Consider the following 72,089-nt stretch of genomic DNA (forward strand, 5'->3'; position numbering starts at 1 on the left):
GAGCTGTGCTTATTTAATATGAGAAGCTGAGAAATAAATACAAGAACACTTATTTCACGCCAAGCATCAACCACAGTCTGAGGAGCATGCTCTCGCTGCACAACACGTGATGTTCCGACCAAACTCTGCATGCAATGGGCTCTTCAACACTGTTCCTGCAGCTACCCAGTGCTTCATTTGGGAAACCAAGTGAAATCTGCACAGGAACATCGATAGTAACATGTTTATGCAGTGAAACATGTTTCACTAAACAGTTGACAACCCGTCTGGGAGCTCCAGAAAGGAATAAAGTAGAGAGAGGAGGACATGGAAATGCATGGCGGTGAGGGTTAGCCCTAATGTACAGCTCAATGGCCTCGGACTCAACGTTCTCTCCCAGACTTGTGGATAGACATTTTGGAGTGGAGCATCAGTCTAAACATACAAACCAGTATGCATAATAATCCACACACAAAGGTGGTTACTCAAATGTGTTTGATTTCGGATTATAGGCAATTCTAACTCAACAGCCCTAGGGTGAACCCTTCTGCCCCCCCACAGAGGTTTCTTCTCACTTCATCTGTTGACTTGACCTTGAGCCAAATTCCTCACTCCTCCCTAGTACCATAGGCTGTCTGCCTATTCAGCACCTTTCCCTTCCCCTCCCTTCTTTATCTATTAATGATGACATGTTTGAACAGACTGAACCAACAACGCCATGTTTGAACAGACACAAACTCCTCCTTGTCTCTCTCGGTAACTTTCAATGCACAGTTCCTTGTTCACCCTCCACTGACAGTACAACCACTTACCTGTGGTGGAAAACATCTCACCACAGGTAAGACATGTCATTTGTTTAGAATAGTCTGTTTAGTAACTTCACTCACTACTTTCACCTGTAGAGTCTGTTCGTTCATGTTGCTGGTCTTGGCTAGTTTAAAGGTCATGAACAGTCAAAATCATGTTTTTCATGAAATTGTATGATATTTGAAGGAAACCAGATCAAAGCATGATGACCAAAGTACGAGAAATGACTGTTGCTTCTATGTACATTCATTAATCTGGATCATAAAGTTACTGGTCTCCTCCCCTATGTCAATTACTGGATTCATAATCAAGGGAACAATGTGATATCACCTTAACTTGTTATTTTAATAGACCGATGGTAAAATTATATTCTCTTACCTATTTTTAATAAGTACTGCCTTATAAACAATATCGGAGAAGGCGTTTTTGCAGAGGGGTGTGGTTTATATAGCTCGACATGTGTCAAAATGTGACTGTAGGGTAGGGTTTGGAACCAAAATGATTTCCCCACCTATCTTCTAAATCAAGCTTGTAACATCAGTACAGTAGCCTATGCTTCTGAGGGGGGAGGGGCAGGTATCCTAAACACGCACAGGTAAAGATTTTCAGACACTGAAATATGTTTCTGAATGATAAAGAGAGGGCTTTGCATAGGCGCTTTGTTGCGATTTGTTGTGGGACAACTTTAAATAACCTTATTAACTGGTTCTCATGCTTTTAAACAGTATGGATCACTTTCGTTCCAGGTTCCGCTTCTGTTCCTTGAAAACGTTTTTATTTTTTGGTTCTGTTCCCTGAACCGGTTCCAACCACTGCTGTAGGATGTCAGCAAATCAAATGTAAAGTTTACCCTATTCATCTATGGCAAAGACGCTTATACACAGAGTGTACAAAACATTTTTTGCCCTCAGATGAGCCTCATTTCATCAGGGCATGGACTCTACAAGGTGTGGAAAGCATTCCACAGAGATCCTGGCTCATGTTGACTCCAATGCTTTCCACAGTTGTGTCAAGTTGGCTGGATGTCCTTTGGGTGGTGGACCATTCTTGATACACACGGAAACGGTTGAGCATTAAAAACCCAGCAGCATTGCAGTTCAGCATTGCAGTTCTGTCTCCTAGAGATGAATGTACTTTGGTGCGGAAAGTGCAAATCAATCCAAGAACAACAGCAAAGGACCTTGTGAAGATGCTGGAGGAAATAGGTACAACAGTATATATATCCACAGTTAAACGAGTCCTATATCTACATAACCTGAAATGCCTCTCAGCAAGGAAGAAGCCACTGCTCCAAACCGCCAGAAAAAAATCCAGACTACGGTTTGCAACTGCACATGGGGACAAATGATGTGGATATATTGAAGCAACATCTCAAGACATCAGTCAGGAAGTTAAAGCTTGGTCGCAAATGGGTCTTCCAAATGGACAATGACCCCAGACATACTTCCAAAGTTGTGGCAAAATGGCTTAAGGACAACAAAGTCAAGGTATTGGAGTGGCCATCACAAAGCCCTGACCTCAATCCAGTAGAACATTTGTGGGCAGAACTGAAAAAGTGTATGCGAGCAAGAAGGCCTACAAACCTGACTCAGTTACACCAGCTCTGTCAGGAGGAATGGGACAAAATTCACCCAACTTATTGTGGGAAGCTTGTGGAAGGCTACCCGAAATGTTTGACCCAGGTTAAACCATTTTAAAGGCAATGCTACCAAATACTAATTGAGTGTATGTAAACTTCTGACCCACTGGGAATGTGATGAAAGAAATAAAAGCTGAAACAAATGATTCTCTCTACTATTATTCTGACATTTCACATTCTTAAAATAAAGTGGTGATCCTAACTGACCTAAGACAGGGAATTTCTACTAGGATTAAATGTCAGGAAATGTGGACAACTGAGTTTAAATGTACTTGGCTAAGGTGTCTGAAAACTTCTGACTTCAACTGTAATATCTGAATGTGTAGCTAGATTCTTACCTGTTTACATAGATGAAAGCTTCACAGCAGACTGGAACCCCTTTAATCAGACATCCTGTGTTGTTACCATTTAGTTTGCACAGGTTGTTTGGCTTGTTGTGTTCCACTGATTTCAAAACGTGTCATTTTCAGAGTGAGAGAGAGAGTCAGCATTGCATGGCACGATCATCATTCAGAAAGTAGTCCATCACAACTTTTTCCCACTGACCTTTGTGGATAAATTCAGGGCAGCAATGTTATTGAGAGCAGTAGCAACATATTTTCAGTTGTCCATGGCTAACGTTATATGTATATATAAAAACTGTAGTAGAAAGGATTATCTACGCAATACAAGCAGCTCATTTTATAGACACAAGATGCAACACTGCAGACCAATCCAAACTCATCTCTTTGCATGTCCAGCCCACTCATTATCTCAGCCAATCATGGCTAGAGGGAAGGTTGCTGCCTTTCTCTGTGGCTAAACCAACTCAGCTCGTAAGTTAACAATTTTATTCGTATTTACAGATGATATACAAGTTTGATATTATGGCAACTGAAAGTGCACATGTTCGAGAAGGCATTACTGGCAAAATAACACATTTTGATAACAAATATATACAGTGTTGCAAAAAAGTATTTAGTCAGCCACCAATTGTGCAAGTTCTCCCACTTAAAAAGATGAGAGAGGTCGGTAATTTTCATCATAGGTACACTTCAGACAGACAAAATGAGAAAAAAAAATCTAGAAAATCACATTGTAGGATTTTTTATGAATTTATTTGCAAATTATGGTGGAAAATAAGTATTTGGTCACCTACAAACAAGCAAGATTTCTGGCTCTCACAGACCTGTAACTTCTTCTTTAAGAGGCTCCTCTGTCCTCCATTTGTTACCTGTATTAATGGCACCTGTTTGAACTTGTTATCAGTATAAAAGACACCTGTCCACAACCTCAAACAGTCACACTCCAAACTCCACTATGGCCAAGACCAAAAAGCTGTCAAAGGACACCAGAAACAAAATTGTAGACCTGCACCAGGCTGGGAAGACTGAATCTGCAATAGGTAAGCAGCTTGGTTTGAAGAAATCAACTGTGGGAGCAATTATTAGGAAATGGAAGACATACAAGACCACTGATAATCTCCCTCGATCTGGGGCTCCACGCAAGATCTCACCCCTGGGGTCAAAATGATCACAAGAACGGTGAACAAAAATCCCAGAACCACACAGGGGGACCTAGTGAATGACCTGCAGAGAGCTGGGACCAAAGTAACAAAGCCTACCATCAGTAACACACTACGCCACCAGGGACTCAAATCATGCAGTGCCAGACGTGTCCCCCTGCTTAAGCCAGTACATGTCCAGGCCCGTCTGAAGTTTACTAGAGAGCATTTGGATGATCCTTTGGTCTGGAGTCTAAATTGGAGTCCAACCGCCGTGTCTTTGTGAGATGCGGTGTGGGTGAATGGATGATCCCCGCATGTGTATTTCCCACCATAAAGCCTGGAGGAGGAGGTGTTATGGTGTGGGGGTGCTTTGCTGGTGACACGGTCTGTGATTTATTTAGAATTCAAGGCACACTTAACCTCTAGTGACTCCCCATCCCGCATGAGGGAGTGTAATCATCGACTGACACTAATTAGCATAACGCAACGGACATAAATAGAAAATATTCCTATTCATGAAAATCGCAAGTGAAATATATTGAGACCCAGCTTAGCCTTTTGTTAATCACCCTGTCATCTCAGATTTTCAAATATGCTTTACAGCCAAAGCTAGACAAGCATTTGTGTAAGTTTATCGATAGCCTAGCATAGCATTTTGTCCAGCTAGCAGCAGGTAACTTGGTCACGGAAATCAGAAAAGCAATCAAATGAAATCGTTTACCTTTGATGAGCTTCGGATGTTTTCACTCACGAGACTCCCAGTTAGATAGCCAATGTTCCTTTTTTCCCAAAATATTATTTTTGTAGGCGAAATAGCTCCATTTGTTCTTCACGTTTGGCAGAGAAATCGCTCAGAAATTGCAGTCACGAAAACGCCAAAAATATTCCAAATTAGCTCCATAATATCGACAGAAACATGGCAAACGTAGTTTATAATCAATCCTCAAGGTGTTTTTCAAATATCTATTCGATAATATATCCACTGGGACAATTGGTTTTTCAGTAGGACTGATTGGAATACTGGCTACCTCTGTATTTTATGCGAGAACACTCTGGGAGCATCATGTGACCAGTTGCGCAATGTAGCCGCTTACGGGTATTCTTCAACATAAATGCGTAAAACTACGTCACAATGCTGTATACCCCTTGGGGAATACGGAGAAAAAGTAATCTGGTTGGTAGCCCAATTCACTGCTCAATAGGGACGCATTGGAACGCAGCGCTTGCAAAACATGAGGCACTTCCGGATTGGATTTTTCTCAGGCTTTCGCCTGCAATATCAGTTCTATTATACTCACAGACAATATTTTTACAGTTTTGGAAACTTTAGAGTGTTTTCTATCCTAAGCTAAGTCAATTATATATACATATTCTAGCATCGTGTCCTGACAAAATATCCCGTTTACTACGGGAACGTTATTTTTCCAAAAATTCAAATACTGCCCCCTAGTCATTCTGCAGCGATACGCCATCCCATCTGGTTTGGGCTTAGTGGGACTGTCATTTGTTTTTCAACAGACCAATGACCCAACACACCTCCAGGCTGTGTAAGGATTATTTTACCAATAATGAGAGTGATGGAGTGCTGCATCAGATGACCTGGCCTCCACAATCCCCTGACCTCAACCATGGTTTGGGATGAGTCGGAGTGAAGGAAAAGTAGCCAACAAGTGCTCAATTTGTTTTTTAAATAAAGAAAAACCCTTGAATGAGTAGGTGTTCTAAAATGTTCGACCGATATATGTGACCAATAACATTTGATTTGATTCCATTTTTTTATTTTTTATTTATCAAGGAACTTAAATATTTTGTCTTGCCTATTCTCCCTCTGCATGGAACCCATATACATTCCATGTCTCAATGGTCTCAAGGCTTAAAACCCGTCTCTTTCCCTTCATTTACACTGATTGAAATGGATTTAACAGGTGACATCAGTAAGGACTCACAGCTGTCACCTGGATTCACCTGGTCAGTCTATGTCATGGAAAGAGCAGGTGTTCCTAAAGTTTTGTATACTCAGTGTATGGTTCCCCTTTCATTTTTGTCTGGTGTTAGCTAGTTAATGGCTAGCTAGGTCTTCAACCAGCATGAAACAAAAAGGGGTTAAGAGTCATTCAAAACTCTGACGCCATTTTCAAGTCCACGCATCCTTCAGTGCTGCTGTGAACCGCATCACAAGAGACATGCCAAACGGGAGATGTATATCATTGATGCAATTTCAGTTGTTTGAGTTACTTCTTGTATCACCAAATTTGCTTTAGAAGATTTTACTGCAACACTGATCACTGCATCCACGTTGCTTTACATAGGCGTTTCAAAGAGATGTCAGTCAAGGCATTTGAAAGAAAATTGCGTTTGAAAAAGGTGAAGTTTTTGCTGTGAGCCAATGGGATAACCAAGATGACCAAGGGTTGTTTTCCGCCGTAACGTCCTATTCAATACCGACTGAGTCTATAGAGTTAAATAGAACTGTAGAATTGAAAAGAACTGCAGAATTGAATAGCATTGTAGAATTGAATAGAACTGTAGAATTGATTAGCACTGTAGAATTGAATAGAACTGTAGAATTGAATAGCACTGTACAATTGAATAGAGTTGAATAGAACAAAAATGATCATATGTACAGTATCCTATAGTTTAATTTAATAAATCTAAACAATTGTTGTGAATGTCATTGTCTAGGTACAGAGATTAATAAAGCTAGCCTACATGACAATTAACAATAGTTGTGCATGTCATTGTCTAGGTACAGAGATTAATAAAGCTAGCCTACATGACAATTAACAATAGTTGTGCATGGCAATATCTAGGTAGAGAGATAAAAGTGTACTGTAGCAATCCATTGAAGATAAATACAAATGATTGAGCAAGGCAAACAGCAAGCACACACCATACACCGAAATTAGAGGCTAAACTGACGCTCTGTCTGTCTTTTTTAGAGTGATGGGCACCGATATGGACAATCTAAATTGATATCAGTTGCATTTGTTCGATACGATATCGATATATACATCGGTTTATACAAAACATTGCACCTGTGTGAAGGTTCACCTTTCTATTCTCTTCCATGGCTCCCTGAAGGCAAGATAACTGCTTGCTGATTGCCTGTTGGGCCAAATATATATGTTCTAGTATATTGTATTAGTATAAAATAATATAATTTTCAAATGTTTTTGCACTTCAAATATATCTGGGTATTTGTATTTTTATGTATTTTTTGCTCATCTTTATCAAGGGTGTCAATAATAGTGGAGGTTGTCCTTATCCTTTGTAGCTCCTTGGTAAAGCATGGTACTTGTAGCACCAGGGTAGTGGGTTTGAGTCCTGGGATGCACGCATGACTGTCTGCTGAATAGTATATATTGTATTTGTGATTAAAGCAAATATTTCATAACCAATGTTAATTTTGCATGAATGACTTAGATAGTGAAAGATGAAGCCAATGAATGCACAATGAAAGGTTCTGAACATAAGACAGGAAGTATTACAACTGTGAGTTTTTTACTAATAGTATTGAAAATGTATCACGATTAAACAGCTGACATTTGCACCAAACACTGAGGACAGTGAGCCTGCACATTTCAAAGTTGTTTTGGTATTGGTAGCTTTTACAGTTTTTTCGCCACATGTGCCAGCTACATGTGCCAGCTACATGTGTACATGTGCCAGCTACATGTGCCAGCTACATGTGCCAGAAAGAAAATAATAATATGTCGGATTTCTAAAGTTGTTCAGCAAGCACATCTGACTCTAACTAATAAATGTTCCATCCTCTTTCTCGACTCTCGAAGTGTCATACAACACATGTCAACATGATGGCGCTATAATAAAGGAAATGAGAAGGAAACTTGTTTTACTGTAGCAAACAGTCTTTAGTTGATAAAGTTCTTTGAATGGTCGCTCTCCGTTTGGATTACTCAAGAGTCATGAGAAGAAAGAGTCATGAGAAGAAGCTCAGGTATGAAGGCGAAACTTGATTGATTTGTACAAGTTCAGATATTTCCCTTTACTGCTTTTCAAGCACATTTTGACGTGAAAATCAACGAGAAGTGAGGATCAACGTGTGCCAATGCGCAATCGCTGCGCAAGGTTGACGCCCATGAATGCATCAAAGTTGTCCACAGAGTTCCATCAAAGATGGCGTCTCAGCGTCGGCAAATGATGCAAAGCGTAAGACAAAAACGATTTCTCCCTCTTGTAGACGTGCTTATTGTTAAAAATAACTCCAGTCATATTCTGTTGTTTGAAAAAAGTAATCTAGCTTTCCAAAGGACAATTGAAACAACTACTTCACGGGCCCTGTGCCGCAAACAGCAACATCCGCCGCTAGTCTAGCGTGGCTAAAAACATTGCTAGTTTTAGTCAGCTAGCTAACTAAGTTTGTGTTCTTCACTTGGCAATTTATATGTATTTATGTAGTTACTATGTAAGGGGAGATTTTCTTAGCCACGGGTCAGTTGAGTTTTATCCAAATAATTGGTTATATATCTACAGTAGCTAGCCAATGGTAGTGAAGAACGGGATATTTTCTGAAAACACTAACTTAATATTACACTTTGAGCCTACGTTTCTATGTGAATATTGTAGTTTCTTTGGTCGTCAAAGCCTAACTGAAGCAGAAGTCTGAGGAGACAATTAAGCAGGACAATTTCAATGATTGTCAGAAAACTCTGAACACTAAAACCATAGAATTAGGCTACATAAGTACGATCGCTATGACTAACACTAGCTAATGTCATTCTTCAAACTCCACCCTGGTAGCATCAGAGCTGGACAGATGACCTGCCCCTGTGTCAGATGTGCGGGGTGGGAACAGCCCCCAACTGTACCTACGGACCCGATGGAAAGGACACCCAGAGCCACCCCAACGAGGACGGACACTTCAGGTTCAGGTAACTAAGACACCTGTGCCTGATTCACACTTTAAGGCCAAACACAGCTGCCCTGGTTACATATCCACTGTAGGTACGGGAACCATGCTGGAAAGGACCATATAACAAACAACATATTCAAGGCATCATAGTTTGGTTTGGCAGTCTGAAAACGCTACTGGAGCCATTGATATGTCCCGGTATACCAGCATTGCCCAAACAAGGGGTGGTGACTGATTTTGGAAATGGGGTTGTTAGATAACACCCCTCAATTGCTTGGTTCATAGAACCGGGTTTACGTCAGTAACGTCTGTTAGCCACTAGATGCTGTTGTCAGATTACACAGACCCTCAAAGTATTAGAGATTAAATCCAAGTTTGATAAACGCCCATATCTATTGGGTGAGATTCCACAGTGTGCCATCACAGCAGCAAAATGTGTGACCTGTTGCCACAAGAAAAGGGCAACCAGTGAAGAACAAACAATTGAAAATACAACCTAATATATATATATACTGCTCAAAAAATAAAGGGAACACTAAAATAACACGTCCTGGATCTGAATGAATGAAATATTCTTATTAAATACTTTTTTCTTTACATAGTTGAATGTGCTGACAACAAAATCACACAAATGATCAATGGAAATCAAATTGATCAACCCACGGAGGTCTGGATTTGGAGTCACACTCAAAATTAAAGTGGAAAACCACACTCCAGGCTGATCCAACTTTAATGTAATGTCCTTAAAACAAGTCAAAATGAGGCTCAGTAGTGTGTGTGGCCTCCACGTGCCTGTGTGACCTCCCTACAACGCCTGGGCATGCTCCTGATGAGGTGGCGGATGGTCTCCTGAGGGATCTCCTCCCAGACCTGGACTAAAGCATCCGCCAACTCCTGGACAGTCTGTGGTGCAACGTGGCGTTGGTGGATGGAGCGATACATGATGTCCCAGATGTGCTCAATTGGATTCAGGTCTGGGGAACGGGCGGGCCAGTCCATAGCATCAATGCCTTCCTCTTGCAGGAGCTGCTGACACACTCCAGCCACATGAGGTCTAGCATTGTCTTGCTTTAGGAGGAACCCAGGGCCAACCGCACCAGCATATGGTCTGAGGATCTCATCTTGGTACCTAATGGCAGTCAGGCTACCTCTGGTGAGCACATGGAGGGCTGTACGGCCCCCCAACGAAATGCCAACCCACACTATGACTGACCCACTGCCAAACCGGTCATGCTGGAGGATGTTGCAGGCAGCAGAACGTTCTCCACAGGGTCTCCCGACTCTGTTACGTGTGCTCAGTGTGAACCTGCTTTCATCTGTGAAGAGCACAGGGCGCCAGTGGCGAATTTGCCAATCTTGGTGTTCTCTGGCAAATACCAAACGTCCTGCACGGTGTTGGGCTGTAAGCACAACCCCCACCTGTGGACGTCGGGCCATCATACCACCCTCATGTAGTCTGTTTCTGACCGTTTGAGCAGACACATGCATATTTGTGGCCTGCCGGAGGTCATTTTGCAGGGCTCTGGTAGTGCTCCTCCCGCTCCGCCTTGCACAAAGGCGGAGGTAGCGGTCCTGCTACTGGGTTGTTGCCCTCCTACGGCCTCCTCCACGTCTCCTGATGTACTGGCCTGTGTCCTGGTAGCGCCTCCATGCTCTGGACACTACGCTGACAGACACAGCAAACCTTCTTGCCATAGCTCGCATTGATGTGCCATCCTGGATGGGCTGCATTACCTGAGCCACTTGTGTGTGTTGTAGACTCCGTCTCATGCTACCACTAGAGTGAAAGCACCACCAGCATTCAAAAGTGACCAAAACATCAGCCAGGAAGCATAGGAACTGAGAGGTGGTCTGTGGTCACCACCTGTAGAACCACTCCTTTATTGGGGGTGTCTTGCTAATTGCCTATAATTTCCACCTGTTTTCTATTCCATTTGCACAACAGCATGTGAAATTTATTGTCAATCAGTGTTGCTTCCTAAGTGGACAGTTTGATTTCACAGAAGTGTGATTGACTTGGAGTTACATTGTGTTGTTTAAGTGTTCCCTTAATATTTTGAGCAGTGTGTGTGTGTATATATATATGTGTATGTATGTGTTTTTGTAAGTTTAATGTTTAGTGAATTTGAGTTTATTTTATTTTTACAGGGCATGTAATTTTGTATTGTTTATTATCTATTTCACTTGCTTTGCCAATGTAAACATATGTTTCCCATGCCAATAAAGCCGAATTGAATTGTAATAAAGAGAGTGGTTTTTATTTTCTTCCTACAATTGTGGCTCTATCTTTTGAACGCTTTATGACCCCATTACTGAAAGATGAGATGCTCAGAAACACATGTCTGCTGTTTCCCTCTACAAGCCTCAGTAGAACAGATTGGACAAGACCACACACTACATCAGACTAGGGGGGTGGAATTAGGCCCCACAACACCCACCTGTAGCACGTGCTCCAGCAGGTATATCTCACTGGTCATCCCCAAAGCCAACACCTCCTTTGGGCGCCTTTCCTTCCAGTTCTCTGCTGCCAATGACTGGAATGAATTGCAAAAATCACTGAAGCTGGAGACTTATTTCCCACACTAACTTTAAACATCAGCTATCTGAGCAGCTAACCGATCGCTGCAGCTGTACATAGCCCATCAGTAAATAGCCCACCCAATCTACCTACCTCATCCCCATATTGTTTTTATTTACTTTTCTGCTCTTTTGCACACCAGTATTTATTTCTACTTGTACATCACCATCTGCTCAACTATCGCTGCAGTGTTTATTTACTAAATTGTAATTACTTTGCTACTATGGCCTATTTATTTCCTTACCACCTCATGCCATTTGCACACTCTCTATATAGACTTCCTTTTTTCCCTATTGTGTTATTGACTGTACGCTTGTTTATTCCATGTGTAACTCTGTGTTGTTGTTTGTGTCGCACTGCTATGCTTTATCTTGGCCAGGTCGCAGTTGTAAATGAGAACTTGTTCTCAACGAGCCGACCTGGTGAAATAAAAAAAATCTAATCTTTCTACACAGAAGATCATACAAAAGTATTGCCTGATGAGCTTCTGAACTTTCCAATATCTTTCTGATGCATTTCAGTCACCTCAAACTAGGGCCGGGCTTTAGTATCATGGCAAGTAAATAAAACACGAAGCGGATGTAACTTCTTTAGGAAAACAGCCCTTATGTTGGAAACAAACATTTTGTCATCCAGAGTCACATGCATTTATTTTCCAAACTATTGCCCACAATATTTTACATACAGAAGGTTTTTAAAGAACCAGAGTTAATACTGCTTTGTTTTTTAAATATTTGCCATGGAAACAATATCGCAATACTGGTTTTGTCCCAGCCTTACTTCAAACCATTCTTCCTTCATATTGATATACTGTCAAAAGTACTGTCAGTGTGATTTGTAATAGATTGTCATAGCCCCAATTAAAAAAGTCAACATTGGCCATGGTGATTACATCATGTTTTACATGGTGGGGTCGTGGGCCAAAAAAGAGAGAGCCCTGCCTTATTACCCAGACCCGTATGTAGCTTCCATACTCACACTTACCAAGGCTGGTGATCTGTGCAGAGTTCTAGGAATATTGATCAATCAGACATAAAGAGTTGTCTTCTGTCCAATCAGAGGTGAGGATGGCTGTTTCCTGTACAGGGTTCGATGGGAGAAGTGTATTTTTGTGTCTCAATGGGTGAGTTTGTTGTTGCATGGCCCAGTGCCCCTGTGGGTGGAGAGTTCTCCTTAGTACCAATGGAATGGTCTAAAATAATCAAACTGCCCACAAGGGGGATCCGGGCCATACAACAACAAACTTGACCAGTGTCTCGCAACAGACCAATCAAACATAAGAGTTGTTCTTGTTTTGACCACTCAGACAAAGTTGTTTCTTTCTGTCCAATCAGAGGTGAGGAAGGCTGTTTCCTGTATGGAGTGTTTAATGGGTTTGATGGGAGCAGAGTGTCCAGCTTCGTCTCTCAGTGTCTGACAGCAGAACTGCTCCTGGGACAGCTCAAGTCTACACACACTGACTCTGATGTCCGCAGAATTCTCTCACAGGTGTGTGTGTGTGAGCGAGAGATATCGACTGTTATGTCTTTGAATCAGCGTGTCTGCCTGCAATCCTGTCTGCTCTAGGTAGAACGCATTCGCAGAAGCATCATATCATAAGAAATGCTATTTGAATGTTTATACCATTGATTCTGTTGTTGTATCCTCAGGCCTTCGACGTTGTAGAGAAGAGTTACTTTGAGACCATCGGTGACGCTCTTGCAGAGAAGGCTACTATTATATCCCAACTACCTGAGGTAAGCATGGCACTCTGTCACTCATAGCGTGTTAAGTTTCCTTCTACTACTTAGATTTCCATGGCAACCAGTTAACATTCACATTAGAATGTAGTCATTGGGAATCAATATAGTCTCATTAGCCATTTAATCGACCTTAACTAACATTCTTAAATCTCTTAATCTCCTCTCTCCTATTACCATCTTCTTCTTTTGCCTCCCTCTCCCTCCCTCCCCACCTCTCCCTCCCTCCCTCCCCTACATCTCCCTCCCCCCTCCACCAGGGAGTATCGTTCCACCAGCTCTCCCCCCAGAGTCAGAAGCTTTCTGAGAGGCTGAAGGACCTGGAGCAGGAAGTGTCTGGTGGAGCTACCGCTGTTGTGGCTCTGATACACAACAACAAGCTCTACATTGCCAACGTGGGTACGTACTGTTGTTCACCACACACACACACACACACACACACACACACACACAGAGGAAGCTCACATGCAGGAGCACAGCCTTGCACTAACACGACCACAGCCATGTAAACACACACACACACACACACACAGAGAGGAAGCTCACATGCAGGAGCACAGCCTTGCACTAACACGACCACAGCCATGTAAACATACAAACACAATTACACCTCTTAGGGCTTTTTATGTCCTCACTGATCTTTTACACACACGTTACAATGCCATTTACTTCTCTGAATCAAAACGCCTGTTAGAAATGATATTCAGAATGTCAACAGGCCTTGTTCCAGCCTTTCTGCCCTGTAACTCGTTTCTTCGTCAACATCTGTCTGTGTGCCCCCCCCGGAGGCAGAGAGAGGAAAAACAGTTAAACATATTATTTGAGAGAGATCTAAAAGCCAGACCACTCTGGTAGGAAATTTGAATTCTAGCCGAAAGCCAGAAAGAGATTTCTGAAATGAACACACACATTCCCTGGGGATTTCACCGTGGGTTGATATAACAACCAGACCCATTTTCATAATCATTTCTCATTGGTCCAATAGGCCTTATACCATCTGTCTGACTATTCAATCCAGACGTGTGTGTGTGTCAGTCATTGGTTCAAAGAAAATAAACTCCACTGGTGATTTAAGTCCTCCATAATTGTAAAGGATCTTTAAAGCTACGATTTGGTGTCAACTATTCCAGACTGGCCATTTGGGATCCTTTTTTCCCCTCCATGGTTAGCCGCCTCTCTGCCCAAATGGGGATTTGGGGGCCAAATGGAAGACTAAGAAAGAAGGGGGAGGAATGAAGGGGAAAAGACACTTGGGGTTTTCAAGTGTCGGAATAAGGGCAGAAAATGATTTATTTTATAGGGGGAGAAAAAACAAAAGGTTGTTCATTGCGGGGGGGGGGGGGGAGTGGTGGAGAGGAGGAAAATGAGACTGTTCAGTCTACCTCACCAGCTATGTGCAGGTCAGGGTCAAAGTGGAGAGGTGACCTTGGAAATGAAACGGAACCTTTAAGGGAGAAAAGTGTTTCCAGCTGTGGAGTCACCTGATTCATTCCATACTCTGTGTGTGTGTGTGTGTGTGTGTGTGTGTGTGTGGTGTGTGTGTGTGTCCCCTATGGGCTTGTTATGTTTTATTTCTGCTGAGATGTGAAGGGGTGTGGAAGTTGTTGCAATGTCACGGTCAGGAACACAAGACGTAAACAATGTCTCCTCTACAATTATGCTAACCAAGCTATTACCCACCAGCATGGACAGGTTATTTGATTTGTTTATGGACAGGTTATTTGATTTGTTTATGGACAGGTTATTTGATTTGTTTATGGACAGGTTATTTGATTTATTTATGGACAGGTTATTTGATTTATTTATGGACAGGTTATTTGATTTGTTTATGGACAGGTTATTTGATTTGTTTATGGACAGGTTATTTGATTTGTTTATGGACAGGTTATTTCATTTATTTACGGACAGGTTATTTGATTTGTTTATGGACAGGTTATTTGATTTGTTTATGGACAGGTTATTTGATTTGTTTATGGACAGGTTATTTGATTTATTTATGGACAGGTTATTTGATTTGTTTATGGACAGGTTATTTGATTGTAATCAACTGGTCTTAAAACCAGAAAGACCAATTAATAGACAGTTACAACAATTTAATTTGTTAATTATTCTTTTCTTTTTTTAAATGTAATTTAGCAGATACTCTTATCCAGAATGACTTACAGCAGCAATTAGGGTGAACTATTTGCACATCGTTACAACTTTGGAACTTTTGTGTGTGAGAGAATTCCAGCCATTTAGTGAATGAAGTAATCAGCGAGGTCTCCATTACAGTGACTGTCTCAGACTGGTTTCAGTCAGGGATCTGAGTGATGAGGATGTCTGGGTCAGCCTTTTAATTGATGAATGTACCAATCAATCAATAAAATGAAATGCTATTATTATACAATACTAGATTATGTTCTGTTTCTGGTCCCGGTACCAACCAAACTCTCTTACTGTATTTCATTCATATGGGTAGTTGTGTTGTGGTCCAGGTACCAACCAGGCCCTGCTGTGTAAGTCCTATAAGAGGAGAAGGATATCTTAACAACAGGTTGTGGTTGGTTTGTCTTTGTATTGTGGCCTAATGGTTTTGTTGTGGTCCAGGTACCAACCGGGCCCTGCTGTGTAAGTCAACCAGCGACGGTCAGAACCAGGTGATCCAGATTGGACGACCTCACACCACAGAGAACGAGGACGAGCTCCAGAGACTGGCTGGGCTGGGTGAGTCTCACACACACACACAGAGAGTCTGTGCATGGGTTCACTTCACGCTGTTACAGCCTGGTAGCTACGGGAGAAGTTGAGCCTTGCGCTTCAACGCTCTTAGTTGTTGTGGAACTTGACCCACTAGGCTGTTTACTTTGTGCACCTACGTCATAGTGCTGAGTCTGCCTTTAAAATGGAATGGGTTCAATTCACTGGAAAATGCAAACCCTGGTTGAAGGTGACCTCTTCTCCTTCCCCCTCCCCTCTTCTCCTCCCCTTCCTCTCTTACTTTCATCACCACCACCTATCTCTCCCATCTCTCCTCCATTCGTCCTTTACGTCTGCCCTCCTCTTCCCTTTCTTGCTGTTTCCTTGTTCCCTCCTCGTTCACTCCCCTTCACCTCTCCTCCTGTCTCCTCTTCTCCACCTCATCCCCTCCTCCCACCCTGTCTTTCCCCCTGTCCGATCCTCTACTCCTCTTCTCCACCTCCTCCCCTCCCACCCTGTCTTTCCCCGTCGCATCTTCTACTCCCCTTCACCTCTCCTCCTGTCTCCTCTTCTCCACCTCCTCCCCTCCTCCCACCCTGTCTTTCCCCCTGTCGCATCCTCTACTCCCCTTCATCTCTCCACCTGTCTCCTCTTCTCCACCTCATCCCACTTTACCCCTCATCCTCTCCTCCATACCCCAGGTCTTGATGTGTCTGGTCTTCGTCAGGCGGCTCTGATAGCTGGTCAGAGCAGCACCAGGAGGATTGGAGACTACAGGGTTAAATATAACTACACAGATATAGATCTGTTGAGGTAGGGGTGCGCACACACACACACACACACACACACACACACACACACACACACTAGCACATCCATTTATACACACACACACACACACACACACACACACAGGCTCAGAAGTCCAATTTCCTGCTGTCCTCTGTAGCCGAGCCAAACGGATGAATATAAGGCTGGATCTTTGAATAGGATTCAACTTATCCACAGAAAAATGCACTTAATTGAGTTTCCAATTGGATTTCTTCAGTGCTACATAGCGGTAGGTAGACGGAGTACAAGACATTTCAAGTGTATTTGTATTCATTAAGGATCCCCATCAGTTCCTGCCAAGGCAGCAGCTACTCTTCTGGGGTCCAGCAACATTAAGGCAGTTATTTATTTATATATATATATAGTTACAGTGGGGAGAACAAGTATTTGATACCCTGCCGATTATGCAGGTTTTCCTACTTACAAAGCATGTAGAGGTCTGTAATTTTTATCATAGGTACACTTCAACTGTGAGAGACGGAATCTAAAACAAAAATCCAGAAAATCACATTGTATGATTTTTAAGTAACTAATTAGCATTTTATTGCATGACATAAGTATTTGATCACCTACCAACCAGTAAGAATTCCAGCTCTCACAGACCTGTTAGTTTTTCTTTAAGAAGCCCTCCTGTTCTCCACTCATTACCTGTATTAACTGCACCTGTTTGAACTCGGTACCTGTATAAAAGACACCTGTCCACACACTCAATCAAACAGACTACAACCTCTCCACAATGGCCAAGACCAGAGAGCTGTGTAAGGACATCAGGGATAAAATTGTAGACCTGCACAAGGCTGGGATGGGCTACAGGACAATAGGCAAGCAGCTTGGTGAGAAGGCAACAACTGTTGGCGCAATTATTAGAAAATGGAAGAAGTTCAAGATGACGGTCAATCACCCTCGGTCTGGGGCTCCATGCAAGATCTCACCTCGTGGGGCATCAATGATCATGAGGAAGGTGAGGGATCAGCCCAGAACCACACGGCAGGACCTGGTCAATGACCTAAAGAGAGCTGGGACCACAGTCTCAAAGAAAACCATTAGTAACATACTACGCCGTCATGGATTAAAATCCTGCAGCGCACGCAAGGCCTCCCTGCTCAAGCCAGCGCATGTCCAGGCCCATCTGAAGTTTGCCAATGACCAATTGGATGATCCAGAGGAGGAATGGGAGAAGGTCATGTCTGATGAGACAAAAATAGAGCTTTTTGGTCTAAACTCCACTCACTGTGTTTGGAGGAAGAAGAAGGATGAGTACAACCCCAAGAACACCATCCCAATCGTGAAGCATGGAGGTGGAAACATCATTCTTTGGGGATGATTTTCTGCAAAGGGGACAGGACGACTGCACCGTATTGAGGGGAAGATGGATGGGGCCATGTATCGTGAGATCTTGGCCAACAACCTCCTTCCCTCAATAAGAGCATTGAAGATGGGTCGTGGCTGGGTCTTCCAGCATGACAACGAATCGAAACACACAGCCAGGGCAACTAAGGAGTGGCTCTGTAAGAAGCATCTCAAGGTCCTGGAGTGGCCTAGCCAGTCTCCAGACCTGAACCCAATAGAAAATCTTTGGAGGGAGCTGAAAGTCCGTATTGCCCAGCGACAGCCCCGAAACCTGAAGGATCTGGAGAAGGTCTGTATGGAGGAGTGGGCCAAAATCCCTGCTGCAGTGTGTGCAAACCTGGTCAAGAACTACAGGAAATGAATGATCTCTGTAATTGCAAACAAAGGTTTCTGTACCAAATATTAAGTTCTGCTTTTCTGATGTATCAAATACTTATGTCATGCAATACAATGCAAATTAATTACTTAAAAATCATACAATGTGATTTTCAGTTTTTTTGTTTTAGATTCCGTCTCTCACAGTTATAAAAAATGACAGACCTCTACATGCTTTGTAAGTAGGAAACACTGCCGATTTTGCAGGTTAATACTTGTTCTCCCCACTGACTATTGTTTAAAATATTACATGACATTTCATAACACGTTTCACAGCACATGAAGTGTTTTCCCTCAGGCCACTACTCTACTATCACATCTCTACAATACAACATCCTGTGGACCTGTGTGTAGAGTGTGTGTCTGTGCCTGTGTGTGTCTCTTCACAGTCCCAGCTGTTCCATAAGGTGTATTTTTATCTGTTTTACTGCTTGCATCAGTTACCTGATGTGGAATAGAGTTCTATGTACTCATGGCTCTATGTAGTACTGTGCGCCTCCCATAGTCTGTTATTGAGGATTGTGAAGAGACCTCTGGTGACTTGTCTTGTGGGGTATGCTGGGTATCTGAGCTGTGTGCTAGTAGTTTATACAGACACCTCTGTACGTTCAGCATGTCAACACTTCTTACAAAAACAAGTAGTGATGAAGTCGAACTCTCCTCCACTCTCCGTGAGAGATTGACATGCATATCATTAATGTTAGCTCTCCGTGTACTTTTAAGGGCCAGCCATGCTGCCCTGTTCTGAGACAATTGTCATATTCCTAGGTCCCTCTTTGTGGCACCTGACAACATTACTGAACAGTAGTCCAGGTGCGACAAAACTAGAGTCTGTAGGACCTGACAACACTACTGAACTGTAGTCCAGGTGCAACAAAACTAGAGTCTGTAGGACCTGACAACACTACTGAACAGTAGTCCAGGTGCGACAAAACTAGAGTCTGTAGGACCTGACAACACTACTGAACAGTAGTCCAGGTGTGACAAAACTAGGGTCTGTAGGACCTGACAACACTACTGAACAGTAGTCCAGGTGCAACAAAACTAGGGTCTGTAGGACCTGACAACACTACTGAACAGTAGTCCAGGTGCGACAAAACTAGAGTCTGTAGGACCTGACAACACTACTGAACAGTAGTCCAGGTGTGACAAAACTAGGGTCTGTAGGACCTGACAACACTACTGAACAGTAGTCCAGGTGCAACAAAACTAGGGTCTGTAGGACCTGACAACACTACTGAACAGTAGTCCAGGTGCAACAAAACTAGAGTCTGTAGGACCTGCCTTGTTGATAGTGTTGTTAAGAAGGTAGACCAGCGCTTTACTATGGACAGACTTCTCCCCATCTTAGCTACTGTTGTATCAACATGTTTTGACCATGACAGTTTACAACCCAGTGTTACTCCAAGCAGTTTAGTCACCTCAACTTTCCACATAATTTATTACATGATTTAGTTGAGGTTTATTGTTTAGTGAATAATTTGTCCCACATACAATGCTTTTAGTTTTTAAAATATTTAGGACTGACTTATTCCTTGCCACCCATTCTGAAACTAACCGCTGCTCTTCATTAAGTGTTGCAGTGATTTCACTCTCTGTAGTAGCTGACGTCAATAGTGTTGAGTCATTCAGACAGCTGAATCCCTGATTCTACCTGGGTCGTGTTGTTGAGGCTTCCATTAAAGAACATCCTCTGTGATCTGTTAGACAGGTAGACAGGGGGTATGAAGCCATAACACATATGTTTTTCCATCAGCAGAATATGATCGATAATGTCAAAAGCCACAAGTCTAACAAAACAGCTCCCACAATCTTTTTATCCATTTCTCTCAGCCATTCATCAGTGATTTGTGTAAGTGCCGTGCTTGTTGAATGCCCTTCCCTATAAGCATGCTGAAAGTCTGTCAGTTTGTTCACAGTAAAATAGCATTGTATCTGGTCAAACACCATTTTTTCCAGAAGTTTACTAAGGTTGGTAACAGGCTGTTTGATGGGCTATTTGAGCCAGTAAAGGGGGCTTTACTATTCTTGGGTAGCGGAATGACTTTAGCTTCCCTCCAGGCCCGAGGGCACACACACTCTAGTAGCCTTATATTGAAGATGTGGCAAATAGCAGTGGCAATATCATCCACTATTATCCTCAGTAATTTTCCATCCAAGTTGTCAGACCCCGGTGGCTTGTCATCGTTGATAGACAACAATCATTTTTTCACCTTTTCCACACTCACTTTACGGAATTCAAAATTACAAATCTTGTTTTTCATAATTTGATCAGTTGTTTTACTTGGATGTGTAATGTCAGTATTTGTTACTGGCATATCATGCCTAAATTTGATCATCTTGCCATTGAAAAAAATCTATATCAGTGGCAATAACAGTGGGTTTTGTGTTGAATGAGCCATCTGATTAAATTTTTGCCCAAAATGTCACTTAAGGTGCTCCAAAGCTTTTTACTATCGTTCATTATGTAATTTATCTTTGTTTCATAGTATAGTTTATTTTTATTCTTTTTATATATTATATAGTTTAGTCACATGATTTCTCAATTTGCAGTACGTTTGCCCATCGGTTGTGCAGCCAGACTTATTTGACATTCCTTTTGCCTCATCCAACTCAACCATACCATTTTTCAATTCCTCATCAGTCCACAGGGTTTTAACAGTTTTTACAGTCATTTTCTTAATGGGTGCTGCTTTTTAGCAACTAGAATAAGCAATTTCCTAAATGTGTCAAGTGCAGCGTCTGGTTGCTCCTCATTACATACCACAGACCAACAAATATTCTTTACAGCATCAACATTGGAATTGTTGCAAATCTTATTGTAGGACCTCTTATACACTATATTATGCCCAGCCTTTGGAACTTTGGTTTTCCTAGATATGGCTACTATTGTGATCACTACATCCAATGGATTTGGATACTGCCTTAAAGCACATTTCTGCAGCATTAGTAAAGATGTGATCAGTACATGTTGGTGATTGAATTCCTGTGCTGTTTGTAACTACCCTGGTAGGTTGACTGATAACCTGAACCAGGTTGCAGGCGCTAGTTACAGTGTGAAGCTTTCTCTTGAGTGAGCAGTGTGATCAAAGCCTGTCAAAATATACATACCTCTCTGTTTATCTCAAACATTAACAAGCATTTCAAACATTATCCAGATACTGACTGTTAGCACTTAGTGGTCTATAGCAGCTTCCCACTTTAGGTGAGGCAGATGAACCTGTAGCCATATTACTTCAACAGTATTTAACATGAGATCCTCTCTAAGTTTTACAGGAATGTGGTTCTGATTATAAACAGCAACACCTCCACCTTTGGCATTTCTGTATTTTCTGTAGATGTTATAACCATCTTTTGTTGCCACTATAGCATCAAAGGTATTATCTAAATGAGATTCAGAAATTGTCCGAATATGAATGTCACCTGTTGCTAGCAAATGATTGATTTGTGGGCTCTTTTTAGCACTTTTCTGGGATGCTTGATTGTTTTCATTGCTTAGCAGAAGTAGACATGCTCATGTTCTGTATGTTAGTGCAGGGTGAGCTGCACACAGTGGACTTCCTACTAGGGCACACCGCCTCAGTGCGAACACTATAACTCATAGGCACATGATTACTACATACAATAGCTGTAGGATCCACTTTAGATTGTATTGTAGGTTGGAAACAATGTTTTGCTGCACTTCCTCTTATTGCTTACCTCTATCTCATCCCTCTCTTTTCTCCTTTCTTTCTCTTCTCTTTCACTCGCTCTTACTCTCCTTCGATCTGTATGTCTTCTTCATTTTTCCTCCATGCCCCGCCCACGACCATCAGCGCCGCCAAGAACAAGCCAATCATAGCAGAGCCGGAGATCCAGGCCAGCCAATCGTTAGAGGGTGTGACGGGCTTCCTGTTGCTGATGTCAGAGGGGCTCATCAAAGCCCTGGAGTCCGCCCACGGACCTGAACAGGCCAATCAGGTGGGTGCATTCACTTATCCAATGAACTTCTTAACCAATACATTCACAACAAGCTTCTTTGATAAAGACCTCGTTCCAAGGAGGACGGTGCTGGTCTTTCCCAATCGGCATAGTTCACCACCACCTCTTACTCTCCTCTTCCCAACTCCAACATCATCTACCCCTGTCTACCTCTCCTCCTCCCTCTCTCCTTCCCTCTCTCTCCCTACTGATTTCAGTTGATTTCCCCATGAGATGAAACGTTGCATCGTTTTCCCCTCTCCTCCCGCTCCTCTAGGAGATGGTAGCGATGGTAGCAGCAGAACTAGCCCAACAGGGAAGCCTAGAGGCCGTGGCCCAGTCGGTGGTGGAGCGGGTCAAGCGGCTACACCACGATGTCTACGCCAGCGGACGCCAGAGAGCGTCCCACTGCTCCCGTCACGAAGACATGACGCTGCTGATACGCACACTCAACTACACGCTGGCCGACGGCGCGCTCACACCCACACAGGGTAGGTGGGGAAGACGCACCCACACAGGGTAGGTGGGGGAGACGCGCCCACACACAGGGTAGGTGGGGGAGACGCGCCCACACACAGGGCAGGTGGGGGAGACGCGCCCACACACAGGGCAGGTGGGGGAGACGCGCCCACACACAGGGCAGGTGGGGGAGACGCGCCCACACACAGGGTAGGTGGGGGAGACGCGCCCACACACAGGGTAGGTGGAGGAGACGCGCCCACACACAGGGTAGGTGGGGGAGACGCGCCCACACACAGGGCAGGTGGGGGAGACGCGCCCACACACAGGGCAGGTGGGGGAGACGCGCCCACACACAGGGTAGGTGGGGGAGACGCGCCCACACAGAGAGCAGAAACACTCCCAGGGTAAGATGGATTGTATTTATTTCACCTTTTATTTATTTCACCTTTATTTAACCAGGCTAATCAATTAAGAACAAATTGTTATTTACAATGACGGCCTGGCAAGAGGCAGAAGGCCTCCTGTGGGGACGGGGGATCAAAACTCTGAACAATGTAAGACTGAACACAGACCGAAGACACTGGCAACAGCCAACTGTGTGTGCAGGCTTGTGTGGTGTAAAACAACAGGCTGCCTTACATAAGGCAATGTAAACTAGTGACATGGGGTGACAACTAGAAACAGCTACATGGCTCAACAACCTCTATTTAACCTTTGAACTCCTCCAGACACCAGGTCCTGGTGTTTTAGGTTGGCCCTGAGGGAATTCAAGATCAGGGGCTGAGTAATGACTGGGACTATTAGCATAAAACACGATTGAAATCGGAGCTTGAATGTGTTCTCATTTCATGTTAAAAGAGAGGATATATAGCATGGCAGGTTTTCTTAAATGGTCTTCTGAATAAGACCAGGGTTTGAGCCTGCGTGTTGCTACTGATGTCCACCTGACAGCACTGTAGACTAGAGGTCGACCGATTTATGATTTTTCAAAGCAGATACTGATTAATCTGACGATTTTTAAATTGTATTTATTTGTAATAATGACAATTACAACTACTGAATGAACACTTGTTTTAACTTAATATAATACATCAATAAAAATCAATTTAGCCTCAAGTAAATAATGAAACAAGTTCAATTTGGTTTAAATAATGCAAGAACAAAGTGTTGTAGAAGAAAGTAAAAGTGCAATATGTGCTATGTAAGAAAGCTAACGTTTCAGTTCCTTGCTCAGAACATGAGAACATATGAAAGCTGGTGGTTCCTTTTAACATGAGACTTCAATATTCCAATTTAAGAGATTTTAGGTTGTAGTTAATATAGTATTTATAGGACTATTTCTCTCTATACCATTTGTATTCCATATACCTTTGACTATTGGATGTTCTTATAGGCACTTTAGTATTGCCAGTGTAACAGTATAGCTTCTGTCCCTCTCCTCGCTCTTACCTGGGCTCGAACGAGGAACACATCGACAACAGCCACCCTCGAAGCAGCGTTACCCATCGCCCCACAAACACGCGGCCCTTGCAGGGCAAGGGGAACAACTACTCCAAGTCTCAGAGCGAGTGACGTTTGAAACGCTATTAGCGCTCACCCCGCTAACTAGCTAGCCATTTCACATCGGTTACACCAGCCTAATCTCGGGAGTTGATAGGCTTGAAGTCATAAACAACTTAATGCTTGAAGCGCAGTGAAGAGCTGCTGGCAAAACGCACGAAAGTGCTGTTTGAATGAATGCTTTCGAGCCTGCTGCTGCCTACCATCACTCAGTCAGAATGCTCTATCAAATATCAAATCATAGACTTAATTATAACATAATAACACACAGAAATACGAGCCTTTGGTCATTAATATGGTCGAATCCGGAAACTATCATCTTGAAAACAAAACGTTAATTATTATCGCATATACACGGACTCTGCGTGCAATGAACGCAAGAGAAGTGACACAATTTCACCTGGTTAATATTGCCTGCTAACCTGGATTTCTTTTAGCTAAATATGCAGGTTTAAAAATATATACTTCTGTGTATTGATTTTAAGAAAGGCATATATGTTTATGGTTAGGTTCACGTTGGAGCAACGACAGTCCTTTTTCCACGAATGCGCACCGCATCGTTTATATGCAACGCAGGACACGCTAGATAAACTAGTAATATCATCAACCATGTGTAGTTAACTAGTGATTATGATTGATTGATTGTTTTTTATAAGATAAGTTTAATGCTACCTAGCAACTTACCTTGGCTTCTTACTGCATTCGCGTAACAGGCAGGCTCCTCATGGAGTGCAATGAGAGGCAGGTGGTTAGAGCGTTAGACTAGTTAACTGTTAGGTTGCAAGATTGAATCCCCCGAGCTGACAAGGTGAAAATCTTTCGTTCTGCCCCTGAGCAAGGCAGTTAACCCACCGTTCCTTGGCCGTCATTGAAAATAACAATGTGTTCTTAACTGACTTGCCAAAAAATCGGCCAAATCGGTGTCCAAAACGACCGATTTCCGATTGTTTTGAAAACTTGAAATCGGCCCTAAATAATCGGCCATTCCGATAGGCATTATAGGTTGACCTCTACTGTAGAGATCACCATGGTGAGTTAGACGTCTCTGCCTGATAGAGGCAATAGCCTTCCGTGTAGAGCTTGAACCTGGCCAATGAGAGTCTGAGTTACACCTCAGTTCATATTCTATAAAATGATTCTCATACATTCAAACAGTTTCCAGATGCATTACTGATCATCTGCAGGCAGACCTCAATACCAAATGAACAGGAAAGCTTGAATTCTTCATCTAATTCAGCTCACCCTTTTACTTGTGTTTTACTAGGTTTCTAGGTGGTCGTATCTACCCAGTGTCAGTGCTGCCCCAGCAGCACTATATTACTACTATAATACTAGATGAACTCTGTCTCTCCTCTAGGTGGTCGTATCTACCCAGTGTCAGTGTCCTACTCCAACTGCCCCAGCAGCACTATATTACTACTATAATACTAGATGAACTCTGTCTCTCCTCTAGGTGGTCGTATCTACCCAGTGTCAGTGTCCTACTCCAACTGCCCCAGCAGCACTATATTACTACTATAATACTAGATGAACTCTGTCTCTCCTCTAGGTGGTCGTATCTACCCAGTGTCAGTGTCCTACTCCAACTGCCCCAGCAGCACTATATTACTACTATAATACTAGATGAACTCTGTCTCTCCTCTAGGTGGTCGTATCTACCCAGTGTCAGTGTCCTACTCCAACTGCCCCAGCAGCACTATATTACTACTATAATACTAGATGAACTCTGTCTCTCTGCTGTCTCTCCTCTAGGTGGTCGTATCTACCCAGTGTCGGTGTCCTACTCCAACTGCCCCAGCAGCACTATATTACTACTATAATACTAGATGAACTCTCTCTCCTCTAGGTGGTCGTATCTACCCAGTGTCAGTGTCCTACTCCAACTGCCCCAGCAGCACTATATTACTACTATAATACTAGATGAACTCTGTCTCTCTGCTGTCTCTCCTCTAGGTGGTCGTATCTACCCAGTGTCGGTGCCCTACTCCAACTGCCCCAGCAGCACCAGTAAGACCAGCGTCACCCTCTCCCTGGTCATGCCCTCTCAGGGGGGTACCCTCACCAACGGGACCAACACAGCCTCTACTCTGGAGGAGGGCACACCCACACACACACCTGGGTAATATATATAATATATGCCATGTATCCATAGCAACTCACCCAAAGCGCGCACACACCGAGCCAATAACACACACACTCACCAACGAGACTAACACCGCTTTCTTTCCCTGGAAGTGGATACAAATGCAGGCATGCTGACACACACACTAGAGATGGGTGATATGGCCAACACATTATATCACAATATTTGTGTGATGTTTGTGAATAGAAGACTGTGTTTTATGAGTAGTGCATGAGCGTGACAACAGATGGAATGAAAGTGCCAAACATTCTGCACGGTGTTGGGTTGTAAGCACAACCCCCACCTGTGGACGTCGGGCCCTCATACCACTCTAATGGAGTCTGTTTCTGACCGTTTGAGCAGACACATGCACATTTGTGGCCTGCTGGAGGTCATTTTGCAGTGCTCCTCCTGCTCCTCCTTGCACAAAGGCGGAGGTAGCGGTCCTGCTGCTGGGTTGTTGCCCTCCTACGGCCTCCTGATGTACTGGCCTGTCTCCTGGTAGCGCCTCCATGCTCTGGACACTACGCTAACAGACACAGCAAACCTTCTTGCCACATCTCGCATTGATGTGCCATCCTGGATGAGCTGCACTACCTGAGCCACTTGTGTGGGTTGTAGACTCCGTCTCATGCTACCACTAGAGTGAAAGCACCGCCAGCATTCAAAAGTGACCAAAACATCAGCCAGGAAGCATAGGAACTTAGAAGTGGTCTGTGGTCACCACCTGTAGAACCACTCCTTTATTGAGGGTGTCTTGCTAAATGCCTATAATTTCCACATGTTTTCTATTCCATTTGCACAACAGCATGTGAAATTTATTGTCAATCAGTGTTGCTTCCTAAGTGGACAGTTTGATTTCACAGAAGTGTGATTGACTTGGAGTTACATTGTGTTGTTTAAGTGTTCCCTTTATTTTTTTGAGCCGTGTAGTTAGTGTATTGTTAAAATTCATACCGGTATGTGGATCCATACCATTATACTGTATACTCGATATATCGCCCAGCCCAAACGCATACACACATCCACCAAGCTAAACGCACACTTCCACCCTGGCTTGATTTGGACGCCTTCTGCAGGCATGGATGACCTTGTGTTCTTGGCCGTACTCCAACAAGTGTAAACGATGGTTTCATAGCCAGTTCGTTTTAGATTTTCATTTGGGTTTGTTAGGGTCATTTCAGATCAACCGTAGTGTAATTGTTGGCCCGAGCTAAGACCACACGTTGGCTTCTTGTTATTGTGTTGTTCTAAGAGGCATGTGCATGGCCCCTGTTCTGAGTCATTGATTGGTTCATTCCTCCTACCCTTCTTTACTTTGCTGTCTTCTGTCCTTCATTCCTTATTGATTTTCCTTCTCTGAATCTCCTCCTTCTGCTCCCTCGCTTTCCCATCCTCCATCTGTCTATTATTTTCCCTCTTTCTTTTGCTCTTCCCTCCCTCCCTCTCTTTCTCCTCACTTCCTTCGTCACCTCTAGCACGCTCCTTCTACCCAGCGCCGTCCGCCGTTCCTCCCTTGACATCCTCCAGTCCATAAATGAGCTCTGTCTCTCCCCTCTTCCCTCTCTTCCCCCTCTCCCCCCTCGCCCACCTGCCCCCCTCCCACCCCGCAGCCAGAGTCCCACCACCACGCTCCATTCCACCAATAACCAGACCACCCAGAGCTCCAGCTCTTCTTCAGGAGACGGAGGCAGCCTCTTCAGGTAGGTAGCTCGGTGGGTTAGAGAAGGGAAGAATCCCAGGCGGGATGGTTTCTAGGAAGATTATGTTCACTAAAATATCCACTGTATGGGACTCTCTCCAGACAGCGTGGCAGCCAGGCGGTGCAGCCAGACGAGACGGGACGGGTCCCTCCCTATGTTGACTTCACCCAGTTCTACCGGCTGTGGGGGTCGGACCACGGAGACTTCCTGGGGACACAGGGGGCCTCAGCTGGGCTGGGGCCTCAGTGATGGAGGGGGACAATATTTGGGCTGAAGAGAGTGAGGAAGGGAGGTATAGGAATGTATTGGAAGGGTTGTGTGATGGATTTTGGTGATGTTGTGGAGATTTCAGGCTGATAAGGCCTCCTTAGACAGAAACAGATTTCTATTTGTTTTACTTTATCACCACTATTCCTTTTCCTACAGCTGATAACGTGTTTATTACACTCCTAAAGGTAATGTTATTGATGGGTCGGGTGGACGACAGGTATGCAGGAAGGAAGGCTGATCTAGCATCAGTTTTTGCTTTAGATAACAATGAATAAGATTATATGGACAGGGGTGACCTGATCCTAGCTCATTGCTCTTACTCTGAAATGCTTGATATGGCCCCAGATCTACCTGAATGGACTGAATTCACCCCCAACACACAGTCAGTGAGTGTATGTTGGCTGGCGTTTAACTCCTGTCACCTGCTCTTTGTCTGTCTGTAAACAGGGGAGGGAGGAGAGGGGGATGAATGATGTGGGGTTATCAGTCTGTCTGTGAACAAGGGAGGGAGGTGGGAAGGGAGATGAATGATGTGGGGTTATCAGTCTGTCTGTAAACAAGGGAAGGAGGAGAGGGGGATGAATGATGTGGGGTTATCAGTCTGTCTGTGAACAAGGGAAGGAGGAGAGGGGGATGAATGATGTGGGGTTATCAGTCTGTCTGTAAACAAGGGAGGGAGGAGAGGGGGTGAATGATGTGGGGTTATCAGTCTGTCTGAAGGAGGAGAGGGGGGTGAATGATGTGGGGTTATCAGTGCAGGTGACACTATGTAATGAGCTGACAAGTGAAGGGACTCATCTCAGCTGTCTCTTGTTACTGTAGCTCTCCGTTGATCTCTTTCCACCCCACTCCCTCCTACTCTACCTGCCTCTTCACTCTCTTTCCACCCCACTCCCTCCTACTCTACCTGCCTCTTCACTCTCTCTCTTTCCACCCCACTCCCTCCTACTCTACCTGCCTCTTCACTCTCTCTCTTTCCACCCCACTCCCTCCTACTCTACCTGCCTCTTCACTCTCTCTTTCCACCCCACTCCCTCCTACTCTCTACCTGCCTCCTCACTCTCTCTCTTTCCACCCCACTCCCTCCTACTCTACCTGCCTCTTCACTCTCTCTCTTTCCACCCCACTCCCTCCTACTCTACCTGCCTCTTCACTCTCTCTCTTTCCACCCCACCCCACTCCCTCCTACTCTCTACCTGCCTCTTCACTCTCTTTCTCTCCTCTTTATTCGTATTTGGTCTGGTTGGAGGAGAGATGAGCAGTTGTTTTTGATAGTTATCAAATCATGTATATCTAACGTATGTTTATTTTATGTGTCATTTATATACATTTTATGTACAGTTGAAGTCAGAAGGTTACATACACTTAGGTTGGAGTCATTAAAACTTGTTTTTCAACCACTCCACACATTTCTTGTTAACAAACTATAGTTTTGGCAAGTTGGTTAGGACATCTACTTTGTGCATGACACAAGTCATTTTTCCAACGATTGTTTACAGACAGATTATTTCACTTATAATTCACAGTATCACAATTCCAGTTGGTCAGACGTTTACATACACTAAGTTGATTCTGCCTTTAAACAGCTTGGAAAATTCCAGAAAATGATGTTATAGCTTTAGAAGCTTCTGATAGACTAATTTACATAATTTGAGTCAATTGGAGGTGTACCTGTGGAAGTATTTCAAGGCCTACCTTCAAACTCAGTGCCTCTTTGATTGACATGGGAAAAACTAAAGAAATCAGCCAAGACCTCAAAAGAAAATAATGTAGACCGCCACAAGTCTGGTTCATCCTTGGGAGCAATTTTCAAATGCCTGATGGTACGACGTTCATCTGTACAAACAATAGTACGCAAGTATAAACCCCATGGGACCACGCAGCCGTCATACCGCTCAGGAAGGAGACGTGTTCTGTCTCCTAGAGATGAACGTACTTTGTTGCGAAAAGTGCAAATCAATCCCAGAACAACAGCAAAGGACCTTGTGAAGATGCTGGAGGAAACGGGTACAAAAGTATCTATATCCACAATAAAACAAGTCCTATATTGACATAACCTAAAAGGCAGCTCAGCAAGGAAGAAGCCACTGCTCCAAAACTGCCATAAAAAAAGCCAGACTACGGTTTGCAACTGCAGGCGGGGACAAAGATTGTGCTTTTTGGAGAAACGTTCTCTGGTCTGATGAAACAAAAATAGAACTGTTTGGTCATAATGACCATCGTTATGTTTGGAGGAAAAAATTGGATGCATGCAGGCCGAAGAACACCATCCCAACTGTGAAGCACGGGTTTGGCAACATCATGTTGTGTAGGTGCTTTGCTGCAGGAGGGACTGATGCACTTCACAAAATAGATGGCATCATGAGGTAAGAAAATTATGTGGATATATTGAAGCAATATCTCAAGACATCAGTCAGGAAGTTAAAACTTGGTTGCAATGGGTCTTCCAAATGGACATTGACCCCAAGCATACTTCCAAAGTTGTGGCAAAATGGCTTAAGGACAACAAAGTCAAGGTATTGGAGTGGCCATCACAAAGCCCTGACCTCAATCCCATGGAAGGTTTGTGGGCAGAACTGAAAAGGTGTGTGTGTGAGCAAGGAGGCCTACAAACCTGACAGTTATACCAGCTCTGTCAAGAGGAATGGGCCAAAATTCACCCAACTTATTGTGGGAAGCTTGTGGACGGCTACCTGAAGCATTTGACCCAAGTTAAACAATTTAAAGGCAATGCTGCCAAATACTAATTGAGTGTATGTAAACTTCTGACCAACTGGGAATGTGATGAAAGAAATAAAAGCTGAGAAATCATTATCTCTACTATTATTCTGGCATTTCACATTCTTATAATAAAGCGGTGATCCTAACTGACCTGAGACAGGGAATTTTTACGAGGATTAAATGTCAGGAATTGTGAAAAACTGAATTTAAATGTATTTGGCTAAGGTGTATAAACTTCTGACTTCAACTGTATATGTCAAGGTTAGGGTCAATACCATTTCAATTCCAGTCATTTCAGAAAGTGAACAAATTCCAAATTTCCCTCATTGAAAAGTATTGGAATTGAAATGTCAGTGTACTTCATTGACGTGGACATTGATTAAGGCAGCACCCTGCACCTCTGATTCAGAGGGGTTTGATGAAATACATACAGGAGACACATTTCAGTTGAATGCATTGTGTTGTGCAACTGACTAGGTATCTCTTTTCCCTTCCTGAATTGAAAGGGAATTGACCCTGCAGCGTTATCTATGTTTATGAAGCTTTATGTTTATGAAGCTTTATGTTTATGAAGCTTTATCTATGTTTATGAAGCGTTATCTATGTTTATGAAGCGTTATCTATGTTTATGAAGCTTTATGTTTATGAAGCTTTATGTTTATGAAGCTTTATGTTTATGAAGCTTTATGTTTATGAAGCTTTATGTTTATGAAGCTTTATGTTTATGAAGCTTTATGTTTATGAAGCTTTATGTTTATGAAGCTTTATGTTTATGAAGCTTTATGTTTATGAAGCTTTATGTTTATGAAGCTTTATGTTTATGAAGCTTTATGTTTATGAATGCTTTTTACATTTGCTATGTATGTTTTGTCTCCTTGGAGATCGGCTGCATTGAGAAATTAAATGATTGAAATGTGTGACTTCTGCGATGTCGTCTTGATGTTTTGACTTCCAAAACCTTCAACTACGGCCTCTTTGACATTGTCATGTTAGTGATTTTGGGGCGGCAGGTAGCCTAGTGGTTAGAGCGTTGTGCCAGTAACCGAAAGGTTGCTAGGTCAAATCCCTGAGCTGACAAGGTAAAAATCTGTTGTTCTGCCCCTGAACAAGGCAGTTTTCTAGGCTGTCATTGAAAATAAGAATTTATTCTTAACTGACTTGCCTAGATAAACAAAAGTTAAATAAAAAAATATTTAGCAGACGCTCTTCAACCTTCAACCACGGCCTCTTTTGGCACGTTAATCATTTAGCAGATGCTCTTCAACGCTCTTATCCAGAGCCACTTGCAGTAGGAGTGATACATGACTTAATAGCCAACTAGGTGATCAAAGTTTAGTATTACATTGATTTCATTGGGCAGAATCTGACTGGGGAAACTAAGTACCTCTGAGGAAGAGAGAGAAAGGAGAAAAGATAGACTGGCTAACTTGTCTTTTAGAGGGAAAAAAGGAAGGAAAGAAATATTGACAATCCTTCATTCAGCAGACCACCTTTCAACAAGCAGGTAAACTGACGTGTGTGCCTTGAGCTACAGCCCCATTCAGTGTCAGATTTAGTAAGTCCTCAAACTTTACACACAACTCTTCTTTGTCAACCCTCTTTAAATAAGTAGCTTAAGGCATATGTCTATGTCCCAAATAGCATCCTATTCCCGATATAGTGCACTACTTTAAAAAAAACTCAGTGCACTATAAAGGGAATAGGGTGCCATTTGGAACACTAATTTAGAGCACAGTAGTGACAATGTTATGATGAAAGCGAGTTGAGGAATGGAACATTCAATGTCAGTTATTTCTCTGGAACAATATATATATATATATTTGTTTTGAATCAATTCTTCATGAAGGTAGGGGCTGTAGTGTCCGGTGCAGAGTTGAGATTTCCGCGCTCGATTGTTGATTAGATGTATGAATAATTATTTAATCTATTGCTTACAATAAAAGCCATCGGGATTGATCGATCAGCAAGTTTATAGTCTATAAACATCCCAAACAAAGGAATCATTATAATGTATATATCACCATAGTCTAAAGATGTAGAAAGGAGCGTTTTTATTTTTCCCCCAGAAATATATTGGTTGTCTTTAGCTTTATTTCTGAGGCGTTAAAAGTGTGAGTAATATATGTCCTCGTTCCACAGACAGAGCTCTTTATCCCTCGGGAGTTGCTGTAACCCCTCCCCCCATGAATTCAGTTCTGAGATTCAGACCCATCTCAAGGGAAACAAGCTCTCTCTTTCTCTTTATACAGCAAAATAGGCTATTATTTTACAATGTCCTGACTCCGTCATCGGTCACGGTCTAATTTGCAATGCCGTTGTGGATTCAAGACATGAATTTAAACATAGTTAAAACCCTCAAAACAGGCTGACTGCAAAGACAATTCCACCATTATATTGTAGGCCTATTGTATTAAAACGGATATGGTGGATACTACGAGGGCGTTCCTTGCTACGGGGGGGGGGGTCGTCGTCAGTGAAACAAGATGTGTGTTTACATTGTAACGGTACCATTATTTTATACCGCTACATTGGCGCAGAGAGAAGGAGTGTGTTGGCCTGATGTGCGTCAAAACATCGTATCACGACAGTGGAGGAGTGACACATTTTGAAAACCTACATTATGGCGCTCCGCCATCGCTCTGTCTACAATTTCGCCTTTATTTCGCCCCACGAGCACCCCTTGTCGTCCACTCAATTCAAAGTGCTTTACCTGCCTGGGATACATATGTTTACATTGCCAAAGCAAGCAAAATATACAATAAATATATTTCCCTTTCTCTCTTTCACCCGCTCGCTCCTGTGATAAGCAAACCCAAGCACGGGGAGGAGCTGCCGTCTCGTGCGGCCCCCATCCCCTTTCTCCCCTGCTACTAATTTCACCCACCAGAGAGAGAGAAATGAAAAGTAAGGAAACGGGGGGAAAGAGAGACGGGTGTGTTGCCTGTCCTCTTCATATGAGCGGAAAGGCGTCATATTCGGTGCAGCTCGAGCGCTGTTGTTGGCCGGGGCTCACACGAGAGAGAGAGAGAGAGAGAGAGAGAGAGAGAGAGAAGGAAGAGGGGCTGCTTTACAGATAACGGAACAGTGAAAGGAGAAAGCGCTAGCGACGAGTCAAAACGTCAAAATCGGTGTAAAACCGGGTAAGACAACAGCGCGCGTCCAGTTTCCCTCATCACTTCGATTCGAGCCAACTGGGATCGGGATGGATATATCTTCTTCTGCACCATTTGTCAGATCTCCGGCTAGAGAGGACCGTGCCTCACGCGCAGCAGCAGCACCCCCACCACCGAAATCGTTTTTTCTTCTCGGATGCTCCCATTAGATACAGAACAACGGTAGATATCGATTAGTGGCTAGTATTCGAATGCGGCGCGCACTGCCCGGGATAACGGTAGATTGAACCTGCTGGCTGCCATCGACTGAACAAACGGAGACGTACCAACGGTACCACGGGATTCGTGGTCGTTCAGCTATCTTAGGCACTGCAGCCTAGCAGGCAGCCCCCTTCGTCGCAAGATACGGAGAAACCGTAGGATACTAGCCTACACTCGCTCCCTGATGCAAAACACCGCCGCAGCGCAGCGTCGAGAAACTATGCAGCTGTTTGATAAGATACATATGTAACGGGGGAATTACGGGAGACCCTGGCCGGGTTCTCTGTCTGATCTGCGCACCCAGGCTGATAACGGAGGCTCCGATTACGGGATTGGAATGGCATAGATTGCTTTTTTTCAACACGGTGACCGACGAACAGAACGGATACATATCTGACATGACTATCTGCATCTAGAGACCTCAAACACAGGCGATGGGTAAGGAAAGACTTTCCCTTTCTTGTGGGGAAATGTAGAGGGGAATATCGGCCAGTGACGTGCATTTTCAAAGACCCCTGGTCTGTCATAATGCACTTGTATGACTGCAATGTAGATGGGTGTCTGTATGGGTGTGTTGGTTCTTTCAAGACAACTGGGAACTTTGAAAAATAGGTTAAACCGTGACGTCAGTTATCTTTTGGTCAATTCTGAGTTGGATGACCGTTCAAAACGAGTCGTAGCTCGTTTTTTTCCCGAGTTCCCAGATGTCTGGAACGCACTTGAGTCGGAAGACGAAGATATCCGAGTTCCCAGTTGTTTTGAACGCGGCATGTGTAGCCTATGTGTAGGCCTAGTTGGGGGTAAGGCCAATGTATAGGGACTTGATATTGGTGATGAATTTGATGATGAATATTGTTATAATAATCTTTTAGCCTGTGGTTTTAGCAACCACAAACCAAATATGTACGATCCGAATGCAAGCTGGTTCAGAATTATATTCTCTGTCCATTCCCGCAAAAAAACATTCGCGTGCGATTATGATCTTCAATATTAGGTGACGTTCCAGAATCCGTGATTCTTTACTTCTTGAGAGCTGACATGACAAGTAGACAAGACAGACTTATCCCGAGAGAGGCCTATTCGTTTTTGTTTTCGGTTGTTATCGTGTCTGCAGATGCAGAATTACATTCACTTCACTTGCTACAGTGGAGTTGCAGTGTTACATTCTGCAGTGATAGAAACATCCAATTCAGACCATGTTGTTTGGTTTATACACTCTTACAACAAAAAACATGTTATCCAGAACCTTAGAGGGTTATTCGGTTGTCCCCATTTTGAATAACCCTTTTTGGGTCCATGTAAAACCATTTTGGGTTTGATGTAGAAAACTTTCTACAGAGGCTTCTACATGGAACCAAAAAGGGTTCTACCTGGACCCCAAAAGGGTTCTACCGGAACCAAAAAGGGTTCTACCTGGACCCCAAAAGGGTTCTACCGGAACCAAAAAGGTTCTCCTATGGGGACAGGAGAAGAACCCTTTTGGAAGCCCTTTTCTCTAAAAGTGTTGGCCTGTGCAGTGAATGCAGATGTAGGGCCTAGAGACTAACAGACTGTCAAGTCCCATTATAACAGCCTACCTGAACCAGCAGTAGTAAAGGGCTTCAGCAGTTGTCCCTTCAGATATAGCATATATAGCATTTTACTCACCAACCCTGACCTTTACCATTATGAGACTAATCATAATTATCCATTAAAACCTTGTATACACACATTTTACAAGCATTTCGCTACACCCACAATAACATCTGCAAAATATGTGTATGTGACCAAAAACATTTGATTTGATCGTTAGAGAGAGAGAGAGAGAGAGAGAGAGAGAGAGAGAGATAGAAAAGACAGTTACAGACATACACAATTTGGTAGGCATGCCTAAGGCCTTGTTGTTTCTTCATATTGCTAGAGGGATGTCTTAAGGATGGAGTGATGATTGGTTGATCCATCTCCATTTACTCTGCGGCTAGCCCGGGAGTTGTGAGTTAGTGGTCGGAATGGGTGTGTGGGTGTGTTCACTGGGTGTGTGGGTATGTGTGTGTGTGTCGCTGTATGTGGGTTGCACTTGCTCATGTGAAACAACTCGCAAAATCATTTCTCAAGGGGTGTATCTTAATAGTCTATTGCAGCCTCCTCATCTTCATCTGAACTCAAGATGATGGCTGTGTTCCTCGTTCAAGCTAACATGACTGGGTCTGTGAATACGTCAGTTAAGGTGAAGGAAATGAGACAAGGAGAGGAAGTAAACCAAGACTATAGAGATGCACCCCTTGGGAACGGTTCCCTGACTGAGGCTGGGGTATCTGAAGAATCCAAATCAGTTGTGAGTTATGTGTTGTGAATTAGTGGTCGCTGGGTGGTGTGTGTGTGTGTGTGTGTCTGTGGGTCTCAGTGGGTCTGTGTGTGTGCTGCACATCTGGAAATTACGTGGAAATTGAGCAAGTTGAGGTGACTAAACTGCTTGGAGTAACCCTGGATTGTAAAACTGTCATGGTAAAAACATATTGATACAACAGTAGCTGGTGCAGACAGATAGGACAGCCCTGCTTCTAGCTCCTAGGCAACTTCTCAGTATTTCGTTTTTTTATACGTTATTTCTTACAATATTAGCCCAGAATTGTTTTGTGTTATTACATAGAGCCGGGAATAACTTTTGGATATCAGAGCGGCGGTAACTCACCAGCATTACGACCAGGAATACTACTTTCCCGAATTGGAGGATCCTTTGTTCGTAACACCCAGGGCAATTGAACTGATTCCAGAGGCTGATCCAAAAGGCTGATCCAAAACACAAGCAAAACGTCAGAGACAGAGACAGAGTGGAGTCGCAATTAAACGTCTCAGACATGAGAAGTGTGTCTACAGATAATCATGGACAACAAAGGATAACACAGTTCCACCGACGCTGCACCAAGGACTGTGGGCTCTCCTTCTCTGTGGCTGACGCTGCACCAAGGACTGTGGGCTCTCCTTCTCTGTGGCTGACGCTGCACCAAGGACTGTGGGCTCTCCTTCTCTGTGGCTGACGCTGCACCAAGGACTGTGGGCTCTCCTTCTCTGTGGCTGACGCTGCACCAAGGACTGTGGGCTCTCCTTCTCTGTGGCTGACGCTGCACCAAGGACTGTGGGCTCTCCTTCTCTGTGGCTGATGCTGCACCAAGGACTGTGGGCTCTCCTTCTCTGTGGCTGACGCTGCACCAAGGACTGTGGGCTCTCCTTCTCTGTGGCTGACGCTGCACCAAGGACTGTGGGCTCTCCTTCTCTGTGGCTGACGCTGCACCAAGGACTGTGGGCTCTCCTTCTCTGTGGCTGACGCTGCACCAAGGACTGTGGGCTCTCCTTCTCTGTGGCTGATGCTGCACCAAGGACTGTGGGCTCTCCTTCTCTGTGGCTGACGCTGCACCAAGGACTGTGGGCTCTCCTTCTCTGTGGCTGACATTTAAGCATGTTAACCCTCAAAAGACTGCCGGCCCAGACGGCATCCCTAGCAGCATCCTTAGAGCACAGACCAGCTGGCTAGAGTGTTTATGGACATATTCAATCTCCCTCTATCCCAGTCTGCTGTCCCCACGTGCTTCAAGATGTCCACCATTGTTCCTGTACCCAAGAAATCAAAGGTAACTGAACTAAATGACTATCGGCCCATAGCACTCACTTCTGTCATCATGAAGTGCTTTTAGAGACTAGTCAAGGATCATACCTTACCTGACACCCTAGACCCACTTCAATTTGCTTACTGCCCCAATAGATCCACGGACGATGCAATCGTGGACAAGAGAAATATCTATGTAAGAATACTGTTAATTGACTATAGCTCAGCATTCAACACCATAGTACCCTCCAAGCTCATCGTTAAGCTCAGGGCCCTGGGTCTGAACCCTGCCCTGTGCAACTGGGTCCTGGACTTCCTGACGGACCACCCCCAGGTGGTGAAGGTAAGAAACAATACCTCCACTTGGCTGATCCTCAACACAGGGGCCCCACAAGGGTGCATGCTCAGCCCCCTCCTGTACTCCCTGTTCACCCATGTCTGCGTGGCCACGCACGCCTCCAACTCAATCATGAAGTTTGCAGATGACACAACCGTAGTAGGCCTGATTACCAACAATGATGAGACAGCCTACATGGAGGAGGTAAGGGCCCTGGGAGTGTGGTGCCAGGAAAACCATCACAAACTTTTACAAATGCACAATTGAGAGCATCCTGTCGGGCTGTATCACCACCTGGTACGACAACTGCACCGCCCGCAACCGCAGGGCTCTCCAGAGGGTGGTGCGGTCTACCCAACGCTTCACCGGGGGCAAACTACCTGCCCTCCAGGACACCTACAGGCTGCTGCCCTATATACATAGACTTGAAATCCATGCCCACTTTAATAATGGAACACTGGTCACTTTAATAATGTTTACATATTTTGCATTACTCATCTCATATGTATATAATGTATTGTACTCTATTGTACTGTATCTTAGTCTATGCCGCTCTGACATCGCTCGTCCACATATTTATATATTCTTAATTCCATTCCTTTACTTTGGATTTGTGTGTTGTATGTATTGTTGTGAAATTGTTAGATATTACTGCACTGTTGGAGCTAGAAACACAAACGTTAAAGCTAAACCTGCAATAACATCTGATAAACACGTGTATGTGACCAATAACATCTGATAAACACATGTATGTGACCAATAACATCTGCTAAACACATGTATGTGACCAATAACATCTGATAAACACGTGTATGTGACCAACAAGATTTGATTAGATTGAAGATGGAGAGAAGTCTGTCCATAATAAAGCACTGCTCTGCCTTATCAGCACTACCAACAAGGCAGGTCCTACAGACTAGTTTTGTCTCACTTGGACAACTGTTCAGCCGTGTGGTCAGGTGCCACAAAGAGGGCAGTCTATTCCACATCAAGTAACTGATGCAAGCAGTAAAATTACATTTAAACAGATCAAATACACCTTATGGAACAGTGTGGACTGTGAAGCAACACTAACATAGGCACAGACACATGCATACACACACAGGATAACATACGCACTGTACACACACGTACACATGGATTATGTGTTGTAGATATGTGGTAGTGGAGAAGGCTCCTGAGGGAACACACTTAGTGTGTTGTGAATGTATTGTAATGTTTGACATTGTTTTTTTAATATATATTTTTTTACCTTTATTTAACTAGGCAAGTCAGTTAAGAACATATTCTGATTCACAATGACGGCCTACCAAAATGCAAAAGGCCTCCTGTAGGGATGGGGGGGGCCTGGGATTTAAAATAATAAATAAACACAATATAAATATAGGACAAAACACACATCACGACAAGAGAGACAACACTACGTAAAGAGAGACCTAAGAAAACAACATAGCAAGGTAGCAACACATGACAACACAGCATGGTAGCAACACAACATAACAACAACATGGTAGCAACACAATATAACAACAGCATGGTAGCAACACAACATAACAACAACATGGTAGCAACACAACATAACAACAACATGGTAGCAACACAACATAACAACAGCATGGTAGCAACACAACATAACAACAGCATGGTAGCAACACAACATAACAACAACATGGTAGCAACACAACATGGTAACAGCACAAAACATGGTACAAACATTATTGGGCACAGTCCATGATTGAATCTTTGAATGAAAAGATTGAGATATAACTGTCCAGTTTGAGTGTTTGTTGCAGCTCGTTCCAGTCGCTAGCTGCAGCGAACTGAAAAGAGGAGCGACCCAGGGATGTGTGTGCTTTTGGGACCTTTAACAGAATGTGACTGGCCGAACAGGTGTTGTATGTGGAGGATGAGGGCTGCAGTAGATATCTCAGAAAGGGGGGAGTAAGAGGGGGGCCTAAGAGGGTTTTATAAATAAACATCAACCAGTGTGTCTTGCGACGGGTATACAGAGATGACCAGTTTACAGAGGAGTATAGAGTGCAGTGATGTGTCCTATAAGGAGCATTGGTGGCAAATCTGATGGCCAAATGGTAAAGATCATCTAGCCGCTCAAGAGCACCCTTACCTACCGATCTATAAATAATGTCTCCGTAATCTAGCATGGGTAGGATGGTCATCTAAATCAGGGTTAGTTTGGCAGCTGGGGTGAAGGAGGAGCGATTACGATAGAGGAAACCAAGTCTAGATTTAACTTTAGCCTGCAGCTTTGATATGTGCTCAGAGAAGGACAGCACTTGTATGAGGTGACTACCTCAAACTCTAAACCCTCAGAGGTAGTAATAACACCTGTAGGAAGAGGGGCATTCTTCTTACCAAACTACATGATCTTTGTTTTGGAGGTGTTCAGAACAAGGTTAAGGGTAGAGAAAGCTTCTTGGACACTAATAAAGCTTTGTTGTAGACCATTTAACACACAATCCGGGGAGGGGCCAACTGAGTATAAGACTTTATCATCTGCATATAAATGGATGAGAGAGCTTCCTGAGCTATGTTGTTGATGTAAATTGAGAAGAGCGTGGGGCCTAGGATTGAGCCTTGGGGTACTCCCTTGGTGACAGGCAGTGGCTGAGACAGCAGGTTTTCTGACTTTATACACTGCACTCTTTGACAGAAGTAGTTAGCAAACCAGGCCAAAGACCCCTCAGCGATACCAATACTTCTTAACTGGCCCACAAGAATGGAATGGTCTGTCGCAGGTATCCCCAAACTGCCATCGGGGGTACTCCAAATAAAAATGCGATTCACATTTACATTTTGTTTTTCACTCTTGAGCAGAAATTTACAAACAAAACATGCCAATTTGAAAAATATGCCACAGGAGTTTTTTGAGCGAGAATTAAGACAACTTTTGAGTAGTAAGAAATGTATTAAAGCAACAGATACAATGAATAATAATGGTCTAGAAACGTTTTATATGGTGAGTTACCGAGTGGCTAGGACGGACCAGCCCTATACTATGGTGAGTTACCGAGTGGCTAGGACGGACCAGCCCTATACTATGGTGAGTTACCGAGTGGCTAGGACGGACCAGCCCTATACTATGGTGAGTTACCGAGTGGCTAGGACGGACCAGCCCTATACTATGGTGAGTTACCGAGTGGCTAGGACGGACCAGCCCTATACTATGGTGAGTTACCGAGTGGCTAGGACGGACCAGCCCTATACTATGGTGAGTTACCGAGTGGCTAGGACGGACCAGCCCTATACTATGGTGAGTTACCGAGTGGCTAGGACGGACCAGCCCTATACTATGGTGAGTTACCGAGTGGCTAGGACGGACCAGCCCTATACTATGGTGAGTTACCGAGTGGCTAGGACGGACCAGCCCTATACTATGGTGAGTTACAGAGTGGCTAGGACGGACCAGCCCTATACTATGGTGAGTTACCGAGTGGCTAGGACAGACAAGCCCTATACTATGGTGAGTTACAGAGTGGCTAGGACGGACCAGCCCTATACTATGGTGAGTTACAGAGTGGCTAGGACAGACAAGCCCTATACTATGGTGAGTTACAGAGTGGCTAGGACGGACCAGCCCTATACTATGGTGAGTTACCGAGTGGCTAGGACAGACAAGCCCTATACTATGGTGAGTTACAGAGTGGCTAGGACGGACCAGCCCTATACTATGGTGAGTTACCGAGTGGCTAGGACAGACAAGCCCTATACTATGGTGAGTTACCGAGTGGCTAGGACGGACCAGCCCTATACTATGGTGAGTTACCGAGTGGCTAGGACAGACAAGCCCTATACTATGGTGAGTTACAGAGTGGCTAGGACGGACCAGTCCTATACTATTGTGAGTTACCGAGTGGCTAGGACAGACAAGCCCTATACTATGGTGAGTTACCGAGTGGCTAGGTCAGACAAGCCCTATACTATGGTGAGTTACCGAGTGGCTAGGTCAGACAAGCCCTATACTATGGTGAGTTACCGAGTGGCTAGGACGGACCAGCCCTATACTATGGTGAGTTACCGAGTGGCTAGGTCAGACAAGCCCTATACTATGGTGAGTTACCGAGTGGCTAGGACAGACAAGCCCTATACTATGGTGAGTTACCGAGTGGCTAGGACAGACAAGCCCTATACTATGGTGAGTTACCGAGTGGCTAGGACAGACAAGCCCTATACTATGGTGAGTTACCGAGTGGCTAGGACGGACCAGCCCTATACTATGGTGAGTTACCGAGTGGCTAGGACAGACAAGCCCTATACTATGGTGAGTTACCGAGTGGCTAGGACAGACAAGCCCTATACTATGGTGAGTTACCGAGTGGCTAGGACAGACAAGCCCTATACTATGGTGAGTTACCGAGTGGCTAGGTCAGACAAGCCCTATACTATGGTGAGTTACCGAGTGGCTAGGACAGACAAGCCCTATACTATGGTGAGTTACCGAGTGGCTAGGACAGACAAGCCCTATACTATGGTGAGTTACCGAGTGGCTAGGTCAGACAAGCCCTATACTATGGTGAGTTACCGAGTGGCTAGGACAGACAAGCCCTATACTATGGTGAGTTACCGAGTGGCTAGGACAGACAAGCCCTATACTATGGTGAGTTACCGAGTGGCTAGGACAGACAAGCCCTATACTATGGTGAGTTACCGAGTGGCTAGGACAGACAAGCCCTATACTATGGTGAGTTACCGAGTGGCTAGGACAGACAAGCCCTATACTATGGTGAGTTATCGAGTGGCTAGGACAGACAAGCCCTATACTATGGTGAGTTACCGAGTGGCTAGGACAGACAAGCCCTATACTATGGTGAGTTATCGAGTGGCTAGGACAGACAAGCCCTATACTATTGTGGAGGACTTCAGTCTTCCTAATGCCGCGGAGATGACTGGGACAATGCTGGGAGAAAAGGCCAAAAAACTATACAGACAATTCCTTCATCAAACAACACTTTTTCATGACGCATCAGTGACATGGCAGGAGATGATTTGAAACAATTACTGCTTCACATACAAGCCAGTGAATTATATGCGTTACAGCTGGATGAGTCAACATACCTGTCGGGCCTGGCACAGCTCCTGGTATATGTCCGTTATGTTTATGGGGGGTCAATTAAGGAAGACATCTTCTTCTGCAAACCACTGGAAACCAGAACAACATGAGGATATTTTTCAAGTACTGGACAGCTTTGTGGCATCAAATTGACTTTGGTGGTCAAGATGTGTTGGTATCTGTACTGATGGCGCAAAATCCATGACGGAGAGACATAGTTCAGTGGTAACGTGTGCAAGCAGTTGCTCCCGACGCTACTTGGGTCCACTGCAGCATCCACACACTGCAGCATCCACACACTGCAGCATCCAACGACAGGCTCTTGCTGCCAAGGGAATGGCTGACAGCTTGAAAGACATTTTGGACACTACAGTGAAAATGGTTAACTTTGTTAAAGCAAGGCCCCTGAACTCTTGTGTATTTTCTGCACTATGCAGTGATAAGGTCAGCGACCATGTAACACTTTTACCACATACAGAAGTGTGCTGGTTATCAAGGGGCAAAGTATTAACACATTTTTTTGAATTGAGAGACGAGCTTAAAGTTTACTTTACTGACCATCATTTTCACTTGTCTGACCGCTTCCATGATGACAAGTTTTTTCTCGCCTGAATAATCTGAATCTACGATAACAGGGACTCTCCGCAACTATATTCAATGTAGTTGAGGCTACGATTAAGAAGATGGAGCTCTTCTCTGTCTGCATTAACAAGGACAACACACAGGTCGTTCCATCATTGTATGATTTATTGTGTGCAAATGAACTCAAGCTTATGGACAATGTCAAATGTGATATAGCGAAGCATCACACCCTTCTCATTAACCTGTGGTGAGTTATTCACCATTTTTAATTAAGAAATAAGGTTTTATATGTAAGATGGCTAAATAAAGATCAACATTTTTGATTATTATTATATTATTAATTGTGCCCTGGTCCTATAAGATCTCTTTGTCACTTCCCACGAGCCGGGTTGTGACAAACTCACACTCATTCTAATGGTTAATAAATGTATTGTATAGTGTGTGTGGCAGGCTTACAATGATTGCAACCAAAAATCTAAATTTGAGAATGCACTGACCCTGGTGCTAGAGGGGGTACGCAGCTGGAGGTGGAATGTTTGAAGGTGTAGGCAGCTGGAGGTTGAATGTTTGAAGGAGTAGGCAGCTGGAGGTTGAATGTTTGAAGGAGTAGGAAGCTGGAGGTTGAATGTTTGAAGGAGTAGGCAGCTGGAGGTTGAATGTTTGAAGGAGTAGGAAGCTGGAGGTTGAATGTTTGAAGGAGTAGGCAGCTGGAGGTTGAATGTTTGAAGGAGTAGGCAGCTGGAGGTTGAAAGTTTGAAGGAGTAGGCAGCCGGAGGTTGAATGTTTGAAGGAGTAGGCAGCCGGAGGTTGAATGTTTGAAGGAGTAGGCAGCTGGAGGTTGAATGTTTGAAGGAGTAGGCAGCTGGAGGTTGAATGTTTGAAGGAGTAGGCAGCCAGAGGTTGAATGTTTGAAGGAGTAGGCAGTCGGAGTTTGAATGTTTGAAGGGGTAGGCAGCCGGAGGTTGAATGTTTGAAGGGGTAGGCAGCCGGAGGTTGAATGTTTGAAGGGGTAGGCAGCTGGAGGTTGAATGTTTGAAGGAGTAGGCAGCCGGAGGTTGAATGTTTGAAGGAGTAGGCAGCTGGAGGTTGAATGTTTGAAGGAGTAGGCAGTCGGAGTTTGAATGTTTGAAGGGGTAGGCAGCCGGAGGTTGAATGTTTGAAGGGGTAGGCAGCCGGAGGTTGAATGTTTGAAGGGGTAGGCAGCTGGAGGTTGAATGTTTGAAGGAGTAGGCAGCCGGAGGTTGAATGTTTGAAGGAGTAGGCAGCTGGAGGTTGAATGTTTGAAGGAGTAGGCAGCTGGAGGTTGAATGTTTGAAGGAGTAGGAAGCCGGAGGTTGAATGTTTGAAGGAGTAGGCAGCCGGAGGTTGAATGTTTGAAGGAGTAGGCAGCCGGAGGTTGAATGTTTGAAGGAGTAGGCAGCCGGAGGTTGAATGTTTGAAGGAGTAGGCAGCCGGAGGTTGAATGTTTGAAGGAGTAGGCAGCCGGAGGTTGAATGTTTGAAGGAGTAGGCAGCCGGAGGTTGAATGTTTGAAGGAGTAGGCAGCCGGAGGTTGAATGTTTGAAGGAGTAGGCAGCCGGAGGTTGAATGTTTGAAGGAGTAGGCAGCTGGAGGTTGAATGTTTGAAGGAGTAGGCAGCTGGAGGTTGAATGTTTGAAGGAGTAGGAAGCTGGAGGTTGAATGTTTGAAGGAGTAGGCAGCCGGAGGTTGAATGTTTGAAGGGGTACGGGACTATAAAACGTTTGGGAACCACTGGTCTACCATATCTAAAGCTTTGGCCACGTCAATGAAAATAGCAGCACAGCATCGCTTTATAACGGCCTTAATGTTGCTGGACCCCAGGAAGAGTAGCTGCTGATGGGGATCCATAGTAAATACAAATACACACTCAGTCGTTTCTCAAGGGTCGATCTCACTTTCAAAATGTATCCTTTCCTCCTAACATCATTGAACACGACTGGGTCTGTAAATTCAATGCAGACACTAGTCCTTTCACACCGATGTAGATCATCAAGGAGAGGAGATGAGGAAGCAAACAAAGACTATTGAGATACACCCCTTGGGATCGGTTCACTAACTGAGGCGGAGGTATCTGATGTAGCCTGGTTGGTTGGTTCACTAACTGAGGCGGAGGTATCTGATGTAGCCTGGTTGGTTGGTTCACTAACTGAGGCGGAGGTATCTGATGTAGCCTGGTTGGTTGGTTCACTAACTGAGGCGGAGGTATCTGATGTAGCCTGGTTGGTTGGTTCACTAACTGAGGCGGAGGTATCTGATGTAGCCTGGTTGGTTGGTTCACTAACTGAGGCGGAGGTATCTGATGTAGCCTGGTTGGTTGGTGCACTAACTGAGGCGGAGGTATCTGATGTAGCCTGGTTGGTTGGTTCACTAACTGAGGCGGAGGTATCTTATGTAGCCTGGTTGGTTGGTTCACTAACTGAGGCGGAGGTATCTGATGTAGCCTGGTTGGTTGGTCCACTAACTGAGGCGGAGGTATCTGATGTAGCCTGGTTGGTTGGTTCACTAACTGAGGCGGAGGTATCTGATGTAGCCTGGTTGGTTGGTCCACTCTGAAGGTCTGCCAACGATCCAGCGGCACTGCTGACACTGTAGACCACAGCTGTTGCACCACAGTAGAGAGGGGTGTGTGTGTGTCTGTGTGTGTCTGTGTGTGTGTGTGTGGACGTGTTTCACTCTTCTTGAGTGGACCAGAAGTCTCCACCAGAATAGTAAACAAACACAAATTTGACCAACTGGGGACATATTGTTAGTCCCCATGAGGTTAAATGCTGTTTCTAGGGGTTTAGGGTTAAGGTTAGAATTACTGTTAGAATTACCTTAAGGATTAGGATTAGGGTTAGGAGCTAGGTTTAGGAGCTAGGGTTAGGGTTAGGAGCTAGGTTTAGGAGCTAGGGTTAGGTTTAGGAGCTAGGGTTAGGTTTAGGAGCTAGGGTTAGGTTTAGGAGCTAGGTTTAGGAGCTAGGGTTAGGTTTAGGAGCTAGGGTTAGGTTTAGGAGCTAGGGTTAGGTTTAGGAGCTAGGTTTAGGAGCTAGGGTTAGGTTTAGGAGCTAGGGTTAGGTTTAGGAGCTAGGTTTAGGAGCTAGGGTTAGGTTTAGGAGCTAGGGTTAGGTTTAGGAGCTAGGGTTAGGTTTAGGGTTAAGGTTAGAATTACTGTTAGAATTACCTTTAGGGTTAGGGTTGGGTTAGGGGTTAGGGTTAGGAGCTAGGGTTAAGTTTAGGGTTTGGGTTAGGAGTTAGGTTTAGGGTTAGGTTTAGGGTTATGGTTAGGAGCTAGGGTTAGGGTTAGGAGCTAGGTTAGGAGCTAGAGTTAGGGTTAGGAGCTAGGATTAGGTTAAGTTTAGGGTTAGGAGCTAGGGTTAGGAGCTAGAAGGTTTAGGTTTAGGTTTAGGGTTAGGTTTTTGGGTAAAGGGTTAGGTTAAGGGTCAAATTATGGGTTACGGTTAGGTTTAGGGTTAGGGTTAGGGGTTAGGGAAAATAGGATTTTGAATGGGGCTGAATTGCATGGCCCCACAAGGTTAGCTGTCCAAGACTGTGTGTGTGTGTCCTAAGAGAGAGGAGGACTAGGTTCTCGGTGCTCCCCCAGTCTAAATGAGGCTCTGGCACAGCGTTGCTTAGTTGGTGGCCTTGTTTGCCCTTCGCTTCCACTGAAAGACGAAAACAGGAAATGCAAATGTGACAGAGAGTGAGGGGGGGCAACACTTTCTCTGATAGCATAACAGTAGAGCCATTTGACTTGACACTCAACAAATAGAATGAAGGAAATGAGAGAGAATATGCAGAGAACAAGTATCAAGGGAAACGAGAGAGAAAGAGAGAGTTAGAGAGGGAATAAGCCATAAAGAAAGAGGATGAAAGAGAGAGAAAGAGAAAGGGAGAGAGAGAGAAAGGGTGAGAGAGATCAGAAAGAGAGAGAGAGAGGGAGAGATCATATTAATGTATAAATATCTCATCACTCGGAGTACCATCTTTTTGAATTACTGGGCTCTGGTGGACTCACACTGCAGATGGGTGTCTGAATACACCCTCTCCTTCTCTCCTTCTCTCCCTCCCTGTCTTCCTCTCCAACCCCCTTACCCTTCTCTTCTCCCCTCTTTTTCTCCCTCATCTTCTCGTCCCCTCCTGTCTCTCTCTGTTCCCCCTCCTGCCTCTCTCTCTCTTCCCCCCTCCTGCCTCTCTCTCTCCACCCCTCTTGCCTCTCTCTCCACCCCTCTTGCCTCTCTCTCTCCACCCCTCCTGCCTCTCTCTCTTCCCCCTCCTGCCTCTCTCTCTCTTCCCCCTCCTGCCTCTCTCTCTCCACCCCCTTGCCTCTCTCTCTCCACCCCTCTTGCCTCTCTCTCCACCCCTCTTGCCTCTCTCTCCACCCCTCTTGCCTCTCTCTCTTCCCCCCTCTTGCCTCTCTCTCTCCCACCCCTCTTGCCTCTCTCTCTACCCCTCTTGCCTCTCTCTCTCCACACCTCTTGCCTCTCTCTCTCGTCACCCCTCTTGCCTCTCTCTCCACCCCTCTTGCCTCTCTCTCTCCACCCCTCTTGCCTCTCTCTCCACCCTCTTGCCCTCTCTCTCCACCCCTCTTGCCCCTCTCTCTCCACCCCTCTTGCCTCTCTCTCTCCACCCCTCTTGCCTCTCTCTCCACCCCTCTTGCCTCTCTCTCTCCACCCCTCCTGCCTCTCTCTCTTCCCCCCTCCTGCCTCTCTCTCTTCCCCCTCCTGCCTCTCTCTCTCTTCCCCCCTCCTGCCTCTCTCTCTCTTCCCCCCTCCTGCCTCTCTTTCTCCACCCCCTTGCCTCTCTCTCTCCACCCCTCTTGCCTCTCTCTCCACCCCTCTTGCCTCTCTCTCTCCACCCTCTTGCCTCTCTCTCTCTCCACCCCTCTTGCTCTCTCTCTCCACCCCTCTTGCCTCTCTCTCTCCACCCCTCTTGCCTCTCTCTCGTCACCCCTCTTGCCTCTCTCTCTCCACCCCTCTTGCCTCTCTCTCTCCACCCCTCTTGCCTCTCTCTCTTCACCCCTCTTGCCTAGCTCTGGTCCCCCCCTCTTGCCTAGCTCTCATCACCCCTCTTGCCTCTCTCTACACCCCTCTTGCCTCTTTCTGGTCCACCCTCTTGCCTCTCTCTCGTCACCCCTCTTGCCTCTCTCTCCACCCCTCTTGCCTGTCTCTACACCCCTCTTGCTTCTCTCTCTCGTCACTCCTCCTTCCCTCTTGATAAGGATCAGATTCTATCCCTTTCTCTTACCCACCTCTCTCTCCCTCCTCCTTTCCTCCCCACCTTCCTGTATTCCTCTTTTCACCCTCCTTCCATCACTCCTCCAACAGCTGTGTTCTCCTGTAGTCACCACTGGCTCTAAAATAGACCATGAGTAGCCAGCCAAACTACAGGCGACTTCACATTAAACCATTTATCAACCATGTGTGAAAGATCTACCCTGAATCCTCACCTTAGCCATTATACTGGAAAAACACCAAACGCCAAACAGTATCTAGAAGACTTGGAGCCACTTCATGCTATTCACACACACACACACACACACGGACACACACACACGGACACACACACGGACACACACACACACGGACACACACACGGACACACACACACACGGACACATACACATACACGGGGACACACACACACACACACGGACACACACATGGACACATACACACACACATACTGTACACACATACACTTGGACACACATAGACACACACAAGTACCAATCTCCCTCTGCCCACACAATCCCTGGATCCTCTGCCTGGAACGACAACGAGGGAGGGAGAGAGAGGAAGCGAGAAAAGAGAGATCTGAGCATGTGTTTTCATCCACTCTAATCCACAGGGGTTGAATTCTCCATCCTCTTTAGCAAGCACACACACACACACACACACACACAATGTTTGACAGCTGGATAGCACGTTTAAAGTCATTTTCAAAAACGCAAGATAGCCACACCGAAATGAACCGCGTTTTACGCCTGCATTTGGAGCTGAAAGGAATTGAGGTTAGCCGCCACTATTAAGTCATGATGTATATCATGTCACTTCTCTGGAGTCCAGAGCTAAATCACACACTTACCTGTAGTTGGGTTGCAGGATCGCCGTCACTTTGAAGGGCAGCCTGCCTGAGGAGGGCTCAGCCTGGGAGCCCTGTTCTTCCTCACAAATATCGGAAGACATTTCCCAGAATGCAACATCTTCATCTGGTAATAATGAAGGTGTTACAGGCTGCTTCTCTTTAGATATGTCGCCAAAAGCCAAACTAGGCCCTTCTGGAATATGAAAATGATCAGTCAAATGGCCAGGTACCTGATACTTGTCCTGGCAGTAGTAGTCAGTAGTAGACTGCTAAACTGTGTTTCATATGGATCATATAAATGGAGGCCTAATCTGGGTTTTCCAGGCAAAACTTGAGGAAATGAAGTTATTTCTGGTCACTAGTCTGGATACGCCAGATTGGCGTGTTTTGATGAACGTTTGCGTGCCGAAGCTGATGGTCATTGGTCAACAATCAAGACACGCACGTTTTTGGTTCTGAATATATACCAGGCGGTGTCAGAGGAAGGCCCCAAAAAATTGTCAAGACTCCAGTCACCCAAGTTAGTGACTGTTCTCTCTGTTACCGCACGGTAAGCGGTACCGGAGCACCAAGTCTAGGTCCAAAAGGCTCCTTAACAGCTTCTACCCCAAAGACATAAGACTGTTGAACAATGAATCAAATGGCCACCGGACTATTTCCATTGATATCCCCCCTTTGTTTTTACACTGCTGCTACTCGCTGTTTATTATTCATGCATAGTCACTTTACCTCTACCTACATGTACAAACTACCTCAACTAACCTGTTCCCCCGCACACTGATTCAGTACCTGTACCCCCTGTATATAACCTCGTTATTGTCAGGACATTTTCTTGTGTTACTTGATTAGATTATTTTACTTGAGTTTATTTAGTAAATCTTTTCTTGAACTGGTTGGTTAAGGGCTTGTTTGGCTGTTTTCTATCCTCCACTTTATTAGCTAGTTGTATGGGTAGGTGGTGTTTTTAGCTCAGCATTAGTTGCTACCCTGGTAACCATAAAGAGTATCTCTCTTCCTCTGCCGGACATGGAGACAGAGCTGCCAGAGTTTATGACTGGCTTGTGTGGTGTTTACAATTATTACAAGCGGTGAATGTGAGGCCATCTATGAAAGCCTAAACAGAGATCAGCCTGTCTGTGTGTGTGTGACCTCAGAGCGAGGTCCTGGGTGCTCCCTCTTTCTAAATAAGGCTCTGACACTGTGCTGTCCTTGTCAGGGGGCCAAGCATAGTTTACCAAGCACACACACACACACACACACACACACAGTGGGCTAAAATAGAATCCACCACCTCTCTGTCTGGCAAACACTCTGACAGCGCTCTGCATCCCACATCTCTACCCTTCTTTCTCTCTTTCTGTCTCTCTCTCTTTCTGTCTCTCTCTACTGCTTCTCTCTCCCCCTTACACCCCCCACCCCTCCATCTCTCTCTGTCCTTTGTATTCCAGCCCAGTGTCACCTTACAGCCCTGTCCTACAGTGGCCCCTCCCTCATAACTCACCTGCTGGGGAGTAGAATGGCTCTGACCTGTGGCTGACCCTCAATATGTGTTTATGGAGACAGCAAGGCCGGAACGTACCATTTGAGTGGGGCCAGAGGGGTGTTATGTGAAGTTGATACAGTGTACAGTAATGGAGGGTGGTTGACTGCATTGAGGTTAAGGATAATTAAGAAAGAAGGGCGGTGGGACTTTGCAGGTGTAAAATGTTTTTGGTATGTTATGAAGCAGAGGATATTAACTGATGAAGTGCTTACTTGCTTATGACGTCTCAATGTGCCGGTTGATGACCGGATGATGACCGGATGATGACCATAACGCTCTGTTGTTCATGACAGCTGGAAGCCTCCTCCGTTCTGAGGATGTTATGAAGTAGGGGTTATTTACTGTGTGACCGTCACACTCACACGTCACACAGATAACGCACTCCTACCAACGCACATAAACAACACTCTCACACATCCCAAAACAATTCACAGCCATGCACACATAAACAAGAGAACGAGAACTAGAAGAGAGATGAGAAGGAGAGAGAGAGATAAAGAGAGATGGAGAGATGAAGAGAGAGAGATGGAGAGATGAAGAGAGAGATTTCTTGTCAGAATGTGCTTCTGGTGTTCTATTTTGTCTGCCAACCAGCCGTCTGGCTCCTTGCTACTGTAGTTATGACTGGACCAACCAGCCGTCTGTCTCAGTGCTACTGTAGTTATGACTGGACCAACCAGCCGTCTGTCTCCTTGCTACTGTAGTTATGACTGGACCAACCAGCCGTCTGTCTCAGTGCTACTGTAGTTATGACTGGACCAACCAGCTGTCTGTCTCAGTGCTACTGTAGTTATGACTGGACCAACCAGCCGTCTGTCTCCTTGCTACTGTAGTTATGACTGGACCAACCAGCCGTCTGTCTCCTTCCTACTGTAGTTATGACTGGACCAACCAGCCGTCTGTCTCCTTGCTACTGTAGTTATGACTGGACCAACCAGCCGTCTGGCTCCTTGCTACTGTAGTTATGACTGGACCAACCAGCCGTCTGTCTCCTTGCTACTGTAGTTATGACTGGACCAACCAGCCGTCTGTCTCAGTGCTGCTGTAGTTATGACTGGACCAACCAGCCGTCTGGCTCCTTGCTACTGTAGTTATGACTGGACCAACCAGCCGTCTGTCTCAGTGCTGCTGTAGTTATGACTGGACCAACCAGCCGTCTGTCTCCTTGCTACTGTAGTTATGACTGGATACACAGATGAAGGGGAGAGAGAACGAGGGAATGGGAGGGGAGGAGGAGAAACATCATTTTCATCAGGATTATCGTCACATCTGTGGAAAAAGCCCCGGGCTGTGTCCCAAATGCACCCTATTCCCTATAGTGCACTGTGGGCCCTAGCCGACAGTGATAGAGTGCCATTTGGGACACAGCCCAGTGTTTACAGATTCTGAGGGCTGAGAACCAGAGGTGGCTCTCCTTTGACTCGCTCTAGCCAGGAAATGTAGGTAGGGCCGCCGCCCCCTCTCTCTGATGAATCATGTATTCGTCTCCGTCGTTCCTCCCACTTGATTAAATTGTTTGTTAGCAGTGTGTTTTCACCCCACAGACGAGACGGAGTTAGAGACGTGTGTGTGTGTGTTTCACCGCAGGCGAGAGAAAGACAGAAATCTACTGCTATTAACCAGGAAATGTCTTGTTTGTTTATTAATAAACACATTAGAGAAGATAGCTGCAGCATGTAGCATATGTGTTTGTTTTTCTTGTACAATATATTTATTGGCATTTCTTCTTTTTTTTAAAACAATTTAACAATCATCAAAATTTGACACAGATAATGCCCCGTTAATCCTTCCACCTACACAAAACACCATGCTACATGGGGGCACAACCCTTCCCAATACAGGAACACCCCCCTCCCTCCCCTCTACCGGTATTAGCCTCACTGATTAACAACAAAAGAAACTGAATGACCTTCACATTCCATGCTAGAAAATACATTATTCAACACACATCTGCTTCTTCCATATAATAGCTGTGCATTTATTGGCTGCAATGACTGCCAGTTTAATGAATCTGGTTTTGCTACAAATATTAACTGGTAGAACAGAATCTTCTCCAAGAAGAATAAGGGAAGGTACTGTCATATTAGTGACCTGTGATAAGATCTGAATGTCTTTCCAATAATTGCTTAGTTCAGGGCAGGACAAAAACATGTGCATAAGTGTGCCCACTCCCGTGTTACACCTTGGGCAAAATGTTGAATATTTACAATTGATCTTATCCAGTCTCTCTGGTGTAAAGTAGACCCTATGTAAAAACAAAATGAATTGCATCAACTTGTGCCTTGTGTTAAATGAAAGATGCTGAGCATCTAAAAAGAGCTTTCTCCATTTCTCATCCTCAAAAATGAGACCAAGATCATCATGCCACTTCATGCAAGCTTTCAGAGGTTCATCGTTCCCCAACAGAGCTTGAAGACCAGAGTTCATGTAGGAAATGAAACCTTTTACCCCTTTCCTCTCAGTTTTAAGTTTCCTCATGGGCTGAATCCTACCTCCCTGCTGAGTGGCAATGTAATGCCTAACCTGTAGGTACTTGAAGAAATGCGTTTGAGGTAACTGAAAATGAGATGCCAGTTGTTGAAAGGATAGTTCACCTTCTCTATAGAGATTACCAAATGTTTTCATTCCTTTGTTGAACCAAGAAAATGTAGTACCATCTCTCAGGTCTTTGGGTAAGATGGGGTTATTATAGTGTTACGCACGCCTCTATGAAGAGGGAACGCAACACCCTGCTACAACTAAACTCTCCGTGAAGCGAAAAAGGTATGGACTGTAGGTGCGAGTAAGGATGACAACAGGCAGAATGTGGTACCGTTTACAAGGACTTTATTCCTTTACACGGTAATATGGGGAAAACGGGCTGGACGGAACCAAAGCAAAGAAAGTAAATCTCAAAGCCCCCCCCCTCTCCTATCTTACCTGCCTACCCACTACTTACCTAATTTAGCACCACCTGGTGCCCTAACCAAAATACAGGGGGTGGTCTGCCCAGGTCTTACCTAGTGTGCCTAGACAGTGAATATACTACGGGTATATGTATGCCCGCGGGCCTCTTGCCTAAACACTCCCAAGGTGCCTTCCCCTTCCCCCCTGGAAACAAATGAAACAGAATATTAAACAATTTCACAAACAAACTAAGAAACAAAGGACATCAAATAAGCTCTACCTGAGCAACAAACTCACAGAACATACCACTTCCCAGCAATGAACTCCCAGCAAAATCAACCTCTAGCAAAATCTCTCAGCAATCCCTACCTCCAAATCCCAGAAAATCTCTCTGCAATGTCCTCCCAGAAAATCTCTCTCTCCTGAACAGAACACTGGCTTTTATATAGCTTCAGAAGGAATGGGTAATTGGAGACAGCTGTGTCTTGACAAGGGGGCGGGGTCAGCTCTCCAATTAACCATGGAGTTGACCAATCAGCTGCTTGAGGGATTTCAGGAAGCCATTTCCTGAAATATACACATGCAAATACTCAAACTACAACACATAAACTGGGGAACGTAACAATAGAAAGGTGTTTGTTCATATATAGATCTAAGCCCTTCTGTTTGTTTACAGACTTCCATCCATATATCTGAAGGGTTTTTAATGAAATGGTTGTTTATGAGACCTAGCCAAGCTTTAGGTGGGCTAATATAAGTATAGATGCCAATGTAGCAGGGGTCAGACACTCCTCCTCTATCTGTCTCCAAGAGGGTGAACTTGTTGTTGTATCTTGCCATATCCACACAGTTTAACTGAGATGCCCAGTAATACAACTGGATGTCAGGTAGAGTGAGTCCTCCTTCTGAGTATGGTTTGCATAAAGTTGTGAGTTTCACTCTGGGGGGGTTTCCCTTTCCACGGAAATGAAGAAATCTTCCTATTAAGTTGTTTTTAAAAAACGTTGGAAATAGGAAAGGGCAAGTTTTGAAAAAGGTACAAGAATTTTGGTAATATATTCATCTTTACACAATTGACCCGCCCAATAAGAGAAATTGGTAAATCCCGCCAACTATCCAATTCTTCCCCAACCTTTTTGAGAAGTGGAGTATAGTTCAGTTGATATGTCTTAATAATTTCAGAGGGAATTCGCAATCCAGATATGTCATTTTCTGTGGTTTCCAAGAAAACAGTTGGTCTAAGATTAGGTTCTGCATAGCTGCCCTGTTACTAGGCATAATTATACTCTTCAATATGTTTATTTTATATCCTGAAAATGTCCCATATTCTTTCAGGATGTCAACTAATGTTCAGAGTGAAATTTCTTGTTTAGTGAGGTAAAGCAAAATGTCGTCGGCATATAGCGAGACCAGATGTTCATGCCCACCTATACGAACACCATGAATGGATGAGATCTAAAAGCTTCTGCCAGTGGCTCTACAGCCAAAGAAAAAAGGAGAGGACTAGCGGGACAACCCTGTCTTGTGCCACGTGATAGAGAGATCTGTGAGGAAATGTTTCCATAAGTCAGGATCTGAGCTACCGGACATTTGTACAGTAATCTAATCAGACCTACATACTTAGGTCCAATATTCATCCTCTGTAAAATTTCTAACAGGTAGTTCCATTCTATGCGGTCAAAAGCTTTTTCCGCATCTAATGAAGCCGCCACTACAGATTCTTGGTCATTCTCTACATAACGCAGAATATTAAATAATCTTCTGATATAATCAGGAGATGAACGGTTTCTTACAAAGCCTGATTGGTCCATCTCAACCAAGTCCGGAGCCTGTTTGGTCCATCTCAACCAAGTCCGGAGCCTGTTTGGTCCATCTCAACCAAGTCCGGAGCCTGTTTGGTCCATCTCAACCAAGTCCGGAGCCTGTTTGGTCCATCTCAACCAAGTCCGGAGCCTGTTTGGTCCATATCAACCAAGTCCGGAGCCTGTTTGGTCCATCTCAACCAAGTCCGGAGCCTGTTTGGTCCATATCAACCAAGTCCGGAGCCTGTTTGGTCCATCTCAACCAAGTCCGGAGCCTGTTTGGTCCATATCAACCAAGTCCGGAGCCTGTTTGGTCCATCTCAACCAAGTCCGGAGCCTGTTTGGTCCATCTCAACCAAGTCCGGAGCCTGTTTGGTCCATATCAACCAAGTCCGGTGCCTGTTTGGTCCATATCAACCAAGTCCGGAGCCTGTTTGGTCCATATCAACCAAGTCCGGAGCCTGTTTGGTCCATATCAACCAAGTCCGGAAGAAACGTATCCAGTCTAAGAGCGATGAGTTTCGCAAGAATCTTATATCAAGTGTTCAATAGAGATATTGGTCTATACGACCCACAAAGCAGAGGATCTTTCCCAGGTTTTGACAAAACTGTGATCAGTGCCTGGTCAAGTGTGTCTGGAAGCTTTTCTGTCTCTATGGCATAATTAAACATACTGCAAAGAGGCTCAATTAGTTTGGGTAAAAAGGATCGATAGAAATCAATAGGGAATCCGTCTAACCCTGGTGATTTTCCCCCAGCGGTGTTGAAAATGGATTCCCTAATTTCCTCTGACCTAATCTCTTTCTTCAAGTGCTCTCTTTCCTCATCAGTTAAAGTTTGTACATTGAGTTTGTTCAATAACTCATACATTGTGGCAGGGGAATCCCCTTCAGACTTGTACAATGTTTCATAAGACTCCCTGAAGACTAGATGAATTTCCTCAGGACTGTGAACAACTGTTATTGGGTAACTTAATAGAGCTGATAACTCTACTTGCATCCTCTCGTCTTATCTGCCAAGCAAGCAACTTCCCTGCTTTATCTCCATGTTCATGGTAGTTTTGTTTTGTTCTCCTACGAGCATTTTCCACTTTATGGATCGCCAGTGTGTTATATTCCAATCGCTTTGAGTCACATTTTTTGTAGAGTTGAGTCATCAAATGTTACACTGTGTTCATTTTCCAGATCTCTGATTTCATTCTCCAACGAATTTACTTGAGCCTTATACATCTTACGTGCACCTGAAGTAAAGGATATGATTTGCCCCTTCAGATATGCAAGGAGAGCTTCCCATAAAATTAGGGGGGAGGCAGAGTTGTTATTGGTGCTAAAAAATATGTCTATATGAGTGTTGAGAAATGTTACAAATGTGAGATTATTTAGTAAGTATGTGCCAAACCTCCATCTTCTTGAGGGGTGCTGTGCTCTACTGACGGGCACTGAAGCCAGCAGGGCAGAATGATCTGATATACATCTTGGTAAGTACTTACACCCAGTAGTTAAACTTCCCTTGGCTGCAGGAATAAAAAAAATAAGTCAATTCTAGAGTAACTGTTATGGACATGGGAGTAAAATGAGTATTCTTTAACCTTTTGCTTGTGAAATCTCCATAAGTCTACAAGTTCAAAGTGTTTCATTTCTGCTTTTAACATTTTAGCTGCCTGTGTGAGGTTGATACTATTAGAGGAAGATCTATCACTGGAAGGGTCCAGTACCAAGTTAAAATCCCCTGCCATTATTATCTCTGATGATGGGCACCTTAACTTCAAAAAGATTTCTTGGTAAATTTTAGGATCATCATGGTTAGGCCCATACACATTCACAATGGTAATGGGCTCAGTGTTAATGAAACCTTAAATGATCACAAACCTAACCCCTTTGTCTTTCATCTGAGATTGTATCTGAAAGGGGCAATGCTTATTAATGAGTATGGCCACCCCTCTTGCCCGAGAGGTGAAAGATGAATAGTACACTTGACCCACCCACCTCTCTCTTCAGTCTATCATGCTCAGTCAGTCGGGTGTGTCTCCTGAAGAAGAGCTATATCAACCTTATGCTGCTTTAGATAATTCAGAATGTGTTTGCGCTTGACTGGGCATTTAGTACCCCTAATGTTAAGTGGCTGGGCATTTAGTACCCCTAATGTTAAGTGACTGGGCATTTAGTACCCTAATGTTAAGTGACTGGGCATTTAGTACCCGTAATGTTAAGTGACTGGGAATTTAGTACCATAATGTTAAGTGACTGGGCATTTAGTACCCCTAATGTTAAGTGACTGGGCATTTAGGACCCCCAATGTTAAGTGACTGGGCATTTAGTACCCCTAATGTTAAGTGACTGGGCATTTAGTACCCCTAATGTTAAGTGACTGGGCATTTAGTACCCCTAATGTTAAGTGACTGGGCATTTAGTACCCTAATGTTAAGTGACTGGGCATTTAGTACCCCTAATGTTAAGTGACTGGGCATTTAGTACCCCTAATGTTAAGTGACTGGGCATTTAGTACCCCTAATGTTAAGTGTCATAAATGTATAGTTATTAGGTGCCGACATCTTTAAATAAAATAAGAAAGAGAAAAGGAAATGAACAAAATAGCTTTGAGTAAATACAATGTGTACAAAATGAAATGATGAAAGTATAACGTAGTAAACATCTCGTGAGCTCAAACCCTGACCCTACCACAAACCCACCCAACCCCCTCCCCAACTGAGGGAGTTAAAGAACCCATATCCTTAGACGCTAGTCTTTAAGCTAGATGTACCTGCTATGCGTAGAATCGCTCGAATTAGGTTCTAAATTCTAAATTATATGGAATTAGAAGTATATTGACTGTTCCTTGTAGCATGAAAATATTGTTAGTCAAGTAACAAAATACAATTTGATTACAACAATTTTGACTGGACTATTTAGCCCAACTTGAGCCATGTCTCAAAAAAACCCACAAAAACAACAACTCGGGTGCGTTCATAGTCACCAACAGAGCCTCCCCGCACACCCAAATGTCAACCAATCAGCATTCCCCAAAGTGCCCTGAAACCTGTGCCGCTCGGCAACAAAAGCAATGACCACAAACGCACCCCAGAAGGTCAGGAAAAAAGACATCAAACTATGATGTATAAATGAAAACCTTTACCAGACGATAGCTATCATCTCTCAAATATAAAATAGGGACAAGTAGTTAAACAATCACCATCCTCCTGAGTTCACCCTCCCCCAAAACTATTATAATGACCCACATGTATGCACATACACAAGGGTAAAGCTATCAGCTAGCTGGCAATTAGGCGGCCAGTCAGTGTGTAGCTTATCCCTTTCTCGGTATCACTAACGCCAGCATACATCTCTAACAATAAACAGCCAAGCAAACGTAATAGTAGCTCAAATTCCCTGAAGTAATATAAACAACATAGTTAGGCTGGAAACCCAGTCAAAAGCCACATAACTATTTAACCAAACCCAACTGGACCTTTCTGCGTAAAATACAAGTATACAGCAGAACTGTAACTACCTGGCAGAGTGAGGATGGATAGTAGCTAAAGCTACACCCTTGTAAACTTAGCAAGCTGGATAAATTGCTCAGCCAACATTAGCTATGATCCAACTTCACCTCTCCAGTCATTATCATGTTAGCCATCTAGCCAGCCATCCATCCAGCCATCCAGCCATCCAGCCAGCCAGCCAGCCATCCAGCCATCCAGCCAGCCAGTTCCTCGGGGTGTAGTAGACGTGAAAGACAGTTCCTCGGGGTGTAGTAGACGTGAAAGACAGTTCCTCGGGGTGTAGTAGACGTGAAAGACAGTTCCTCGGGGTGTAGTAGACGTGAAAGACAGTTCCTCGGGGTGTAGTAGACGTGAAAGACAGTTCCTCGGGGTGTAGTAGACGTGAAAGACAGTTCCTCGGGGTGTAGTAGACGTGAACAAGTCAGGAAGTTCTTTCCTCATGTATGTTTCAGCCATCTTCACAGAATCAAATGTGCGCTCACCATTCTTGGTTTCGTTCCACAAAGTCGCTGGGTAGCGCAGGCCATATACCAAGCCAGCCTGACGCAGAAGTCTCTTCAGTGGGGAGAAAGCCATCCTCCTCTTGTGTAGTGTGGGAGAAAGAGACGAAAAGATCATGATTCTGGCATCTCCGTACTTGAGCTCTCCCTTTGCTCTGGCAGCAGAGAGGATGCGAACAGTGTCCTGGTACCGTAGAAATGTAATGACAAATGCCCTGTGTGCAACCTGGCCAGGCAGCCGCCTCCGTAGGGTGCGATGGGCCCTCTCGATCTCCAGTGAGTACGCGGGAGGGGGTAGATCCAGAATTTTAGGAATCCATTCCTGTAGAAATGAGATCGCGTCTCTTCCCTTCACGGCCTCCGGGAAACCTTGAAGTCTCAAATTCGAGCACCTTTGGAAATGTTCATAATAATCAAATTTCTCCTTACATGAGAAATTTGGCGTCTTCCAACTTCTTGTATTTTTTGGTGCACTTCCTCGCGGACGTCCAGGATGGCAGCCTGGTGGTCAGCATGGTCTTTTTCTAACTTTGTCACTCGTCCCTTTGTGACTTTCTGGTCTTCGTGAAGTTTATCGACCAGTACATCAATTTTGCTGAGGCGTTCAGAAAGTGTCTCTTGGATCTTTGTTATACCCTTGTTCATCTCCATTCTGAACCATGCTGGTGCTTCTTCCGCGTTAGCATCCGCCGAGGCCAAAGAAGGGCTGTCAGAGAGGGGCATTTCTTCATGCCTCGTCTGAGGCTTGGACATATTGGGCATATTTTATGTGTGTCAAAATGCCTTAGAATTGTTCGAAAGTTCGAGGACACTATGCAGACAGGTCTTGTTAGAGCTTCGCCATTGCCGGAAGTCTCAGCATATGTGGTTTTCATAATGGACTCTCTCTCTCTCTCTGTGTGTGTGTGTGTGTGTGTGTGTGTGTGTGTGTGTGTGTGTGTGTGTGTGTGTGTGTGTGTGTGTGTGTGTGTGTGTGTGTGTGTGTGTGTGTGTGTGTAGGGGGGAGAGGCGGGTTGTGTGTGGGAGTGGGAGTAGTACAATCCGACTGAGGATTCTGGTATAAAAGGTGGCTATTTCCAAATTCTTTCCATGTTTGGGTACCTTTTACCTGACCTTCAACAACTCCTCAGGTTTGGTCAACAAGGGACGTGCAGTTTATCTTTTGTCAGGCTCTCCTCTTTCCCTGGGACAGTTTATTACACAACACAATGCTGGTCTGGTCATCTTTACAGCCAAGACTGAAGGAGGACGAAGAAGAAATGAGACTCCTCTAACGCCTCCATTGGTTTAGTTAGGGCGGTGCAGGTTACACTATGGAACACTGAGAGTAGACTATAGGGGTGTGACCACTGACCAGGTTACACTATGGAACACTGAGAGGAGACTATAGGGGTGTGACCACTGACCAGGTTACACTATGGAACACTGAGAGTAGACTATAGGGGTGAGACCACTGACCAGGTTACACTATGGAACACTGAGAGTAGACTATAGGGGTGTGACCACTGACCAGGTTACACTATGGAACACTGAGAGTAGACTATAGGGGTGTGACCACTGACCAGGTTACACTATGGAACACTGAGAGTAGACTATAGGGGTGTGACCACTGACCAGGTTACACTATGGAACACTGAGAATAGACTATAGGGGTGTGACCACTGACCAGGTTACACTATGGAACACTGAGAGTAGACTATAGGGGTGTGACCACTGACCAGGTTACACTATGGAACACTGAGAGTAGACTATAGGGGTGTGACCACTGACCAGGTTACACTATGGAACACTGAGAGTAGACTATAGGGGTGTGACCACTGACCAGGTTACTCAGTGGAACACTGAGAGTAGACTATAGGGGTGTGACCACTGACCAGGTTACTCAGTGGAACACTGAGAGTAGACTATAGGGGTGTGACCACTGACCAGGTTACTCAGTGGAACACTGCCCATTGGTGTTCATGTGATAGGAATATCAGGGTTTTTGTTTCAGAGAAGACATACGTCATTGTCATCTATGTACTGTATGTAAGGGACTATTCCCAGGACCACCCAAACATAAAATGTATGCCTGCGTGACTGTAAGTCACTTTGTGTGAAAGCGTCTGCTAAATGCCATATGTATTATTGTGTGACCTGGGTGTGACCAGGTACTCTAAGGGATGCTGAACACTACCCACTGGTGCTAGAGAGAAACAATATCAGGTGTGTTGTTCCTAATCTGTCACTGACAACATGGGCATAAAACCAAAAATACAGGACGTATTGTAACTTGACATCACTGTCATTATTTATACATGTGTTGTTTGGGAAGATCAGGTGAGAGGAGATCCTGTGTCTCTGACTGGTTCGGAGTTGGTTGAATCTGGCAGGATAAGGGTGGAGGGTGTGTGTGCGTATACACGTACGTACATGCGTGTGTTTCAGAAGGTTTTTCCCATGTGGGTCAGTGAAGGAGTCTCTCTCTCTCTCTCTCTCTCTCTCTCTCTCTCTCTCTCTCTCTCTCTCGCTCTCTCTCAGCACCAGATATCAATCTCTTGGGTTTGGCTTGTGAAGGTAGGCGTCACAGTTTAATCTGTAGTGTTGCCAAAGACTGAAGAACAGCAGCGTTGTTCTAACAGTGAATAGCTAGCTGTCTTTCCACCCTCTATGAAGATTGAGACGGTATTGACTTGTGAAGGTAGGCGTCACACACAGCTGTCATGTTATACGCTTATAGGCCAGTGTATCGTTTTTTCTGAACATGACATGTTTGTAGGAGTGTTATGTTATGGTATCACTGAAGTCAGTGTAGGCTGCTGAGGGGAGAACGGCTCATAATAATGGCTGGAACGGAGCGAATGGAATGGCATCAAACATGGAAACCATGTGTTTGATGTATTTGCAAACAATTACAGAATACAAAGGGAAGCACAGCCGCAAGCTGCCCAGTGACACGAGTCTACCAGACGAGCTACATTACTTCTATGCTCGCTTCGGGGCAAGTAACACTGAAGCATGCATGAGAGCATCAGCTGTTCTGGATGACTGTGTGATCACGCTCTCCGTAGCCGATGTGAATAAGACCTTTAGACAGGTCAACACTCACAAGGACACAAGTCCAGATGGATTACAAGGACGTGTACTCCAAGCATGCGCTGACCAACTGGCAAGTGTCTTCACTGACATTTTCAACCTGTCCCTGACTGAGTCTGTAATGTTTGAAGCAGACCACAATAGTCCCTGTGCCCAAGAACACTAAGGTTACCTACCTAAAGTACTACGACCCTAAACACTCACGTCTGTAGCCATGAAGTGCTTTGAAACACCATTATCTCAGACACTCTGGACCCACTCCAATTTGCATACCGCCCCAACAGATCCACAGATGATGCAATCTCTATTGCACTCCACACTGCCCTTTCCCACCTGGACAAAAGGAACACCTATGTGAGAATGCTATTCACTGATTACAGCTTAGCGTTCAACACCATAGTACCCTTAATGCTCGTCACTAAGCTAATGACCCTGGGACTAAACACCTCCCTCTGCAACTGGATCCTGAACTTCCTGACGGACCGCCCATAGGTGGTAAGTGTAGGTAACAACACATCCGCCACACTGATCCTCAACACTGGGGCCCCTCAGGGGTGCGTTCTCAGTCCCCTCCTGTACTCCCTGTTCACTCATGACTGCATAGCCAGACATGACTCCAACACCATCATCAAGTTTTCTGATGACTCAACAGTGGTAGGCCTGATCACCGACAATGATGAGACAGCCTATAGGGAGTAGGTCAGAGACCTGAACGTGTGGTGCCAGGACAACAACCTCTCCCTCAATGTGATCAAGACAAAGGAGATGATTGTGGACTACAGGAAAAGGAGGACTGAGCACGCCCCCATTCTCATCGATGGGGCTGTAGTGGAGTAGGTTGAGAGCTTCAAGTTCCTTAACGTCCACATCACCAACAAACTATCATGGTCCAAACACACTAAGACAGTTGTGAAGAGGGCACAACAAAGCCTATTCCCCCTCAGGAGATGGAAAAGATTTGGCCTGGTTCCTCAGATCCTCAAAAGGTTTTACAGCTGCGCTATCGAGTGTATCCTGACTGGTTGCATCACTGGATGGTACGGCAACTGCTCGGACTCCGACCACAAGGCACTACAGAGGGTAGTGCGTACGGCCCAGTACATATCCAGGGCCAAGCTTCCTAACATCCAGGACCTCTATACCAGGCAGTGTCAGGGGAAGGCCCACACTGCAAGCATTACCGGATCGCCAAGTCTAGGTCAAAAAGGGTTCTTGACAGCTTCTACCCCAAATAAAATAAAATAAAATGTATTCTTACATCAGCTGATATCTCAAATCGCTGTACAGAAACCCAGCCTAAAACCCCAAACAGCAAGCAATGCAGGTGTAGAAGCACGGTGGCTAGGAAAAACTCCCTAGAAAGGCCAAAACCTAGGAAGAAACCTAGAGAGGATCCAGGCTTTGAGAGGCTATGAGAGGTGGTCCTCTTCTGGCTGTGCCGGCTGGAGATTATAACAGAACATGTCCTAGATGTTCAAATGTTCATAAATTACCCGCATGGTCAGCAGCATGGCCAGGTGGACTGGGGACAGCAAGGAGTCATCATGCCAGGTAGTCCTGAGGCATGGTCCTAGGGCTCAGTTTACCTTAGAGAAAGAGAGAAAGAAAGAGAGAATTAGAGAGAGCATACTTAAATTCACACAGGACACTGGATAAGACAGGATAAATTCTCCAGATATAACAGACTGACCCTAGCCCCCCGACACATAAACTACTGCTGCATAAATACTGGAGGCTGAGACAGGAGGGGTCAGGAGACACTGTGGCCCCACCCCCACGCCATAAGACTACCCCCCCCCCTTTTACGCTGCTGCTACTCTTTGTTTATGATCTATGCATAGTCACTTTAAATCTACCTTCATGTACATATTACCTCAATTACCCCGACCAACCGGAGCCCCAGCACATTGACTCTGTACCGGTACCCCCTGTATATAGCCTCCACATTTACTCTGTACTGGTACCCCCTGTATATAACCTCCACATTGACTCTGTACCGGTACCCCCTGTATATAACCTCCACATTGACTCTGTACCGGTACCCCCTGTATATAGCCTCCACATTGACTCTGTACCGGTACCCCCCTGTATATAGCCTCCACATTGACTCTGTACCGGTACCCCCTGTATATAACCTCCACATTGACTCTGTACCGGTACCCCCCTGTATATAACCTCCACATTGACTCTGTACCGTACCCCCTGTATATAACCTCCACATTGACTCTGTACCGGTACCCCCTGTATATAACCTCCACATTGACTCTGTACCGGTACCCCCTGTATATAACCTCCACATTGACTCTGTACGGTACCCCCTGTATATAACCTCCACATTGACTCTGTACCGGTACCCCCTGTATATAACCTCCACATTGACTCTGTACCGGTACCCCTGTATATAACCTCCACATTGACTCTGTACCGGTACCCCCTGTATATAGCCTCCACATTGACTCTGTACCGGTACCCCCTGTATATAACCTCCACATTGACTCTGTACCGGTACCCCCTGTATATAACCTCCACATTGACTCTGTACCGGTACCCCCTGTATATAGCCTCCACATTGACTCTGTACCGGTACCCCTGTATATAACTCACATTGACTCTGTTACCGGTACCCCTGTATATAACCTCCACATTGACTCTGTACCGGTACCCCCTGTATATAGCCTCCACATTGACTCTGTACCGGGTACCCCCTGTATATAACCTCCATATTGACTCTGTACCGGTACCCCCCCTGTATATATAAACCTCCACCATTAACTCTTACCGGTACCCCCCCTGCTATATAACCTCCACATTGACTCTCTGTACCGGTACCCCTGTATATAACCTCCACATTGACTCTGTACCGGTACCCCCTGTATATAACCTCCACATTGACTCTGTAACGGTACCCTGTATATAGGCCTCCACATTGACTCTGTACCGGTACCCCCTGTATATAACCTCCACATTGACTCTGTACGGTACCCCCTGTATATAACCTCCACATTGACTCTGTACGGTACCCTGTATATAACCTCCACATTGACTCTGTACCGGTACCCCCTGTTATAACCTCCACATTGACTCTGTACCGGTTACCCCCTGTATATAACCTCCACATTGACTCTGTACCGGTACCCCCTGATATAACCTCCACATTGACTCTGTAACCGGTACCCCCTGTATATAACCTCCACATTGACTCTGTACCGGTACCCCCTGTATATAACCTCCACATTGACTCTGTACCGGTACCCCCTGTATATAACCTCCACATTGACTCTGTACCGGTACCCCCTGTATATAACCTCCACATTGACTCTGTACCGGTACCCCCTGTATATACCTCCACATTGACTCTGTACCGGTACCCCCTGTATATAACCTCCACATTGACTCTGTACCGGTACCCCCTGTATATAGCCTCCACATTGACTCTGTACCGGTACCCCTGTTATAACCTCCACATTGACTCTGTACCGGTACCCCCTGTATATAGCCTCCACATTGACTCTGTACCGGTACCCCCTGTATATAGCCTCACATTGACTCTGTACCGGTACCCCCTGTATATAGCCTCCACATTGACTCTGTACCGGTACCCCCCTGTATATAGCCTCCACATTGACTCTGTACCGGTACCCCCCTGTATATAACTCCACATTGACTCTGTACCGGACCCCCTGTATATAACCTCCACATTGACTCTGTACCGGTACCCCCTGTATATAACCTCCACATTGACTCTGTACGGTACCCCTGTATATAACCATCCACATTGACTCTGTACCGGTACCCCCTGTATACACCTCCACATTGACTCTGTACCGGTACCCCCTGTATATAAGCCTCCACATTGACTCTGTACCGGTACCCCCTGTATATAACCTCCACATATTGACTCTGTACCGGTACCTCCCTGTATATAACATCCACATTGACTCTGTACCGGTACCACCCTGTATATAACCTCCACATGACTCTGTACCGGTACCCCCTGTATATAACCTCCACCATTGACTCTGTACCGGTACCCCACCTCCCCCTGTATATAACCTACACATTGACTCTGTACCGGTACCCCCTGTATATAGCTCCACATTGACTCCTGTACCGGTACCCATGTATATAGCCTCCACATTGACTCTGTTACCGGTACCCCCCTGTATATAACCTCCACATTGACTCTGTACCGGTACCCCCCGTATATATCCTCCACTTGACTCTGTACCGGTACCCCCCTGCCCTTATTATACCCTCCACATTGACTCTGTCCCGGTTACCCAACACCCCCCTGTATATATCCCCCATTGACTTGTACCGGTACCCTGGTATTTATCCCCCACATTGACTCTGTACCGGTCCCCCCCTGTATATAACCTCCACATTGCTCTGTTACCGGTACCCCTGTATATAACCTCCCACATTGACTCTGTACCGGTACCCCCCCTGTATATACACCTCCACATTGACTCTGTAACCCGGTACCCCCTGTATATAACCTCCACATTGGACTCTGTACCGGTACCCCTGTATATAACCTCCACATTGACTCTGTACCGGTACCCCCCCTGTATATAACCTCCACATTGACTCTGTACCGGTACCCCTTGTATATAACCTCCACATTGACTCTGTACCGGTACCCTTGTATATAACCTCCACATTGACTCTGTACCGGTACCCGCCCTGTATATAACCCTCCACATTGACTCTGTACCGGTACCCCCTGTATATATCCTCCACATTGACTCTGTACCGGTACCCCCATGTATATAACCTCCACATTGACTCTGTACCGGTACCCCTGTATATAACCTCCACATTGACTCTGTACCGGTACCCCCTGTATATAACCTCCACATTGACTCTGTACCGGTACCCCCTGTATATAACCTCCACATTGACTCTGTACCGGTACCCCCTGTATATAACCTCCACATTGACTCTGTACCGGTACCCCTGTATATAACCTCCACATTGACTCTGTACCGGTACCCCCTGTATATAACCTCCACATTGACTCTGTACCGGTACCCCCTGTATATAACCTCCACATTGACTCTGTACCGGTACCCCCTGTATATAACCTCCACATTGACTCTGTACCGGTACCCCCTGTATATAACCTCCACATTGACTCTGTACCGGTACCCCCTGTATATAGCCTCCACATTGACTCTGTACCGGTACCCCCTGTATATAACCTCCACATTGACTCTGTACCGGTACCCCCTGTATATAACCTCCACATTGACTCTGTACCGGTAACCGCCCTTGTATAATAACGCCTCCACATTGACTCTGTACCGTTACCCCCTGTATATAACCTCCACATTTGACTCTGTAACGGTACCCCTGTATATAAGCCTCCAACATTGGACTCTGTACCGGTACCCCCTGTATATAAGCCTCCAACATTGACTCTGTACCGGTGACCCCCTGTAATAATAGCTCTCACATTGACAATCTGTACCGGTACCCCCTGTATATAACCTGCCAATTGACTCCTGTTACCGGTAACCATTCCCTTGTATATAGCCTCCACATTGACTCTGTAACCGTCCTCCGCTGTATATAGGCCTCCACATTGACTCTGTAACCCGGTACCCCCTGTATATAGCCTCCACATTGACTCTGTACTGGTACGGCGCCCGCCTGTATATGAGCCTCCACATTGACTCTGTTACCGGTACCCCCCTGTATATAACCTCCACATTGACTCTGTACCGGACCCCCTTGTATATAACCTCCACATTGACTCCTGGTACCGGGTACCCCTTGTATATTAGCCTCGCCATTGACTCTGTACCGGTTGACCTGTACCGGTACCCCCTGTATATACCTCCACATTGACTCTGTACCGGTACCCCCTGTTATATAACCTCCCATTGACTCTGTACCGGTACCCCCTGTAATATATCCTCCACATTGACTCGGTACCGGTACCCCCTGTATATATCCTCCACATTGACATTCTGTACCGGTACCCCCTGTATATATCCTCCACATTGACTCTGTACCGGTACCCCCTGTATATAGCCTCCACATGACTCTTGGACCGGTACCCCCTGTATATAGCCTCCACAATTGACTCTTACCGGTACCCCCCTGTATATAACCATGCCACATTGACTCTGTACCCTGTACCCCCTTATATAGCCTCCACATTGACTCTGTACCGGTACCGGTACCCATGTATATAACCTCCACATTGACTCTTACCGGTACCCCTGTATATAACTCCACATTGACTCTGTACCGGTACCCCCTGTATATAACCTCCACATTGACTCTGTACCGGTACCCCCTGTATATAAACCTCCACATGACTCTGTACCGGTACCCCCGTATATAGCCTCCACATTGACTCTGTTACCGGTACCCCCTGTATATAACTCCACATTGACTCTGTACCGGTACCCCCTTGTATATAACCTCCACATTGACTCTGTACCGGTACCCCTGTATATAGCCTCCACATTGACTTCTGTACCGGTACAACGCTACCCCCTTATATATAGCCTCCACATTGACTCTGTACCGGTACCCCCTGTATATAACCTCCACATTGACTCTGTACCGGTACCCCCTGTATATAACTCCACATTGACTCTGTACCGGTAACCCCTTGTATATAACCTCCACATTGACTCTGTACCGGTAACCCCCTGTATATAGCCTCCACATTGACTCTGTACCGGTACCCCCCTGTATATAACCTCCACATTGACTCTGTACCGGTACCCCCTGTATATAACCTCCACAGTTGACTCTGTACCGGTACCCCCTGTATATAACCTCCACATTGACTCTGTACCGGTACCCCTGTATATAACCTCCACATTGACTCTGTACCGGTACCCCCTGTATATAGACCTCCACATTGACTCTGTACCGGTACCGCCCTGTATATAACCTCCACATTGACTCTGTACCGGTACCCCCCTGTATATATCCTCCACATTGACTCTGTACCGTACCCCCTGGTTAATAGCCTCCACATTGACTCTGTACCGAGTACCCCCTGTATATAGCCTCCACATTGACTCTGTACGGTACCCCTGTATATACTCACATTGACCTCTGTACCGGTACACCTGTATATACCTCCACATTGACTCTGTACCGGTACCCCCTGTATATAACCTCCACATTGATCTGTACCGGTACCCCCTGTATATAACCTCCACATTGACTCTGTACCGGTACCCCCTGTATATAGACCTCCACATTGACTCTGTACCGGTACCCCCTGTATATAGCCTCACATTGACTCTGTACCGGTACCCCCTGTATATAGCCTCCACATTGACTCTGTACCGGTACCCCCTGTATATAACCTCCACATTGACTCTGTACCGGTACCCCCTGTATATAACCTCCACATTGACTCTGTACCGGTACCCCTGTATATAACCTCCACATTGACTCTGTACCGGTACCCCCTGTATATAACCTCCACATTGACTCTGTACCGGTACCCCCTGTATATAACCTCCACATTGACTCTGTACCGGTACCCCCTGTATATAACCTCCACATTGACTCTGTACCGGTACCCCCTGTATATAACCTCCACATTGACTCTGTACCGGTACCCCCTGATATATAGCCTCCACATGACTCTGTACCGGTACCCCCTGTATATAGCCTCCACATTGACTCTGTACCGGTACCCCCTGTATATAACCTCCACATTGACTCTGTACGGTACCCCGTATACCTCCACATTGACTCTGTACCGGTACCCCTGTATATACCTCCACATTGACTCTGTACCGGTACCCCCTGTATATAACCTCCACATTGACTCTGTACCGGTACCCCCTGTATATAACCTCCACATTGACTCTGTACCGGTACCCCCTGTATATAACCTCCACATTGACTCTGTACCGGTACCCCCTGTATATAGCCTCCACATTGACTCTGTACGGTACCCCCTGTATATAACCTCCACATTGACTCTGTACCGGTACCCCCTGTATATAGCCTCCACATTGACTCTGTACCGGTACCCCCTGTATATAACCTCCACATTGACTCTGTACCGGTACCCCCTGTATATAACCTCCACATTGACTCTGTACCGGTACCCCCTGTAATATACCTCCACATTTGACTCTGTACCGGTACCCCCCTGTATATAGCCTCCACATTGACTCTGTACCGGTACCCCCTGTATATAGCCTCCACATTGACTCTGTACCGGTACCCCCTGTATATAGCCTCCACATTGACTCTGTACGGTACCCCCTGTATATAACCTCCACATTGACTCTGTACCGGACCCCCTGTATATAGCCTCACATTGACTCTGTACCGGTAACCCCTGTATATAACCTCCACATTGACTCGTACCGGTACCCCCTGTATATTAGCCTCCACATTGACTCTGTACGGTACCCCTGTATATAGCCTCCACATTGACTCTGTACCGGTACCCCCTGTATATAACCTCCACATTGACTCTGTACCGGTACCCTGTATATAGCCTCCACATTGACTCTGTACGGTACCCCCTGTATATAGCCTCCACATTGACTCTGTACCGGTACCCCCTGTATATACCTCCACATTGACTCTGTACCGGTACCCCCTGTATATAGCCTCCACATGA

The 72,089-nt window shown here is 45.1% G+C and overlaps 2 protein-coding genes across 2 annotated transcripts in view; both read left to right on the forward strand.

Moving 5' to 3' along the window:
• Positions 1-7,831: 7,831 nt before the first annotated feature.
• Positions 7,832-29,843, forward strand: LOC109884754 (TGF-beta-activated kinase 1 and MAP3K7-binding protein 1-like). The gene is made up of 12 exons (XM_031833425.1): positions 7,832-8,081; positions 8,673-8,803; positions 12,697-12,850; positions 13,012-13,098; positions 13,362-13,500; positions 15,691-15,807; positions 16,482-16,593; positions 22,152-22,296; positions 22,574-22,787; positions 26,272-26,437; positions 28,054-28,143; positions 28,245-29,843. Exons 1-12 carry the CDS (start codon positions 8,049-8,051, stop codon positions 28,390-28,392), a joined length of 1,536 nt encoding a protein of 511 aa, XP_031689285.1. The 5' UTR covers positions 7,832-8,048; the 3' UTR covers positions 28,393-29,843.
• A 4,174-nt stretch (positions 29,844-34,017) lies between these two features.
• Positions 34,018-72,089, forward strand: part of LOC109879001 (beta-1,4-mannosyl-glycoprotein 4-beta-N-acetylglucosaminyltransferase-like) — a 78,360-nt gene continuing 40,288 nt past the window's right edge. Inside the window, exon 1 of the mRNA XM_031833429.1 lies at positions 34,018-34,946. The gene's annotated coding sequence lies outside the window, so the exon portion shown is untranslated. The remainder of the gene's footprint in view (positions 34,947-72,089) is intronic.

This window comes from Oncorhynchus kisutch, linkage group LG1, assembly GCF_002021735.2.
Source record: "Oncorhynchus kisutch isolate 150728-3 linkage group LG1, Okis_V2, whole genome shotgun sequence".
Lineage (NCBI taxonomy): Eukaryota > Metazoa > Chordata > Actinopteri > Salmoniformes > Salmonidae > Oncorhynchus > Oncorhynchus kisutch.

Coding starts and splice junctions, on each gene's coding strand:
- LOC109884754 (XM_031833425.1), top strand. CDS start 8,049: ATGGCGTCTCAGCGTCGGCAAATGATGCAAAGC. Junction 16,594..22,151: donor ACAGATATAGATCTGTTGAG/GTAGGGGTGCGC, acceptor CACGACCATCAG/CGCCGCCAAGAACAAGCCAA. Junction 26,438..28,053: donor ACACCCACACACACACCTGG/GTAATATATATA, acceptor CCCACCCCGCAG/CCAGAGTCCCACCACCACGC.